The sequence below is a fragment of the Loxodonta africana genome, chromosome 3, assembly GCF_030014295.1.
Source record: "Loxodonta africana isolate mLoxAfr1 chromosome 3, mLoxAfr1.hap2, whole genome shotgun sequence".
Lineage (NCBI taxonomy): Eukaryota > Metazoa > Chordata > Mammalia > Proboscidea > Elephantidae > Loxodonta > Loxodonta africana.
In genome coordinates, this window is record NC_087344.1 from 192,849,080 (window position 1) to 192,921,168 (window position 72,089).

The 72,089-nt window shown below is 38.5% G+C and overlaps 3 protein-coding genes and 1 long non-coding RNA gene across 5 annotated transcripts; 3 read left to right on the plus strand and 1 right to left on the minus strand.

Annotated features, from left to right (window-relative positions):
- Positions 1–6,991: 6,991 nt before the first annotated feature.
- LOC135230816 (uncharacterized) lies at positions 6,992–29,042 on the plus strand. Of its 2 annotated transcripts, none has more exons than XR_010321564.1 (3): positions 6,992–7,099; positions 26,235–26,332; positions 28,815–29,042. It is a non-coding gene; the product is annotated as an uncharacterized LOC135230816 (long non-coding RNA). The 2 variants fall into 2 exon arrangements; XR_010321565.1 differs by having other exon boundaries at positions 7,003–7,099; positions 24,843–26,332.
- Positions 27,314–28,819, plus strand: LOC100655282 (olfactory receptor 10R2-like). Its single transcript, XM_003414964.3, has one exon. It carries the CDS (start codon positions 27,314–27,316, stop codon positions 28,244–28,246), a length of 933 nt encoding a protein of 310 aa, XP_003415012.2. The 3' UTR covers positions 28,247–28,819.
- Positions 29,043–51,923: 22,881 nt separating the features above from the next.
- LOC100655565 (olfactory receptor 10R2-like) lies at positions 51,924–56,623 on the plus strand. The gene is made up of 2 exons (XM_003414965.2): positions 51,924–51,932; positions 55,658–56,623. Exons 1-2 carry the CDS (start codon positions 51,924–51,926, stop codon positions 56,621–56,623), a joined length of 975 nt encoding a protein of 324 aa, XP_003415013.2.
- Positions 56,624–69,618: 12,995 nt separating this feature from the next.
- On the minus strand, positions 69,619–70,596 carry LOC135230904 (olfactory receptor 6Y1). The gene has a single exon (XM_064283179.1). The coding sequence runs from the start codon at positions 70,594–70,596 to the stop codon at positions 69,619–69,621; it is 978 nt and encodes a 325-aa protein (XP_064139249.1).
- Between the last annotated feature and the right edge of the window lie 1,493 nt (positions 70,597–72,089).

Genomic DNA, 72,089 nt, shown 5'->3' on the forward strand with positions numbered 1-72,089 from the left:
GGGAGAGATGTGCCTGTGAGCACGGCTGGGAAGATGCCATCCCGATGGAAGAACTGTATCCTTGAGAGTTCCTAAGCTTGAATTGTAAACTGTTACTCCCCTAATAAACCCCATAATCATGATTATGATCTGTGAGTTCAGCGTGGCCATTGCAATGAATTATCGAACCCAGCAGAGAAGTAGAGAGTGCTGTGGGAGAGATGGTTCGTGTCAGAATTGGTAAAGATGGTGGAGAGAGGAGGTATGTCTGACCTCCACCTCATGGGAATCAACCTTGGACTCTTGATACTGATTCTTCTTTCCCTTTGTGAAGTTAGGGGAGATCAGACACTGCCCCCACTTTTTTTTTATAGCCACCTAGCTCTCTTGGTTACTATACGCATGGAATATTTTTTTCCCATCCTTACTTTTTCAATATATTCCTGGCTTTAGATCAAAAGCCAATCTTTCTAGAAAGCGTGTAGTTGCATAACGTTTTCTTATATATTATAGCAATCTCTGCCTTTTGATTGTAGGTTTAGCTTTAAACTAATTACTGATTCAAAAAAGAACTTACTTAAAGACGCTTTGTACAACAGGAGGAAACACTGCCTGGTCCTGCACCATCCTCACAATCATTGTTATGCTTGAGCCCATTGTTGTAGCCACTGTGTCAATCCATCCTGTTGAGGGTCTCCCTTTTTTTTTGCTGACCCTTTAAATAATGTGGGTCATAAAAATTAGAGTTAGAAATTAAAAATGTAATAAAAAAGGCTGTTATAATTGCCCATGAAATTACCTTTCTTGTTCGTCTTTATTTCTTTATATGGCTTCAAGCTACTGTTTAACTTCCTTTCTTTTCTGCCTTTGATCACTGGGAATGTCTTAATTTCACCCTTATATATAAAGGACAGTTTTGCCGGCTGTAGAATTCTTTTTGTATGTGTGTGTGTGTTTGTGTATTTTAAGTGAAAGTTTACAATTCAAATCAGTTTCTCATACAAAAACTTACACACACATTTTTATGTGACTCTAGTTGCAGGGTGTGGAGGAGGAGTGTGCTATGACATTATAGGGAGAGCAACTAGAAATTTTTTTTTTCTAGTTGCTCTCCCTATAATGTCATAACACACTCCTCCTCCACACCCTGTATTTCCTGTGTCTATTCAACCATCTCCTGTCCCCCTCTGCCTTTTCATCTCACCGATGGACAGGAGCTGCCCACATAGTTTCATGTGTCTACTTGAGCTAAGAGACACACTCCTCATCAGTATCATTTTATGTCTTATACTCCAGTCTAATCATTGTCTGAAGAGTTGGCTTCGGGAATGGTTTAGTTTGGGGCTAACAGAGAGTCTGGGGGCATGTCCTCTTTGGTCCCCCCAGTCTGAGTCAGACCATAAGTCTGGTTCTTTTACTGGAATTTGAAATATGCATCCCACTTTTCTCCTGTTCCATCAGGGATTCTCTGTCGTTCCCTGTCAGGGCAGTCACTGGTGGTAGCCAGGCACCATCTAGTTCTTCTGGTCTCAGGCTGATGAAGTTTCTGGTTTGTGTGTCCTTTCCTGTCTCTTGGGCTCATATTTTCCTTGTGTCTTTGGTGCTTTCTTTCTTCTTTGCTCCAGGTTGGTTGAGACCAAGTGATACATGTTAGATGGCCTCTTGCTAGCTTGTAAGACCCCAGGCGCCACTCACCGAATACCCCTGCCCCTGCTACTCTGTCTCTCAAAGTGTTTAGCAGCATTCAGGAAACTTTGTAGCTTTTGGTTTGGTCTACTTGTGCTGACTTCCTCTGTATTGTGTGTTGTCCTTTCATTTGCCTAAAATAGTTCTTGTCTACTATCCAGTTAATGAATACTCCTCTCCCCCCACCCCTGTAACCATCAAAGAATGTTTTCTTTTGTGTTTAAAACTTCTTGATTATGTGTAATAGTGGTCTCATACAATATTTGTCCTTTTGTGACTTACTAATTTCACTCACCATAATGCCTTCTAGATTCCTCTATGTTATAAGATGTTTCATGGATTCATCATTGTTCTTTATCGTTGCATAGTATTCCATTGTGTGAAAATACCATAACTTGTTTGTCCATTCATCCATTAATGGGCACCTTGGTTGTTTCCATTGTTTTGCTGTTGTAAACACTGCTGCAATGAACACAGGTGTACATATATCAATTCATGCGAGGGCTCTTATTTCTCTAGGATATAGTCCAAGGAGTTGGACTGGATGGTAGTTCTATTTCTAGCTTTTTAAGGAAGCACCAAATCAATTTCCAAAGTGGTTGTACCATTTCACATTCCCACCAGCAGTATATAAGTGTTCCAGTCTCTCCACAACCTCTCCAGCATTTATTATTTTGTGTTTTATGGACTAATGCCAGCCTTGTTGTGGTGAGATGGTCTCTCATTGTAGTTTTGATTTGCATTTCTCTAATGGCTAATGATTGTGAGCAATTCCTCATGTATCTGTTAGCTGCCTGAATGTCTTGTTTAGTGAAGCGGCTGTCCATATCTTTTGGCTATTTTTCAACTGGATTATTTGTCTTTTTGTTGTTGAGGTTTTACAGTATCTTGTAGATTTTAGAAATTAGGCTCTGATTGGATTTGTCCTATCCAAATATTGTTTCACTGTCAGTGGTTTTTTTACTCTTTTGGTGAAGTCTTTGGAGGAGTACAAGTGTTTGATTTTTAGAGCTCCCAGTTATCTGGTTTCTCTTCTGGTGTTTGCACATTGTTAGTAATGTTTTGTATACTTTTACGCTATGTATTAAGTCTCCCAGCATTGTCCCTATTTTTCATTCATGATCTTTATTGTTTTAGATTTTATATTTAAGTCTTTGATCCATTTTGAGTTTTTTTTTGTGCATGGTGTGAGGTATGGGTCTTGTTTCATTTTTTTTTTGCAGATGGATAACTAGTTATGCCAGCACCATTTGTTAAAGAGACTGTCTTTTCCCCCATTTAATTGGACTTTAGGACTTTGTCAAATATCAACTGCTCATAAGTGGATGAATTTATGCCTGGATTTTCAATGCTGTCCCACTGATCTATGTATCTGTTGTTGTACCAGTACCAGGATGTTTTGGCTACTGTGGCGGTACAGTAGGTTCTAAAATCAGGTAGTGTGAGGCCTCCCACTTTGTTATTCTTTTTCAGTAAGGCTTTACTTATCTGGGGCCTCTTCCGTTTCCGTATGAAGTGGGTGATTTGTTTCTCTCTCTCTTTAAAAAAATGCCATTGGAATTTGGATGGGGATTGCATTGTATCTGTAGATCGCTTTGGGTAGACTAGACATTTTTACAACATTGAGTCTTCGTATCCATGAGCAAAGCGTGTTTTTCTGCTTATGCAGGTCCCTTTTGGTTTCTTGCAGGAGTACCTAGTAGTTTTCTTTGTATAGGTCTTTTGTGTCCCTGGTGAGATTTATTCCTAAGTATTTTATCTTCTCAGGGGCTACTGTAAATGGTATTTATTTGGTGACTTTGTCTTTGTTGTTCTCTTTTTGGTGTAGAGGGATCCAACTGATTTTTTATGTTTATCATGTATCCTCATACTTTGCTGAAATCTTCTATTTGTTCTAGTAATTTTCTTGTAGATTCTTTAGGGTTTTCTGTGTATAAGATCATATCATCTGCAAATAGAGATACTTCTATTTCTTCCTTACCAATTTGGAGGCACTTTATTTCTTTTTCTAGCCTAAATGCTCTGGCTAGACCTCCAGCACAACGTTAAATAAGAGTGGTGATAAAGGGCATCCTTGTGTGGTTCCCATTCTCAAGAGGAATGCTTTAGGACTCTCTCCGTTTAGGATGATGTTGGCGTTGGCTTTGTATAAATGCCCTTTATTATTTTGAGAGATCTCCCTTCTATTTCTATGTTGCTGAGAGTTTTTATCATGTATGGGTATTGGACTTTGTCAAATGCCTTTTCTGTATCAATTGATAAGATCATCCGGTTCTTGTCTTTTGTTTTTTTTTAATGTGGTTGAGTACATTGATTGTTTTTCTAATGTTGAACAATCCCTGCATACCTGGTATGAATCCCACTTGGTCAGGGTGATCTTTTTTTTTTTTTTTTATTTGTTGTTGAATTCTACTGACTAGAATTTTGTTGAGGATTTTTGTGTCTAAGTTCATGAGGGATATTGGTCTGTAATTTTTTTTTTTTTTTTTTTGTGGTGCCTTTCCCTGGTTTTGGTATCAGGGTTATGCTGGCTTCATAGAATGAGTTTGAAAGTATTCCATCCTTATCTATGCTCTGAAATGCCTTCAGTATTAGTGGTGTTATCTCTTCTCTGAAAGTTTGGTAGAATTCTCCAGTGAAATTATCAGGGCCAGGGCTTTTTTTTATTGTTTTTTTTTTTAATTACCTTTTTAATCTCTTTTGTTATAGGTTTATTTAGTTGTTCTACCTCTGTGTCAGTTTACATACATATTGTGTTTCTAGTAATTTGTCCATTTCTTCTAGATTTTCAAATTTTTTAGAGTACAATTTTTCATAGTATTCTGTTATCATGCTTTTAATTTCAGTTGGGTCTGTTGTGATATTGCCCATCTCATTTCTTATTCAGGTTATTTGCTTCCTCTCCTGTTTTTCTTTTGTCAGTTTGATCAATGGTTTATCAATTTTATTGATATTTTCAAAGAATCAGCTTTTGTTCTTGTTAACTCTTTCAATTGTTTTTCTATTCTCTATTTCATTTAATTCTGCTCTGATTTTTATTATTTACTTTCTTCTGGTGCCCAAGGGCTTCTTTTGTTGTTCTCTTTCTATTTGTTTGAGTTGTAGTGTTAGTTCTTTCATTCTGGCCATTTCTTCTTTTTGGGTGTGTGCAGGTATTGCTTTAAATTGACCTCTGAGCACTGCTTTCACTGTGTCCCAAAGGTTCCGGTAGAATGTGTTTTCATTCTCATTTGATTCTGTGAATTTCCTTATTCTATCCTTAATTTCTTCTATAACCCAATTGTTTTTTAGCAAGGTGTTGTTCAGTCTCTATGTGTTTTTTTTTTTTTTTTTTTTCCCTTGCTTTTTCTGTTTATTTATTTCTACTTTTATGGCTTTTTGGTCAGAAAAAATACTTTGTAATATTTCGATGTTTTGGATTCTGTTAAGGCTTGCTTTATGGACTAATATGTGGTCTATTCTGGAGATTGTTCCATGTGCGTTGGAAAAGAATGTATACTTGTCTGTGTTGGGTGGAGTGTTCTGTATATGTCTATGAGGTAAAGTTGTTTGATTGGGGCATTTAGATCTTCCTTTTCCTTATTGAGCTTCTTTTTGGATGTCCCGTCCTTTACCGAAAGTGGTGTGTTGAAGTCTCCTACTGTTTTAGTCATTTAGTGCTGCTATAACAGAAATAACAGAAATACCACAAGTGGATGGCTTTAACAAAGAGAAGTTTATTTGCTCACTATAAAGTAGGCTAAAAGTCCAAATTCAAGGTGTCACCTCCACGGGAAGGCTTTTTCTCTCTGTCGGCTCTGGAGGAAAGTCCTTGTCCTCAATCTTCCTATGGTTGAAGAGCTTGTCAGGCTCAGGGACCCCTGGTCCAAAGGACATGCTCTGCTTCTGGTACTGCTTTCTTGGTGGTATGAGGTCCCTTTGTTTCTGTTCTTGCTTCCTTCTTTTATATCTCAAGAGATTGCCTCAAGGCATAACCCAATCATGCAGGTTGAGTCCTGCCTCACTAACACAACTGTCGCCCATGATCCCTCATTAACATCATAGAGACAGGATTTGCAACATATAAGAAAATCACACAATACCTGGAATCGTGTCCCAGCCCAATTGATGCACACATTTTTGGGGGGACATAATTCAATCCATGGCATTCCACCCTTTGCCCCCCAAAATCACATCCTCGCAACATTCAAAATGTATTCATCCCATCATATCATAGTCCAAAATCCAAAAATTCCTCTTCTGTGAAATCTAGAATACAAGTTATCTGTTTCCAAGGGTACAATGGCAGAACAGGCACAAGCTAGACATTCCTATTACAAATGGCCAAACCTGGAGGAAAAGAAGGGATAACAAGTACAAAGCAAGTCAGCAGAACACATTGCATTAGCCCTCATAGCTTTGAAAATAATCCCCTGTTCTCTGAGATGACTTACACAATGACCCTGCCCTCCAGACTCAAGGTATTAGCCACACTCTTCAGATCCTGAGTGGAGGCCCCTCGGCCCTGGACTTCAGCTCCACCTTCCAGGACCACTGGTACAGCAACTCTGCTCCCTCTGTTTTAGGTGCACCATTCTCCTCTTCCATCTGAGTGGCGACTCCACCCTTAGAAACACCAGAGGCCACGGCTCTACCCTTTGAAAATTCTGAGGTCATGGCCATACCTTTTTAGACTGAGGCAGCTGGCTTCTTGTGTTTTTGTCTCTTTAGTTTTTGTTTCCTGGTTTCTTGGCCTCTCGGCTCCTTGGGCCTCACGCCCACATCTGCCCTATTGGGGCAAGTGTTTCAAAGCTCTGTAGCTCCACCGATAAGTGTCTGGAGGCACCCCCACTCTGCCAGGAAGCGTCCTGCACACAAGCACTCAGCTTTCTTGCTCTGTGGGCCTGCAAGCCTAGCTCCACTGATAAGTGCCCAGACGCACCCGACTCCACCAGGAAGCCTCCTGTGCACAGGCATTCAGCTCTCTTGCTCCATGGATCAGCTTCAGCGCGGTCTCTCTCTGGTCTCTTGGTTCTGCTGCTGTTGGTTCACTGCTGTAGCTGCTTCTCTGGTGCTGCAGATTCTCTGCTATGCTGGTTCTTTGCCACTGTTGCAACTCTATCTATTCACAGTTTCAAAACCTCTTCCACATTTTAGGTGTCTGTTACAGCAGCACCCAACTCTCTGGGTACCAAATTCTGTTTTAGTCATCTAGTGCTGCTGTAATGGAAATACCACAAGTGGGTGGCTTTAATAAAGAGAAGTTTATTTTCTCACAGTAAAGTATGCTAAAAGTCCAAAATTCAGGGTGTCAGCTCCAGGGGAAGTCTTTTTCTCTCTGTCGGCTCTAGAGGAAGGTTCTTGTCCTCAATCTTCCCATGGTCGAGGAGCTTCTCAGGCACAGGAACCCTGGGTCCAAAGGATGTGCTCTACTCCCGGTGCTGTTTTCTTGGTGGTAAGAAGTCCCCCTTTCTCTCTGCTCGCTTATTTCTTTTGTATCTCAAGAGATTGCCTCAAGACACAATCCAGTCATGTAGGTTGAGTCCTGCCTCACTAATACAACTGCCTCTGTGCTCCCTCATTAACATCATAGAGGCAGGATTTACAATATATATGGAAATCACACCATGCTAAGAATCATGGCCCGGACAAATTGATACACACATTTTGTGGGAGACATAATTCAATCCATGACATCTAATATTATTGTGGACCCATCTCTCTTTTCAAAGCTGTTAGAGTTTGTTTTATGTATTTTGGAGTGCTGTCATTAGGTGCCTAAATATTTATTATGGTTATGTCCTCCTGATATCTTGACCCTTTAATCCTTGTATAGTGCTTTCCTTATCCTTTGTGGTGGATTTTACTTTAAAGTCTATTTTGTCAGAAATTAATATTGTCATTCCTGCTCTTTTTTGATTGTTGTTTGCTTGATATATATTTTTTCCATCCTTTGCGTTTTAGTTTGTGTCTTTAAGTCTAGCTGCTCTTAAAATTGTCTCTTTATCTTTGATTTTGGCAAGTTTGATTATAATATGTCTTTGTGACACTCTTTGGGAATCTGCATTGTGTGGGGTTAGATGATCATCTTGGATAGATATCTTTTCATGTTTCATGATATCAGGGAAGTTATCAGACAACAAACCAACAATTTTTTCTGTATTTTCTGTTTTTATCCCCTGTTCTAGTACTCCAATTCCTCTTGATGGAGTCCCACATAATTCTTAGGTTCTCTTCACTTTTTAAAATTCTTTTATCTGATTTTTCCTCAAGTATGTTGGTGCTTTATCTTCAGTCTCACTAATTCTGAGTTCCATTGCCTCAATTCAGCTCCTATGAATCTTTTCAGTTGTCTAATTCTGAAATTTATTCTTCTGGATTCTGTTTGCTTTCTCTCTATGGATTCTTGCAGCCTGTTAAATTTGTCATTATGCTCTTCTCTAATCTTCTTAAGTTCCCCTATTGCTTTGTCTTCCTTGGCTTGTTCTGCATTTTGCCTGATCTCCTTCCTGATCTCTTGAAGAGTTCTATATATTAATCTTTTATATTTTACCCCACAGTAACTCCAGAAAGTTCCCTTCATCTGGGGATTTCTTGAACCTTTGTTTTGGGAGCTTGCTGAAGTCAACATGGTCTGCCTCTTTATGTGATTTGATATTGATTATTGTCTCTAAGCCATCAATAAGTTATTGTATTCATTTTATGTTTGCTTACTGTGTCCTAAATTGTTTTTTTTTTTTTTTTTTGGTATGCTCAAATAGCCTGCTTGAGTGAGCTAGTTTGATTATTGGCGGCTTTGAAGTTCTAATATCCTGTCACCAGGTGGTTAGATTTGTTCCCTGGTAAGCGAGCCCAGAAGTCTGTTTACTTTTCTTGTATGTATCAGCTCAGGTGTCCAGAGAGTCAGTCACTCACAGTCGTATATGGGTGGGGGTGATTGGTGTTGGCACAGGTATCTGGCTGCAGTGGGGGATCATGTGCTGAACAGGGCAGAGGGCTGACAGCTGCCCCTGAGTGTCTGAGAGGAAAGTGTGTCCCTGTTCCCTAGAGCAAGTATGTCGGTAGTTTTTACAGCTGGAGTAGTGCCCTAATGTTGTTGGCTATAAGGAATGAGAGGCATCACTTATTCTTAGACCCCTGTCGTGGGTGACTAGGTGGTGTGGGTGGAGTCTCCAGTACTCAGATCACTGATGTGTGTAGGTGAGGTCCCCGGTTAATGGGCAGAGTGGTGTCAAATGTCACAAACTTGCCACAGCTGTTAAAATGGGCTCACACAAGTCTCTGCAGGGATGAAAGGCATTCAAAGTCTGTGAACCACTTATGCCTGTGCCTAAGAGAAGGACCTATGCCTGCCCAGAATTTCTGGCTTAGGGGAGCTGATAGATTATTTTTTCCCCTGTTTGTTTTCTGTTCCCTCTCCAAGGCTGGGAGAATGCTTCAGGTGTGGTGGGTTCTACTTCAAACTCAGGGGATACAGCAATCTCTGAAGCAGGCTCAGACCCAGTGCAGAGCAGGAAGAGGGCATGTAAACGGGAGAGAGGTTTTTCCCAATGTGGTGTTTTTTTGAATTGCGTAGTAGGTTAGATGCATGTACTTATCTTTTACTGATTAAACACCACTTTTCACTGATTCTGGAGGTATGAGTGAACTCTCTGCTGCTCTGTCTCTCCCAGTGTATAAAACACATCCCAAATGACACTGCTTGCCTCACTGTGCTTGTGCCAGCAGATCTGGCATGCAGGGTGCTGGTTCCCACCAGGCCAAGTCTGGCAACTCCTCGCTGCTACTGCACCATCTCTCCCTCCTCCTGCTACTCAGTCCAGTTCTTCAACTTTGCCTTTGATGTTCAGGGCTCCTAGATTGTCATATATAATAGATCCACTTGTTTTTTCAGGTCTTTTCTGTAAGAGGGACCACAGGAAGCGTCTGACTACTCTGCCATCCTGGCCCTGCCTCAGCTTTCATGTTTCAACTGAAAGAAAGAAAAATTTCCTTTTTTGTTTTTTACGTGATATTATACTACTGCCTTTTTTTCCTCTAGAATAAGATACTATGATGGTGCTTATAGGTACATGTGGAGTATAGAGAGTTATTATTTGCATAAAGAATGAAGTAGTTGGCCTGACCAGTAGTGTTCTCCTGGACAATCTAATCACTGTAGCCTGCATATTGTAGCACATAGTTCTTTGAGAATCTTTTGAAAACTACATATCTAATAAATTAAATTGTCCTCATGCACATACAAGGGAAGGAACAAACACGCAAAAAAACTTGCTTACGATTTAAGGAGTTCACAGATTTTCTAAAGTTGACCTGTGGACGTGATTCGTGAGGGTCTTTGTTCCTGGCCAAGCTCATCTAAATCATTTAATGCTATTCTTATCATTTTATGTTATCATTTTACTTTTAACATTTTGTCATAACTAATGTTTCTTTTGATCTGCTTGAGAGATGATTTATATCCTCATGTCACAGCATGTACATATTTGATAGTTTAATTATAATGTCAGGAGAAATTAATTACCATCCACGCACCTACCTTATAGATCTCTTTAATAGACTTAACTTGCTTTTCAATGTTGAATTTTAGAAAAAAAATCTCACTATGTTGTAAATGGGGGCGATACCCTTGTGAAGATAGAGCATACAATTTCCTAGAGTAATGTTTTATTATGTCACATTTGTTGAAAAAAATAGAAGGATACTGTGCAGTCTAGAATTTAAGGTTTCTGAATATAGACTATGTAGACATTATGAAAACTACTTAAAATTCATATTAGAGGAAGAAGAGGTAATAAATGGGAAGCTCCAAAAATTGCCTTTAAATTTAAAACTTTGATTAACTTTCATAACCTGTGGTCCATTTAGTGTGCAACACAAGGTCATGGAATAATTTCTCCAACAACAAAATAATTTCTCCAACAATGTGTTTTTTAATTTTTTATCTATCTTATGGGTTAATTCCCCACCTCGTTCCTTTTCTTGGCATGTGAGTCTCCTGGGTCTTTTTTATTAGTATAAACATTGTGAAGTTGAAATTATTGTTTAAAACTGATGATAGTGACAATCACATGCTTCTACGGAAAAATACCTTGTAGTAATAGAATGACCACATTGGTCCCACCTCATCATGCTACAGCCGTAGTTACATAACAGAACAGTAAAAGTTCACCCTGAATTCACCACACTGGATAGCAGATTCCTCCAATTAGGGGTTGTAAGTGAGATCCTTACAGACATAGGAACTGTGCTGGCCTAGGAAACAGAGTTTCTCAACTGGAAGGACTATTGTCTCCTTTTGTCTAATGCATAATCCTATTCCTCATCAAAGCATTCCTCCATTTTCACTTCTTTCATGATGTATATCCATATTTCCATTCCTCAAATCATCATAGCAATTTAGGTCTCACTTATGCCTCTAACTGAGGCTGATATTTTTAGACAAGTGTGCCCATATCTTATCTCCTCTACCAAACTGTCAGTAATGTAAAAGGAAGTATTTTGTTGTATCTACTTTTTTTTTTTTTCACTTATTTGCCCCTTCCATTGTAATCTATATGTCTGACACAGTAAACAGCATGCAGTGGATGACTAATAAATGTGTCTTAACTTTAATTGAATGCTCTGCCCAGTTAAAGACAACAAATAAAAGTACACATGAAAGTGTAGCAATATTTATGTTCCCTGAGTGTTTAAAGCCACAACAATCATTTATTTTGCTCATACATCTGCAATTTGGGAGAGGGCATTGTGAGGGCGTTTTGTCTGCTCCCTGCAATGTCATCTGGGCAACTTGACTGGTGCTGAAGTATTCGCTTCTAAAATGGAAACATGTTGCTGGAAGATGGCTAGGAGCTGAGCCAGGGCTGTGGACTGGGAGGTTTAGCTCTCCATGTAAGCCTCTCTGTGGAGTTACTCGGGCTTTTTCACATCATGGTGGCTGAGTACACATCCTGAATATTCTAAGACACAGGTAGCAGAAGCTGCTATTCTTTTAAGGTGTAGCATCACTAGGCTCTATTCTTTTGGTCAAAGTAGTCGTATGATCACACGCAGATCCAAGGGGAGGAGACATGGACCCCACATCTCAATAGAAAGTGCTCAAAGTATTTGTGATTACCTCTAATTTTATATAGTCTGCCCTTTGGCTGGAAGTTATTTACATTCTTCCCAAGGGCAATATATAGGAATCCCCTCCCATTACTTTCCAAAGTTGCATCCAATTATAGGATCCAGTTGCCTCAGACTCAAGATCCAGGATCTCTCATCTAAATCAAGTCCAGATAGTGATGAGCCCTTTAGATGAAGTTTCTTTCGATCTGAAAACCTGTAAACTAAAAATGCTAGTTATCTGTTCCTGACAAACCCAACATAAGATTACAATGATAAGACAGGCATAGGATTACTTCCATAGACACTTCCTTTCAAAAAAAGGGGAAAGGAGATACAAAGCAGTCATTGACCTATAACAGTTCCGAAACTCATCTGGGCACGTTTCCAGTCCTTCCATTACAGCTTGTTCCTCCTTCCAGGAAGAATTCTTCATAAGTCTTGGCACTAACCTCTGGGCTTTTCTTCCCCACCCTTGGAGTCATCCTCTCTTTTCCATAAGAAATAGCCAATATTTGCAGATGAGTAGTTTTCTCGGTTTCCATCTAAGAAGGTTGTGGGTTCAAAGGTCTGTTTTCATTTTTACTGTCTCTGTCCCTTTTAGCACAAGTTAGTATAATTCTTATTTGTGTGTGTGTGTGTGTGGATTTCTTATATATCAATTTATAATTAGATTATTGGACAAAAATCAGGACTCAGACTTCTTGCTTTATTATGCCTCTCCTGTTAAGCTACTGTACGATTAACTCTCTTAAGTATCTTAAAAGTTCTATTGTTTAACTCAGAGGGTTTATGAGACATGCCCTTAAGATACTTAGAAGTCTTATTAGATTTGATAGCGTAAAATATTTCTGAGTTCTAGTAATATTTCTTACAGCCATGTTCTTGAGATCTTTACCCTGAGGCAATGGCTTCTTGATAGCACCTTGGCTTTGATCTTTTCCCAGAAGCTATTTATTACTTTGATAATTTTTGTTAGGGCAGACTAGGAATGAGAAACAGCTTTCTTTGCAAAGACAGCAACTCCTGGACTCTTTCTATTTCCTCTCAATTTTTCTCAAAAATTTATCATCACCTTCTTTTATTTATCTCTCTCCTCATATTTTATCAGAACTTTAAACTTAGTATCTTTTTTCTAGAAATCTCCTCAGGTAGGCTCATGAGTTTTTTATATACCCTTCTTATCTCAATGCTATGGTATGTGATAGCACAGCCAAACTTCCCAACAATGCAAATAAAGTTCCCTTTTTTACCAAACTCTAATAACATTTTTCTCTCTGTTCTTCAAGTTTTACCCATAATCTCCTCAAGGCCCTTCCGGTTTTCCATAACAGACTCCTCAACCTTATAGTTTCCGTCAAAGAGAGGAATTAACAGCAGATATCTTGCTTTAATTTTGGGATTTTCTTATCCACAAATATGGAAACCCTGGTGGTGTAGTGGTTAATTGCTACAGCTGCTAACCAAAGGTTTGGCGGTTCGAATCTGCCAGGCACTCCTTGGAAACTCTATGGGGCAGTTCTATTCTGTCCTATAGGGTCACTATGAGTTGGAATCGACTCGACGTACTGGATTTGGTTTTTTTTTCTTACCCTTGAAACCAAATATTCACATTAAAGAAATCCTTGGCCAAAATTAATCCTTCAGCAGCTTTTCTTTCACCTGAAATTGAAGTTGCAAATCCTTTCTTTCTTGTTTGAAGTCGAGCTCACTAAATTTGAATTTCAAAAGGTATGGCTGGGTGGAGGGCCAGGGAATATCTTGTGAAGTAATATCCAGGGATCTCCATAAAAAGGGAAAGGCAGGGTTCAATCAAGATTAGCCATTGGTTGATCTTCTGTATTTCTCCCTCCTCTTCTCTTTAGCTTATAAAGAGAAGAAACAAAAAATTATTTTTATTTTTTTTCTTCTTTTTATAAGCTCCGTCGCATCTAGCTTCTTCGAGCCACTGTTTTTTCTGGAATCAAAATGGTCTCCCTATTTGCATTAGAATAAGTGCTCAGAAAAAACCCTATGTTCAAATTTTGGTGAGTTTTGATGATTTTAGAAGTTCTTTCCATCATCAAATCTCAAAATCAAGGCCACATATTTTAAGTTTTCATTACAAGAGCACATTGATTTTAGATACAAAATTATGTTCTGGTTATTTATTGTTGCATTACAAAAGGGCAAAAAAGTTATTTGTTTAAAATACTCACACTCATTTATTTTGTACATAAATCTGCAATTTGGTCAAGGCTCAGTGGAGACAACCTGTATATGCTCCATATGGGGTAATTTAGGAGTTAAAATTGGAGCCATTATTCCCTGTCTTTAAGTATAAAGGATGTGGCCCAGCTGGAGCTGGACTCCCAAAAGCTCACAAGGACACATCATTTGGGCCCTGAGGTATAAAAACAACTGCTAGGACATTCTTGGAAAACATCTTTTAGGGAATCTTTCATATAAACATATCATAAACAGAGCGCAAAAGACCCACATGTTTTCTACTCTTACCTTTATCTGTTAGCATTTAGTAAAGAGTAAGATTTGTTAGACCAATAAAGACCCTCTTGACTGTTGTCACTGAAATATGTACCAATAATTATTAAGAAAGGCAATTCAAAATGTAGAATCAAGGTGATTTAGCAGTTTTTAGGCAATCTGTGAAAAGGTGAAGCTTCCAGTGATTTTATCTATTCCTTAATGTTAATATATACTGCTGAGTCTGTAACATTCTTTGGACTTAGAGAAACAGCTCTGGCAGCATGCTTGTCCATTTCCCACTTTTGTCTCTTTGCACATATGGGATCAGATAGGGATGCCTCACCTGGAGCTGTAGGATCCACTTCCAAGACTGTTCAGTTTTGTGGCCAGGAAGTTGACTGTTGGCTGTGTGCTCAGCTGGGACTAATCAGTTAATAGACTTCATTTTTGGGAGGGGTTTGAGGCCTGTAGAAAAATTGAGCATAGTGTATTGAGATTTCCCTTGTACAGCCTTTCCTCGTGTACACAATTTCCCTTATTATTAACAACTTTCATTAGTTTGGTACCTTTGTTAAAAAATAAAAGAATGGGTGTTCCAAGGAGAGTAAATGGAAGATGGGAGACTCTAGAGAACAGGGCTTAAAAACTGATAATGAAATAGTTCTGCTATAATCTATCGGTTGAAGGGGTCTATGCTGTGATGGATCGCTTTTATATGGCCTTTCTCACCATAATCTTGTAACTCCCTCCAAATTACTGGGTAAGACTATGCAAATGAGGTGCTTGTGGCTCACCAAAGTGATTGGATAGATTGCTAATAGTGCAAACAAGGTGCATGGCATCTTTGTGGGGGTGGCACCATGCAAATAAAGTGTATGGAACCCTAACCAGGGTCTTGGTCAGTTTTACCATCCTACTGGGCTTAAAATGAGCCATCCCAGAGGTGGAAAAGGGCGGAACTCATTCCCACCAAGAAAGAAGGGCTAGGAGTGAAGCGTTTTCTTTCCGCCTGGGATCCCTGTGCTGAGAACCTCCTAGGCCCAGGAGACAGGGAGAAAAAAGGAACTGTAACACTGAAGACAGCAGGAGACTGCAGCACAGCAGTAGCAAGAGCAATAGTGCTGTGAGACGATGGGAACCAGGAGACTGGTGAGAGACGGCTGTGGTGGGGCTTACTGTCCCACGGAGCTAGGAGCTTTGTAACACTTGCTCGAGCAGGGCAGGGGTGAGGTCAAAAGGCCAAGGGCCAGAGAGAAACCTGCCTGTGGCATGGCTGGTGAGAAGCTGTCCTGATTGAGGAACTGTGTCTAGTGCTGCTATAACAGAAATACCACATGTGGTTGGCTTTAACAAACAGAAATTTATTCTCTTACAGTTCTGGAGGCTAAAAGCCTGAATTCATGACAACAGCTCCAGGGGAAGTCTTTCTGTCTCTGTTAGCTCCGGTGGAAGGTCCTTGTTATCAATCTTTCCCTGGTTTAGAAGCATCATAGCACAGGGGCCTTGGTGTGCTCTGTTCCCAGCTGTGCTTTCTTGGTGGTGGGAGGTTTCCCTGTCTCTCTGCTTGCTTTTCTCTTTTATATCTCAAAAAAGATTGACTCAAGATGCAACTTAATCTTGTAGATTGAGTCCTGCCTCAGTAACATTACTGCCTCTAAACCTGCCTCATTAATATCATAGAACTAGGATTTATAACACATAGGAAAATCACAACAGATGACAAAATGGTGGACAACCACACAATAGTGGGAATCATGGGCTAGCCAAGTTGATACATATTTTAGTTTTTTTTTTTTTAATTCAAGTCACAACATTCCACTCTTTGGCTTCTCAAAATTCGTTTCCTTGCCACATGTAAACCACATTCATCACATCATATTATAGTAAAAGTCTTAAATCAACTCCAAGTCCAAAATTCCGAAAAATTCCACTTCATTTGCAAAATCTAGGATGCAAGTGGTCTGCTTCCAAATACAATGATGCAACAGGAGCAAGGTACACATTTTCATTACAAATGAGAGAAATTGGAGGGAAATAAGGGATAACAGCCACCAAGCAAGTCAGCACTTACGAGTAGGCCTCATGTATCCCTGAGACTCATCATGTATTTCTAGCATTTGTCTCATTTGCAGCATCGCTTTCTGGATTACAGATAGAATGAAGCAATACGCAATCTGAAATTGTGTGTACCAGGGCACTTTCACATTTTTATCCATACCCCAATAATTACTGATTGATTAACTGAGTAAATGTTTAACAGGATCACATGTATTCCAGAAACAAACATGTTTCCTGAGTGTCTGAAAGACGTTATATCACTTCTGCAATTCTAACATTCCCTCCATTCTTTTTTTTTTATTGTGCTTCTAGTGAAAGTTTACAAGTCAAGTCAGTCTCTCATACAGAAATTTATATACACCTTGCTATATACTCCTAATTGCTCTCCTCCAAATAAGACAGCACACTCCTTCCCTCCACTCTCTCTTTTTGTGTCCATTCCACCAGCTTCTGACCCCCTCTGCCCTCTCATCTCCCCTCCTCGGGAGCTGCCCACATAGTCTCATGTGTCTACTTGATCTAAGAAGCTCACTCCTCATCGATATCATTTTCTATCCCATTGTTCAGTCCAATCCCTATCTGAAAAGTTGGCTTTGGGAATGGTTCCTGTCGGGCTAACAGAAGATCTGGGGACCATGACCACCAGGGTCCCTCTAGTCTCAGTCAGACCATTAAGTCTTTTTACGAGAATTTAGGGTATGCATCCTACTGCTCTCCTCCTCCCTCAGGGGTTCTATGATGTGTTCCCTGTCTGGGCAGTCATCAGTTGTAGCCAGGCACCATCTAGTTCTTTTGGTCTCAGGCTGATGGAGTCTATGGTTTACGTGGCCCTTTCTGTCTCCTGGGCTCATAATTACCTTGTGTCTTTGGTGTTCCTCATTTTCCTTTGCTTCAGGTGGGTTGAGACTCATTGATGCGTCTTAGATGGTCACTTGCTAGTGTTTAAGACCCTAGACGCCGCTCTCCAAAGTGGGATGCGGAGTGTTTTCTTAATAGATTCTGTTATGCCAAATGAGTTAGATGTCCCCTGAGACCATGATCCCCAACCCCCGTACCTGCTACGCTGGCCTTTGAAGCATTCGGTTTATTTAGGAAACTTCTTTGCTTTTGGTTTAGTTCAGTTATGCTGACCTCTCCTGCACTGTGTGTTGTCTTTTCCTTCACCTGAAATACTTCTTATCTACTATTTAATTAGTGGATACTCCTCTTCCTCCCTCGGTCCACCCCTCTCGTAACCATCAAAGAATATATTCTTCTCTGTTTAAACTATTTCTCGAGTTCTTATAATACTGGTCTTATACAATATTTGTCCTTTTGCAACTGACTAATTTCACTCAGCATAATGCTTTCCAGATTCCTCCATCTTATGAAATGTTTCACAGATTCATCACTACTGTTCTTTATCAATGCGTAGTATTCCATTGTGTGACTATACCATAATAATTTATTTATCCATTCATCCATTGATGGGCACCTTGGTTGCTTCCATCTTTTTGCTGTTGTAAATAGTGCGGCAATGAACATGGGTGTGCATATATCTGTTTGTGTAAAAGCTCTTATTTCTCTAGGATATATTCCAAAGAGTGGGATTGCTGGATCATATGGTAGTTCTATTTCTAGTTTTTTAAGGAAGCTCCAAATTGATTTCCAAAGTGGTTGTACCATTTTGCATTCCCACCAGCAGAGGATAAGTGTTCCAGTCTCTCCACAACCTCTCCAACATTTATTATTTTGTGTGTTTTGGATTAATGTCAGCCTTGTTGGAGTGAGATGGAATCTCATTTTAGTTTTGATTTGTATTTCTCTAATGGCTAATGATCGTAAGCATTTCTTCATGCATCTGTTACCTACCTGAATTTCTTCTTTATTGAAGTTCCTGTTCATATCTTTTGCCCATGTTTTACTTGGTTATTTGCCTTTTTGTAACTGAGTTTTTGCAGTATGTAGATTTTAGAGATTAGGCACTGAATGGAAATGTCATAGCTAAAAACTTTTTCCTAGTCTGTAGGTAATCTTTTTACTCTTTTGGTGAAGTCTTTGGATGAGCATAGTTGTTTGATTTTTGGAGCTCCCAGTTATCTAGTTTTTCTTCTGCATTGTTAGTAATGTTTTGTATACTGTTTATGCCATTTTTAGGGATCCTAATGTTGTCCTTTTTTTTTTTTTCCATGATCTTTATACTTTTAGATTTTATATTCAGGTCTTTGATCCATTTTGAGTTTGTTTTTGTGCATGGTGTGAGGTATGGGTCTTGTTTCATTTTTTTGCAGATGGATATATAGTTATGCCAGCACCATTTGTTAAAAAGACTGTCTTTTCCCCCATTTAACTGACTTAGAGCCTTTGTCAAATATCAACTGCTCATATGTGGATGGATTTATGTCTGGATTCTCAATTCTGTTCCACTGGTCTATGTTATCTGTAGTTGTACAAGTACCAAGCTGTTTTGACTACTGTGGCGGTATAATAGGTTCTAAAATCAGGTAGAGTGAGGCCTCCCACTTTGTTCTTCTTTTTCAATAATCCTTTACTTATCCACGGCCTCTTTCCCTTTCATATGAAGTTGGTGATTTGTTTCTCCATCTCGTTAAAAAATGTCATTGGAGATTGGATCGGAATTGCTTTGTATCTACAGATTGCTTTTGGTAAAATAGACATTTTTACAATTTTAAGCCTTCCTATCCACAATCAAGGTATGTTTTTCCACTTATGTAGTTCTCTTTTGGTTTCTTACAGTAGTGTTTTGTAGTTTTCTCTGTATAAGTTTTTACATCTCTGGTAAGATTTATTCCTAAGTATTTTATTTTCTTGGGGGCTACTGTAAATGGTATTGATTTGGTGATTTCCTCTTCGAAGTTCCTTTCGTTGGTGTAGAGGAATCCAACTGATTTTTTATGTTTATCTTGTGTGTTGATACTCTGCTGAACTCTCAGTTTCAGTAGTTTTCTTGAGGATTCCTTAGGGTTTTCTGTGTGTAAGATCATGTCATCTCCAAATAGAAATACTTTTACTTCTTCCTTGCCAACCTGGATGCCCTTTATTTCTTTATCTAGCATAATTGCTCTGGGTAGGACCTCCAGCACAATGTTAAATAAGGGTGATGATAAAAGGCATCTTTGTCTGGTTCCCGATCTCAAGGGTAATGCTTTCAGACTCTCTCCATTTAGGATGATGTTGGCCATTGGCTTTGTATAAATGCCCTTTACTTTTTTGAGTAATTTACCTTGTATTCCTATTTTGCTGAGAGTTTTTATCATGAATGGGTGTTGAACTTTGTCAAATGCCTTTTCTGCATCAATTGATAAGATCATATGATTCTTGTCTATTGTTTTATTGATATGATAGATTACGTTAATTGTTTTTCTAATGTTGAACCATGCTTGCATACCTGGTATGAATCCCACTTGGTCATGGTGAATTATTTCTTTGATATGTTGTTGAATTCTATTGGCTAGAATTTTGTTGAAGATTTTTGCATCTACGTTCATTTGGGATATAGGTCTATAATTTTCTTTTTTTGTGGTGTCTTTACCTTGTTTTGGTATCAGAGATATGGTGGCTTCATACAATGAGTTTGGGAGTATTCTATCTTTTCTGTGCTCTGAAATACCTTTAGTAGTAGCGGTGTTAACTCTTTTCTGAAAGTTTGGTAGGGCTCTGCAATGAAGCTGTCAGGGCCGGGGCTTTTTTTTTTGTTGTTGGGAGTTTTTCGATGACCTTTTCAATCTCTTCTGTAGTTATGGGTCTATTTAGTTCTACCCCTGTTTGTGTTAGTTTAGGTAGGTAGTGTGTTTCTAGGAATTCATCCATTTCTTCTAGGTTTTCAAATTTGTTAGAGTATAATTTTTTGTAGTAATCTGATATGATTCTTTTAATTTCAGTTGGGTCTGTTGTAATATCACCGATCTTCTTTCTTATTCCGGTTATTTGCTTCCTCTCCTGTTTTTCTTTTGTCAGTTTGGCTAGTGGTTTATCAATTTTGTTAATTTTTGCAAAGAACCAGCTTTTGGTCTTGTTAATTATCTCTATTGTTTTTCTGTTTCCTATTTCATTTAATTCTGCTCTAATTTTTATTATTTGCTTTCTTCTGGTGCCTGAGGGTTTCTTTTGTTGCTCTCTTTCTACTTGTTCAAGTTTTAGGGATAATTCTTTGATATTGGCCCTTTTTTGTTTTTTTATGTGTGCATTTGTTGATGTAAATTGGTCGCTGAGCACCGCTTTTGCTGTGTCCCAAAGGTTCTGATAGGAAGTGTTTTCATTCTCATTGGATTCTCTGAATTTCTTTATTCCATCCTTAATGTCTTCTATAATCCAGTCTTTTCTGAGCAGGGTATTGTTCAGTTTCCATGTTTGATTTCTTTTCCCTGCTTTTTTTGTTATTGATTTCTACTTTTATGGCCTCATGGTGAGAGAAGATGTTTTGTAATATTTCAATATTTTGGATTCTGCTAAGGCTTCCTTTGTCACCTAATATGTGGTCTCTTCTAGAGAATGTTCCACGTGCACTAGAAAAGAAAGTATACTTGGCTGCTGTTGAATGGAGTGTTCTGTATATGTCTATGAGGTGAAGTTGGTTGATTGTGGCATTTATATCTTCTGTGTCTTTATTGAGCTTCTTTCTGGATGTCCTGTCCACCAACAGTTGTGTTGACCTCTCCTACTATAATTGTGGAACTCTCTATTTCACTTTTCAATGCTGTTAGAGTTTGTTTTATGTATCTTGCAGCCCTATCATTGGGTGCATAAATATTTAATATGGTTATATCCTCCTGTTATATTGTCCCTTTAATCATTATATAGTGTCCTTCCTTATCCTGTGTGGTAGATTTAACTTTTAAACCTATTTTGCCAGAAAATAATATTGCCACCTCTGCTCTTTTTTGATTGTTATTTGCTTGATATATTTTTTCCATTCTTTGAGTTTTAGTTTGTTTTTGTCTCTAAGCCTAAGGTGAGTCTCTTGTTGGCAGCATATAGATGGATTATGTTTTTTATTCCATTCTGCCACTCTGTGTCTCTCTATTGGTGCATTTAGTCCATTTACATTCAGTGTAATTATGGAGAGGTATTTTTATGAATTCAGTGCTATCATTTTGACGTCTTTTTTTGTGTGTTATTGACAGTTTCTTTTTCCCAGTTAATTTTTTATTTTGCTGAGTAGTTTATATTTATATATTGTCTTTTCCTCATATTTGTTGTTGATTTTGTTTCTGCTAAGTCTATTTTTTTCCTGTATTTTATTTTGATGTTTAGGATAGTTATTCTCCTTCGTGGTTACCTTAATTTTCCCCCCCAATTTCTAAATTTCAACGTTACTTTTATTTCTTTGTATCACCTTGTCTTCCTCTCCATATGAAAGATCTATGACTACGTTTCTTAAAAAAAAAAAAAAAAAAATTAGTCCCTCTTTATTGTTTTAATGTTGTCTTCTTTTACATAAGAACATCACTGTTTCCCTGTTTTGAGCACTTTTTAAATTTTTATTTATTTTGTGATTTCCCTGCCTGGGTTGAGGTCTTATTGCTCTGTTCAGTGTTCTGTCGTTGTTTGATAACTGATATTACTGATTTTCTAACCAAAGGACTCCGTTTAATATTCCTTGTAGTTTTGTTTTGGTTTTTACAAATTCCCTAAACTCGTGTTTATCTGGAAATGTCCTAATTTCACCTTCATATTTAAGAGACAGTTTTGCCAGATATATGATTCTTGGCTGGCAATTTTCTTCCTTCGATACATTATTTAAGGCATCGCATTGCTTTCTTGCCTGCATGGTTTCTGCCAAGTAGTCCGAGCTTATTCTTATTGACTCTCCTTTGTAGGTGACTTTTCATTTATCCCTAGCTGCTCTTAAATTTCTCTCTTTATCTTTGGTTTTCCCAAGTTTGATTATAATATGTCTTGGTGACTTTCTTTTAACATCTACTTTGTATGGTGTTCAGTGAGAATCTTGGATAGATATCTTCTCATCTTTTGTGATATCAAGGAAGTTTTCTGCCAACAAATCTTCAACAATTCTCTCTGTATTTTCTGTTATCTCTCCCTGTTCTGGTACTCCAATCACTCATAGTTTCTCTTGATAGAGTCCCACATGATTCTTAAGGTTTCTTAATTTTTTTAAATTCTTTTACCTGATTTTCTTCAAGTGTATTGGTGCCAAGTGCTTTATCTTCAAGTTCACCAATTCTGCCTTCCACTTGCTCAGTTCTGCTCCTCTGACTTTCTTTTGAGTTGTCTACTTCTGTAATTTTATTGTTAATTTTCTGAGCTTCTGATTGCTATCTTTCTATGGATTCTTGCAGCTTATTAAACTTTGCATTACGTTCTTGAATAACCTTTTTAATATCTTCAACTACTTTATCTCTGTGGTCCTTGGCTTATTCTGCATATTGCCTAATCTCCTTCTTAATTTCATTCCTGATGTCTTGAAGAGTTCTGTATATTAATCTTTTGAATTCTGTATCTGGTAATTCCAGGAAGGCACCTTCATCCAAAAGATCTGTTGATTCTTTGTTTTGAGAGCTTGTTGAGGTGATCATGGTCTGTTTCATTATATGACTTCATATTGACTGTTGTCTCTGAGCCATCTGTAAGTTATTGTATTAATTTATTTTATGTTTGCTTATTGTTTTTTACTGTATCCTAGCTTCTTGCTTTGTTTTGATATGCCCAAATGGGTTGCTTGAGTGAGCCAACTTTATTATTTTTGCCTTTGGCTCTCTGACGTCCTGTCACCAGATGGCTAGAGCTGTTATCAGGTATATCAGTCTATGAATTCATTCACTTTTCCTTTCTGAATTCAGCTGAGATGTCCAGGTAGCTGATCATCAAGTGTGTGGTACAGGTTCTGTCCTATAGTCTTAGAGGGGGAGGGGTGATTGATGTAGGTATTAGTATCTGGTTGCAGCAGGGGGTCAAACTCTAAACAAGGGGCTGAGAATCGCCCCCAAGTATCTCTCAGAAAAGTGCATCCCTGTTCACAAAAGCGTACGGGTGGGTGTGTTCTGCAGATGGACCATGGGCAGCCAGTGTTTTTGGTTTTAAGGACTGAGAGGTACCAGTTATTGTCGGACCCCTATTGTGGGTGGTTGGGTGACCTGAGTGGAACCACCAGTCCTTAGGCTGTTGATGTGGGTAGGTGAAATTGAGGACCCTGTTTAATAGGCAAAGCAATGTCAAACATCAAACACCCACCTCTCCACTGCACAGCTGTAACAGTTGTAGTCTGCGAACAAGAGCCTATTCTCCTGAAATAGGCCCACAAAGGTCCATGCAGGGGGGAAAGTTATTTGAAGTCCACAGACCATTTATGCCTGGACAGGATCCACTTCTCTCCTGAGCTCTCCAGGTTAGTGGTTCTGGCAAATTATCTTTCCCTCCAATTGCAAATTTATTTCTTCTGCAAGGCCAGGAGGATGGGTCCAGGTGCTCAACAGGGCCTATCTCAGGCCCAGGGAATTCAACAGCCACTGAAGCTGGCTTGGGGCAGGGGGTGCAGTAAAATATATGCAAGTCCTTAGCTTTTGCCAAGAGCACTGTTCATTTCTGTTTCTGGAGATGTGAGTAGGCTGTGCAGCTGACTGTTTCTGCCTGAGGAAACTGTGGCTGAAAACTACTACCAGCCCACTGCAGCCACTCTTGGAATGGTGCCTGAGGGCTCCCAGTGATTCAGGTCTGGTAACTACTGTCACTCAGTCTGTTTTCTAAGTTTGCCTTTGATGTTCAGGGCTCCTAGCTTGTCATAAATATAATCATTTCACTTTTTGTGGGGGGTCTTTGTTGTAAGAGGGTTCACAGGAATAGTCTGGCTATTCTGCCATCTTGACCCTTCCTCCTCTCCATTCTTTATATCTTTTTTCCTCTCTTCTACCTTTCCGAAGTGGGAAGGTGAAATGGCTTAACTGAACATCTTTTTTCGCCAAGCTAAGAATAAAAATTAAGCAGCATCAGGCAGAGAAACCCAAAGGATGCATTTTTCATTGGAGTATATATATGTATATAAAATATGTATATATCTATATCTATATGTACATATATAATGTGTATATCTACATATAATATGTATATCTATATCTATACTATATACAATATGTATATATATATCTATATTATATATAAAAAAAAACCCAGTGCCAGTATGTATATCTATATATCTATACATATAGAAACTAAATGCATTGCCATTGAGTCGATTCCTACAAAATAGCACCAGGGAAATCATTACCTCTCTAATTAGCCCCCAGAGAATATCTAAGAGGTAGCCAACTAATCCCCATGGTGTATTAGAAAAGGCCTTCTTTTTGACCAATTTATTTCCATAGTGTATTACTATGGTTCTACTTGCTGATTTTGGAAACAGTGGACACAGTTGGGTGCAATGTGGTAACTGGCTCCCTATGGAGGTGAGTATCTCAATTATCAACCAAGGCATTGAGGCCTCAGCAAATGTGAAAAGGAAGGACCATTGTTGATGCTCCTTGAGGCAATTGCTAAACTGTCCGTTGAAAAAATGCACAGGTGATAGTGTTCTGTGGAGTAATGTGGAGAATTTTCTTACATTGGTCCAGGGAGTTCCTGGAAAACAGAAGATGATTCCTGGAAGATCATGGCAAGGGAGATAATTTTGGCAGATCTCACTTGGACACCTTCACAGAAGTGTTTGAGAGTCAGGATACCTGCATACCACTGGGCACCAGAACCCTGATCTGAAGAAATGGAAAACTTCCATTATTACCTGAGGACTTTGATTTGCTAATTGAGGAAAGTTATGCTAGTCCAGTATTTTATTTGTATGTTATATTTAAAAAATTTTTGTTTTTCCCATGATTTAGTGATGGAAAGATAATACAAAATAAGTATTTAGTGAAAACTAGGAAATATAATAAAAAAACTGAAAGGACAGCTAAATGGATGAAAATATAAGGGACAAATAGAAGGGAGGGCCACAGGGTAAGTTTTGATTTTTCACAGGGAGGATATTGTATTAATTTTAGAGGCGAGAAAAACAAAACTGTATAGAATACATAGAATGTATGGAAACACAGAAACCGTTTTGACTTAGGAGACACATGGTGGTGAACAGTAGAACCAGGCTTCTATAGAATGAACTAATTGGAATCATTATTAATTAAAGAATGAACTATTTCATTTATTTATTCTTTAAGCACTTGTATCTCATTTATTTAAGTATTGGGTTATGTTCTGAAGGTAAAAGTGGAATAAGGTATAGTCTTCAACCTTGAGGTTCACAAATCTATTTGGAGGACAGGAAAAATAATTTGGTTATAACATGTAGAGCATTTTCATTAAAGCACGTGAAATTTAGAAACACTAAGAACTCTCTCTAGGCAGATTAGAGAATGTTCAACAATTTGTGACTTTAAAAAATGTGAACAATGAGTTGGCCACAGAATGTAAAAGGATATTGGAGTCTAAGATTGCTCTCCATTTCTCTTTCCCTTTTATTTTGAAACCCAAAGGCATGTATAGAGAACTGTATTTCTGTATGATGATGTCTTGATGGTAAGAGAGTTGGAGGGTGAGGTTGTGGATGCAGGTGGAGACAATGCATCAGGTGCCTTATTTTCTATCTTAAGAATTGATTTTACCCTACAGGTGCTAAAGAGTCATAGAGAAGCATAAAGAATAATTAATTCACCCATTCTACTTGTTAGACAGAAAATTAAATTACCTCTTCTGTTTTCTTTTTCTTCTTTCTGATTTTCCCAATCTTTTCTGTAAATCTGCAATACCCTCACATCTAAGCTCTTAACTTCCTTATTTCCAAATATTTTATGCAGCATCTTAGACTGGGTTGAGTGGAGCTGAAGTTTTCGATGGGTAATTTTATTTTCAAGTTTTAGTTCCCACAAGGTTTCCAAGGATGACTTTGAAAAGGCAAGTGACTAATGAGGGCCATGAAGTAGCCATTGAGTAACATGGCCTCTCTTTCCTTTCAGGAACTCCAACATTTTTTGGATACTAAGCTGCCTTTTCACACTGGGGAGGATCCTGTATGGGAGAAGATATCAAAGACAGGAGACCAGGAAATGGAAAGGTAAAGATATGGTGTCTCAGGTATTGTTCTAGTCAAACAGCATGCTGTGCATTCCTTATTTATAAGGTTTATAACTAAAACAATTTAAAAATATTTTGAAATTAGAAGTAAATCTCTTGATTCTAGTATCATTTAGAAATTTTGTAAAAACTTTGTCTAGGCTAGTATCTACTTAGGAATATAGAGACAGATCTTAGAAACAAAAGTTTGTTCAGTATCCAAGTCAGGTATATCATGGATAGGACATATGTTCAAATGGGCAACCAATGAATGCCGGAACAAAACTAAAGTATTCCAGCCATATGTTTTCTTTAAGGAGAAACAAGGTCTAATATCTTACAAGAGTTTGTATAAGGGTCATAAGGCTAATACTAAGGAAGTAGATGTAGTTCTCAATCAAATAAATGTTAGGAATGACTGTATGGAAATGGGTTCTGTTCTTACTCATGAAAGGAAACACTATTGTTTATGGGCAAGTGAACCAAAGACAGATACACTGATGTTGATCCAGATACAGGATGTATTAGAAGATGGGAGTGAGTCTTCAGGCGTCGGTATTATTCCTCATAGAGTATGATCTTTTATCAGTAATTTGGATAAAACAATAACCACTTAAAATCATAATTCAGATAAAAGCTTTTTTAGTAATTACACAACTAAAAATATTGAGCAGAGACTACATAAATCTTCAAGAAGGGGACATGAAACATGGGATTTATGTGAGCTAATGTCTGTATGCTTCATGTGAACACTCGTAGCCTTATTCATTGCTAAAATCATTTGTAGAAAAATAGCATATCAATTTAGAACAATTTCTTGTTCATTCACAATATTTTTTTTTTCTCTCTCCCATTGTTATTGTTTCTAATTCAAACTAGACTGGCACTCCCTACTTTAAGAGCGGTAATTATTCCTGGTTCTTCAGGTCCAAAGGTCTTTGAACCTGATCATACTGACTTTACTCCATGGGATCAGTCCTCCATGGCCAATTCCTCCTTTGTCACCGAGTTCCTATTGATGGGTTTCTCCAGCCTTGGGGAATTGCAGCTTGTCCTCTTTGTGGTTTTTCTCTCCCTCTATTTGATCATTCTGAGTGGAAACATCACCATTATCTCAGTTATCTGCCTAGATCACACCCTGCACACTCCTATGTACTTCTTTCTGTGTGTCCTTTCTGTCTCTGAGACCTTGTACACAATTGTAATCCTGCCCAAGATGCTCATCAACTTGCTCTCTGTACTCAGGACACTCTCCTTTATGAGTTGTGCCACCCAGATGTACTTCTTCCTTGGTTTTGCTGTCACCAATTGCCTTCTTCTGGGAGTGATGGGTTATGATCGCTATGCTGCCATCTGCCAACCATTGCGCTACCCCGTTCTCATGAGCCGGAGGGTATGTGGACAATTGGCAGTAATTACTATTATTTGTGGCTTCCTGACATCTCTGGTAGGAACAACTGTGGTGTTTAGCCTCCCTTTCTGTGGCCCCAACAAAGTTGACCACTACTTTTGTGATATTTCCCCTGTCATTCGCCTTGCCTGTGCCAATGCTCACGTTAATGAACTGGTCATCTTTATTGGTGGGGCCCTTGTGCTTCTTGTGCCCTTGCTCTTCATCTGCATCTCCTATGGCTTCATTGTCCGCACCATCCTGAAGATCCCATCTGCTGAAGGCAAGCGAAAAGCCTTCTCCACCTGTGCCTCCCATCTCACTGTGGTTATTGTCCACTATGGCTGTGCTTCCTCTGTCTACCTGAGGCCCTCAGCCAAACATACATCAGGCAAGGATAGGCTGGTGACAGTGACCTATACCATTATCACCCCGCTGTTGAACTCCATGGTATACAGCCTCAGGAACAAAGATGTCCAGATGGCTATTAGGAAAATGATTGGGAAGGCTGTTTTTTTTTCCTAAGAGTTTATAATGAGAATATTTTAAAAGTGTACATACACGTCTGTGACAATCAAAAATGGAACACTTCTTTTTTTTTAAGCCCTAAGACTGTTCTACTTAACTGTATAACTGTGTGGTTTTGGATGTCTGACATTGTGAGGCCTTAATGTTTTTGTATGTGAAGTAGGGATAATAATATTTTCTTCTCTGGGTGGTTGTAAAGAATCAGAGTAACTGGTAATGAATCATCACTCTCCACACCCTCCTCCTATTTCTCTAGATGTATAGTTCTCAAGAGGGTTTTAAAAACCATCATCTTTTGTCCTTTGGCTTGTTTACCATCAATCTCCATTGATCATGGTCTTTGCTTAGGATTATGCCCAGCCTAAAATGAGGTTCCCTAACCTGAAGGTGGCTTACATCTAACAGTGTGACCTGTTGGAGGAAAAAAGGTCACTATATTTGTAACTAGAAGATTTCAGATTAGACTCTGGCTAGGACATGATGTTGAGACTGCTACGTTCTTTGTACAGAAACAAGGATTTGATTATACAGAACAGTGACATAATTTTTCTTTCCTATTTCATAGGGTTTTTATTTGAACCAAATGGATAAAATAAAAGAAAACATGGGTAAAATGCGAAGCCACATAAAGTGCAAGACGATTGTTGTACAACCCGATCTAAATTTTAGACACCTCACATTCTTGGGAGCAGTTTTCTAGATATGCTGCAGCTTATCAATGTTATTTTAAAATAATAATGCATAAAACTGAAGCTCATATTTAATATGTGACCTCCTTTTTCACGGTAAAATGTAATTGTACTCTTTCTTATTAATTTTATTTTTGAATTGAAATGTATACAATTATAAATAATGTTCTATTTTTAAAGTACTACCACCTTTGTTGCTATATTTGTCTGCTATTTTTTGATCTTACAGTGATTTGTTTTTGAAGTTTTTATTCTTACTAGTCAAATAGTGAAGGCATTTAAGACACTGCAAGTCTGTATAAGTACAGTTTTGAGAACATCCATTACATTATTCTGCTCTCATTTTTTCCTAATAGGCAAGAAATAGTCATTTATTGAGCTTTTTTTTTTTAAGGAATAAGGTAATTATTATACACATTTCCTTGCTGATACTTAAAAAAAAAAACAAACTTCTATTATGCATTTCTAGCTTTGTTTTGTGTTAGTTTGAGAATGTGATTCATGTAAGTTCTATTATTTTTTTTTTAAGGTATTGAATTTTTTTGTGGTTTCTTCTGCATTATGTCTGGTCACTTAATATGGTGAGGCACTTTCATTTAGATTAAAATTTTAATATATTATAGATATTATCTTAATTGTATTATGAAAACTATTTTAGTATACAATATTGTCTTAGTCATCTAGTGCTGCTATAACAGAAATACCACAAGTGGATGGCTTTAACACAGAGAAATTTATTTCCTCACAGTAAAGCAGGCTAAAAGACCGAATTCAAGGTGTCAGCTCCAGGGGAAGATTTTTTTCTGTCTGTTGGCTCTGGAGGAAGGTCCTTGTCCTCAATCTTCCTGTGGTTGAGGATCTTCCCAGGCACAGGGGCCCCAGGTCCAAAGGATGTGCTCTACTCCCAGTGCTGCATTCTTGGTGGTATGAGGTCCCCAACTCTCTGCTTGTTTCCCTTTCCTTTTACCTTGAGAGAGAAAAGGTGGTGCAGGCCATGCCCTATGGAAACGCCCTTTACCTTGGATCACCCTAATACTCTCAACATACAATTAGAATCACACAAGGGAGGACAACCACACAATACTGAGAATCATGGCCTAACTAAGTTGATACACACATTTTTTGGGGACATAATTCAATCCATGGCATTCCACACTTTGGCCTCCAAAAAAATCACATCCCTACAACATGCAAAACATATTCACCCCATTATATCATAGCAAAAGTCTTAACTCCAAGTCCAAAATCTAAAAATTCCTCTTCATCTGTGAAATCTAGAATACAAGTTATTTGCTTCCAAAGGTACAATGGCAGAACAGGCACAAGCTAGACATTTCCATTACAAATGGGAGAAACTGGAGGAAAAGAAGGCAAACAGGCAACAAGCAAGTTAGCCCTCAAAGCTTTTAAAATAATTCCCTGTTCTCTGAGACAACTTACACAATCACTCTGCCCTCCAGACTCTAGGTATTGGCCATAGTCTCCAGATCCTGAGTGGAGGCCCCTTGGCCTTGGGCTTCAGCTCTGCCTTCCAGGCCCACTGGGACAGCAACTCTGCTCCCTCAGCTTTAGGTGCACCATTCTCCTCTTCCATCTGAGTGGCAACTCCACCCTTAGAAACACCAGAGGCCATAGCTCCACCGTTTGAAACCCCTGAGGTCATGGCCATACCTTTTGAGACTGAGGCAAGCTCAGCTTTTTGTGTTCTTTGTCTCTTCAGTTTCTGTTTCCTGGCTTCCTGGCCTCTCAGCTCCTTGGGCCTCACGCCCACATCTGCCCTGCTGGGGCAAGTGTTTCAAAGCTCAGTGGCTCCACTGGTAAGTGCCTGGAGGTACCCCGCTCCACCGGGAAGCCTCCTGCACACAGGCACTCAGCTCTCTAACTCCGTGGGTCAGCTATAGTGCCGTCTAGCACTGGTCTACAGGTTCTGCTGCTGCTAGTTCTCTGTTGCTGCTGCTTCTCTGCCACTGCAGGTTCTCTGCAGTGCTGGTCCTCTGCTGCTGTCATAACTCTATCCATTCACAGTTGGGAATCATGGCCTAACCAAGTTGATACATGCATTTTTGGGGGGACATAATTCAATCCATGACATATATCATCATTTGTTTTATGTGTATGTGACCTGTCATAGATCCATCATGTTTCATTAAAATGATTCCCTGCATTTGTGCTTATTTCCTTTTCATTACATTCTAAAAGCATCAGTAAATTAATTTTGTTTGGAACTAATTTTTAAAAAATATATTAAATATATTTTTTGGGGGGGTTTAATGTATGTTGTAACTATAAACTCACTAAAATGATAGCGCGGAATAAAAAACATAAACACACTCTTAAAAAAAGGCAAATGAGAGAGAAGAGCAGATGGAAAATATCAAACCAATTACAGAAGCATGAAAATGGATTACTGAAGTCGTTCTAAGCCAAAGAGAGAAAGCTGAAAAAATACACCTTTATAGGGGCCGGGTAAGCCAATGAAAGGAAACCAACTCACAGCAAAGAACTCCAGATCTGGACATTTCTTTATGTTAGGCCATCCCAAATGCACTGATGGGTAGGGATGATTTAACATCTTCTAAAGAACACATAGCCTCTTAATGCTTTGCAAAGCATCTGCAGTGAAGGACCAGGTTTAATTTTCCATTTCATCACAGGCCAATACTTCAGTAAAATGTAGTAGAAATTAATGATTAAAAAAAATGGAGGAGGCGGGGCCAAGATGGCTGACTAGGTAGAAGCTACCTTGGATCCATCTTGCAACAAAGACTTGGAAAAACAAGCGAATCAATCACATACATGACAATCTACAAACCCTGACCATTAAACACAGATCTAAAGAGTTGACCTGAGTGACAGAGACTGAGAACAAACAACCACGGGGAAGCAGCAACTGTTTTTAGAGCCTGGAGCCAGCGTCCCATTCAGGAAACCTTGGCGCCAGGCTTTGGACTGGGCAAAGGGGAGCTGAGCATGGCATCCTGAGATGGCACAAACACCGGACGCAGCCCTAGCCCCCAGAAGTGCCCTCGGGGGAAGCCCAGCCAGTGCATGCAGGCAGAGCAGCAATGCAGCTGACAGGAGGAGAAGTCACCAGGAGGCAGCGACTGGTTTTGGAGCCTGGAGTGCGGCATCACAGCCGGGGAACCTTGGCGCTGAGCTTTGGACTGGGAGCGGAGGAACTGACCACGGCTTCTGAGACAGCACAAGCACAGGACATGGGCCTGACCCTTGGAGGCAATCTCTACCCAGCCAGCACACACAGTCAATATGCCCCTCGGGAATCTCAGATAAAACAGTCATCCCAAGAAAGATAAGTAACTTTGTCTATATTCTGGGGTACTACTCTCTCCTATTTATCTAAAACCTCCCCACCCCTTCCCAGGCGGCTTCATTAACATTGGAATTTCCTGAGCCAGAGAGTGAAGTACACTGTGGGTTTTTTTTTTTTTTTTTTGGTCTTTTCCTAACCCATTCTCCTGGCCTGAGAGAAGCAGCTACAAAAAACCCAGGGACCAAAAATCCTTCCCTAACTGGACTAAAAACACAGAACCAGCACCAGCCAAACATATGTGATCCACAGTCTTGGGCTTTCATCTCTACATGGAACAAGGTGGCTATTATAATGCAAAGGCATTTCTGATAGGGATCTGACTGTAGTTGTTTTAGCGGATTACTGGAAAGACAAGTTTCCCAGGTCTGATATTTCTGTGTATTCAACAGAGCCCTCACTGACCCACAACAGGGAACTGAGGGCTGAAGCTCCCCCCAGACCACCTAGCCTCCTGCCTTAGGGGTCTAAGGAGGGTGATACCTACCAATCTGTAGAGGTACTTGCACTGGGGGCCTAAGGCACAGCTGCAGAGCCCACCCACCAAAGTGCTTTAGGAATAGAGACACACCTACCTCACTGGCACTTGGGGGAAGCCTGTCAGCATCCTACACCCCCTACACCCCCGGAATGTGAAACCCTGCTGCTACTAGAATCTGGTGCACACAACTAGCACCACTACTTCTCTAGGTGGATAGGTGACAGTCTACACCACACACTTGATGACCCAAAATCAGTTTCTACTCAAGAATAGTAAACGGACTCTTAGGCTTATATATCTGGTAATAGCCCAAACCAGCTGGTAATAGGATATAAGTGATTCAAGGGCTAAAACAATCAAGACAGTGCAATCTAGTAGCCCATCTATGTATATTGAAAGAAAACAAAACAAGACTCAGTGAGCAAATATAAAATAAATCACTACAATATCTTAGAGATGGCTTGGAGACAGCAGTCGATATCAAACCACATAAAGAAGCAGACCATGATTGCTTCTACAACTCCCCAAACTAAAGAATCAAAATCTTTCCCAAATGAAGATACGATCCTGGAATTGCCAGATGCAGAATATAAAACACTAATTTACAGAATGCTTCAAGACATCAGGAATGACCTCAGAAATGACATAAGGCAATCTATAGAAAAAGCCAAGGAACACACTGATAAAGCAGTTGAAGAACTCAAAAAGATTATTCAAGAACATAGTGGAAAAATTAATAAGCTGCAAGAGTCCATAGAGAGACAGCATTCAGAAATCCAAAAGATTAACAGTAAAATTACAGAATTAAACAACTGAGTAGAAAGTCAGAGGAGCAGAATTGAGCAATTGGAATGCAGGGTGGGGGATCTGGATGACAAGAGAATTGACACCAATATAGCTGAAAAAAAATCAGATATAAGAATTAAAAAAATGAAGAAACCCTAAGAATCATGTGGGATTCTGTCAAGAAGAATAACTTGCGTGAGATTGGACTCCCAGAACAGGGAGGGATAACAGAAAATACAGAGAGAATACTTGAAGATCTGTTGGCAGAAAACTTCCCTGACATCATGAAAGACGAAAGGATATCTATCCAAGATGCTCATCGAACCCCATTTAAGATTGATCCAAAAAGAAAATCAACAAGACATAGTCTCATCAAACTTGCCAAAACCAAAGATAAAGAGAAAATTTTAAAAGCAGCCAGGGATAAAAGAAAGGTCACCTACAAAGGAGAATCAATAAGAATAAGTTCAGACTACTCAGCAGAAACCATGCAGACAAGAAGGCAATGGGATGACATATATAGAGCACTGAAGGAGAAAAACTGCCAGCCAAGGATCATATATCCAGCAAAACTCTCTCTCAAATATGAAGGCGAAATTAAAACATTTACAGATAAACACAAGCTTAGAGAATTTGCAAACACCAAACCAAAGCTACAAGAAATACTAAACGATATTGTTTGGTCAGAAAACCAATAATATCAGATACCAGCACAACACAGGGTCACAGAACAGAACATCCTGATATCAACTCAAATAGGGAAATCATAAAAACAAATTATGATTAATTTTAAAAAGAAAAAAACGCTCAAAACAGGGAATCATTGAAGTCAATATGTAAAAGATCATAATAATCAAAAAGAGGGACTAAATACAAGTGGCATAGAACTGCTATATGGAGAGGGAAACAAGGCAATATAGGACAATACAAGTTATGCTTTTACTTAGAAAATAGGGGTACATATTAAGGTAACCACAAAGAGGTATAACAACTCCATAACTCAAAATAAAAACCAAGAAAAACATAATGACTCAGCAAACATAAAGTCAACTGCTATGAAAATGAGTAAGACACAATTTACGAAGAAAAACATCTCAGCACAAAAAAGTAAGTGGAAAAATGAAATTGTCAACAACACACACAAAAAGGCATCAAAACGACAGCACTAAACACATTCTTATCTATAATTACACTGAATGTAAATGGACTAAATGCACCGATAAAGAGACAGAGAGTCTCAGGCTGGATAAAGAAACACGATCCGTCTATATGCTGCCTATAAGAGACACACCTTAGACTTAGAGACACAAACAAACTAAAACTCAAAGGATGGAAAAAAATATATCAAGCAAACAACAAGCAAAAAAGAGCAGGAGTAGCAATATTAATTTCTGACAAAATAGACTTCAAAGTTAAATCCACCACAAAAGTTAAAGAAGGACACTACATAATGATCAAAGGGACAATTGACCAGGAAGATATAACCATATTAAATATTTATGCACCCAATGACAGGGCTGCAAGATACATAAAACAAACTTTAAGAGAACTGAAAAGTGAGATAGACGCCTCCACAGTTATAGTAGGAGACTTCAACACACCACTTTCGGAGAAGGATGGGACTTCCATTAAGAAGCTCAATAGAGACATGGAAGACCTAATTGCTACAATCAACCAACTTGACCTCATAGACTTATGCAGAACACTCCACCCAACTGCTGCAAAGCATACTTTTTTTTTCTAGCACACATGGAACATTCTCCAGAATAGGCCACACCTTAGGTCATAAAACAAACCTTTGCAGACTCCAAAACATCGAAATATTACAAAGCATCTTCTCAGACCACAAGGCCATAAAAGTGGAAATCAATAACAGAAAAATTAGGGAAAAGAAATCAAATATTTGGAAACTGAACAATAGCCTGCTGAAAAAAGACTGGGTTATAGAAGACATTACGAGGCTAATAAAAAAAACTCATAGAACGCAACGAGAATGAAAACACTTCCTATCAAAACCTCTGGGACACAGCAAAAGCAGTGCTCAAAGGTCAATTTATATCGATAAATGCACACATACAAAAAGAAGAAAGAGCCAAAATCAGAGAACTGTCCCTACAACTTGAACAAAAAGAAAGTGAGCAACAAAAGAATCCATCAGGCACCAGAAGAAAACAAATAATAAAAATTAGAGCTGAACTAAATGAATTAGAGAACAGTAAAACAATTGAAAGAATTAACAAAGCCAAAAGCTGATTCTTTGAAAAAATTAACAAAATTGATAAACCTTTTTTTTTTTGGCCAGACTGACTAAAGAAATACAGGAAAGGAAACAAATAACCTGAATAAGAAACGAGATGGGCCACATTACAACAGACCCGACTGAAATTACAAGAATCATACCAGATTATTACAAAAAATTGTACTCTAACAAATTTGCAAATCTAGAAGAAATGGATGAATTCCTAGGAAAACACTACCTACCTCAACTAACACAATCAGAAGTAGAACAAGTAAATAGACCCATAACAAAAAAAGAGATTGAAACAGTAATCAAAAAACTCCCAACAAAAAAAGCCCTGGCCCGGACGGCTTTACTGCAGAGTTCTACCAAACCTTCAGAGGAGAGTTAACGCCACTACTACCAAAGGTATTTCAAAGCATAGAAAATAATGGAATACTACCTAACTCATTCTATGAAGCCACCATATCCCTGATACCAAAACCAGGTAAAGACATCACAAAAAAAGAAAATTACAGACCTATATCCCTCATGAACATAGGTGCAAAAATTCTCAACAAAATTCTAGCCAATAGAATTCAACAATATATCAAAAAAATAATCCACCACAACCAAGTGGAATTTATACCAGGTATGCAAGGCTGGTTTAATATTAGAAAAAACATTACTGTAATCCACCATATAAATAAAACAAAAGACAAAAACCACATGATCTTATCGATTGATGCAGAAAAGGCACTTGACAAAGTCCAACACCCATTCATAATAAAAACTCACAGCAAAATAGGAATTGAAGGAAAATTCCTCAGCATGATAAGGGCATCAATACAAAGCCAAAAGCTAATATCACTCTAAATAGAGAGAGCCTGAAAGCATTTCCCTTGAGAATGGGAACCAGACAAGGATGCCCTTTATCACTGCTCTTATTCAACATTGTGGTAGAGGTCCTAGCCAGAGCAATTAGTCTAGACAAAGAAATAAAGGGCATCTGGCTTGGCCAGGAGGAAGTAAAATTACCTCTATTTGCAGATACATGATCTTATACACAGAAAACCCTAAGGAATCCTCTAGAAAACTACTGAAACTAATAGAAGAGTTTGGCAGAGTCTCAGGTTATAAGATAAACATACAAAAATCACTTGGATTCCTCTACATCAACAAAAAGAACATCAAAGAGGAAACCATCAAATCAATACCATTTGCAGTAGCCCTCAAGAAGACAAAATACTTAGGAATAAATCTTACCAAAGGTATAGAAGACCTATACAAAGAAAACTACAAAGTACTAGTGCAAGAAACTAAAACGGACCTACATAAGTGGAAAAATATACCTTGCTCATGGATAGGAAGACTTAACATAGTAAAAATGTCTATTCTACCAAAAGCCATCTATACATACAATGCACTTCCAATCCAAATTCCAATGACATTTTTTAATGTGGTGGAGAAACAAATCACCAACTTCATATGGAAGGGAAAGAAGCCCTGGATAAGTAAAGCATTACTGAAAAAGAAGAGGAGAGTGGGAGGCCTCACTCTACCTGATTTTAGAACATATTATACAGCCACAGTAGTCAAAACAGCCTGGTACTGGTACAACAACAGGCACATAGACCAATGGAACAGAATTGAGAACCCAGATATAAATCCATCCACACATGAGCAGCTGATATTTGACAAAGGCCCAGTGTCAGTTAATTGGGGAAAAGATAGTCTTTTTAACAAATGGTGCTGGCATAACTGGATATCCATTTGCAAACAAATGGAACAGGACCCATACCTCACACCATGCACAAAAACTAACTCCAAGTGGATCAAAGACCTAAACCATAAAGACTAAAATGATAAAGGTCATTGAAGAAAAAATAGGGCAACGTTAGGAGCCCTAATACAAGGCATAAGCAGAATACAAAACATTACCAAAAATGACGAAGAGAAACCAGATACCTGGGAGCTCCTAAAAGTCAAACACCTTTGCTCATCTAAAGACTTCACCAAAAGAGTTAAAAGACCACCTACAGATTGGGAAAAAATTTTCAGCTATAACATCTCCGACCAGTTCCTGATCTCTAAAATCTATATGATTCTGTCAAAACTCAACCACAAAAAGACAGACAACCCAATAAAAAAGTGGGCAAAAGATATGAACACGCACTTCACTAAAGAAGATATTCAGGCAGCTAACAGATACATGAGAAAATGCTCTTGATCATTAGCCATTAGAGAAATGCAAATTAAAATTACGATGAGATTCCATCTCACTCCAACAAGGCTGGCATTAATCCAAAAAACACAAAATAATAAATGTTGGAGAGGCTGCAGAGAGATTAGAACTCTTATACACTGCTGGTGGGAATGTAAAATGGTACAACCACTTTGGAAATCTATCTGACGTTTTCTTAAAAAGTTAGAAATAGAACTACCATAAAAAATATATATATATATACAACCCAGAAATCCCACTCCTCGGAATATACCCTAGAGAAATAAGAGCCTTTACACGAAGAGATATATGCACACCCATGTTTATTGCAGCACTGTTTACAATAGCAAAAAGCTGGAAGCAACCAAGGTGTCCATCAACAGATGAATGGGTAAATAAATTGTGGTATATTCACACAATGGAATACTACGCATCGATAAAGAACAGTGACGAATCTGTGAAACATTTCATAACATAGAGGAACCTGGAAGGCATTATGCTGAGTGAAATTAGTCAGATGCAAAAGGACAAATATTGTATAAGACCACTATTATAAGATCTTGAAAAGCAGTATAAACTGAGAAGAACACATACTTTTGTGGTTACGAGGCGGGGCGGGAGGGAGGGTGGGAGAGGGTTATTTACTGATTAGTTAGTAGATAAGAACTGCTTTAGGTGAAGGGAAGGACAATACTCAATACACGGAAGGTCAGCTCAACTGGACTGGACCAAAAGCAAAGAAGTTTCCGGGATAAAATGAATGCTTCAAAGGTCAGTGGAGCAAGGGTGGGGGTTTGGGGACTATGGCTTAAGGGGACTTCTAAGTCAATGGGCAAAATAATTCTATTATGATAACACTCTGCATCCCACTTTGAAATGTGGCGTCTGGGGTCTTAAATGCTAACAAGTGGCCATCTAAGATGCATCAATTGGTCTCAACCCATCTGGATCAAAGGAGAATGAAGAACACCAAGGTCACACGATAACTACGAGCCCAAGAGACAGAAAGGGCCACATGAACCAGAGACTTACATCATCCTGAGACCAGAAGAACTAGATGGTTCCCGGCTAGAAGTGATGACTGCCCTGACAGGGAGCACAACAGAGAACCCCTGAAGGAGCGGAGATCAGTGGGATGCAGACCCCAAATTCTCATAAAAAGACCAGACTTAATGGTCTGACTGAGACTAGAGGAATCCTGGCAGTCATGGTCCCCAAACCTTCTGTTGGCCCAGGACAGGAACCATTCCCGAAGACAACTAATCAGACATGGAAGTGACTGGACAATGGGTTGGAGAGAGATCCTGATGAAGTGTGAGCTACTTGTATCAGGTGGACACTTGAGACTGTGTTGGCATCTCCTGTCTGGAGGGGAGACAGGAGGGTAGAGAGGGTTAGAAACTGGCAAAATTGTCATGAAAGGAGAGACTGGAAGGAGGGAGCAGACTGCCTCAGTAGGGGGAGAGTAAGTGGGAGTATGGAATAAGGTGTATATAAGCTTATATGTGACAGACTGACTTGATTTGTAAACTTTCACTTAAAGCACAATAAAAATTATAAAAAAAAAATGGAAAACGTGAACTGGTCTTTGAAAACCACTGACCTACACCAAATAAGCCAGCATTTTTCAAAGTTCTTCATAAAATCCTCAGAGTTATGGGAGATTTTCCCAAGAGTAGCATCCAAGACCAAAATCATTTGACAGACGTTTATTATGGCCATGGTTCTCAAAGTGTAAAACGCAAACCAACATTATCAGTGTGTCCTAGGAATTTGTTAGAAACGCAAATTTTCAAGTCCCACTGCAGAGTCAGAATCCCTAGCGGTGGGGCTTAGTAACTTGTGTCCGATAAGCCCTCCAAGTGATGAGGATATATCCTCAAGTTTGAGAATCAGTGGATCATGACGTACTATGCTAATGTCTGCTAAGAAGAGAGTACCACTTTTCCTGGTGATGTTTGCACAACGTTGTGAATGTAACTAATGCCACTGAATTGTACACTTAAAATGGTTAAAATGGCAAATTTATATTATACACATTTTGCCACAATTAAAAAAAAAAAACCCAAAAAACTACCTCACATCCTCCCAGTCTGACCAAATTGCCTGTCTCCTTCCTTTTGGGTGGTTGCTTTTTATTTTATAATGTCTCAGAAGTGGAGAAGGACATCATGCTTGGTAAAGTAGAGGGTCAGCGAAAAAGAGAAAGACCCTCAACAGGATGGCTGGAACAATGGGCTCAAACATAGCAACAATTGTGAAGACGGTGCAGGATCAGGCAGTGTTTCGTTCTGTTGGGTTCCTGTGAATTGAAAACGACTTGACAACAGCAGAAGCTGGCAATTAAGTGAAAAGCATACAACTTTCCAGGACAGCCTACTCCAGGCAAAAAGAGTAATGTGAGGTAGGAGCTTTTTTTTTTTTTTTTTTCCCTTGCTATATTACTGTCTAAGTGATTATGAAGATGGTTCAGGATGGGGTAATATTTTGTTCTGTTATATATAGGGGTAGCATGAGTCAAAGCCAACTTGACAGCAACTAATAACAACCACATAGTATCCTCATATTTAATTCTTGACTTACAAAATTCCAAATATTTACACTGACATTTTACAGAAAAAGTTTCCAAGACCATCTAAGAGGCAACATGGAGTTTTGTCTTTGCCTATGACCTGTTAACATCTAGGTAAGAAACAACTGGGTGAGTGTGATTATGTGAGTGTTCTTTAGTAAGGAATTTTGTTTCTAGAGACAACTAGATCAAATCTTCCACAATTTTTAGACTTAGGACTATGTGGCCAACCCATGCTAGAGCAAACAAGTATGTTGTTTCAGAATTATGACTATTCATGGGTAGACCATCACAGCCCATGAAAACTGGGGCTATGGTTAATAAGTGTACACCTTAAGAGTGAAAGTTTGTAGACAGGGAAGTCCAGCTGCCCTCTCTATGGCTCTGTAACCACTTTAGCTGCAGAAGCTGTGTCTTCAACAAGGACACACTGGTAACAATGATGTACACCACTATCACTCTATTACCAAAACCCCTGGTACATAGCCTCAGACAAAAGGATGCCTAGTTTGCTATCAGAAAAGTGTTGTGAAAGAAATGGTCTCTAAAACTGGATCATCAAAATATCATGTTTTAGATGTCATAAGTAGTTCCCTTCTTTATCACATGTGTGTTACAGCTATAACCAATTCTTGAAAGAATGGGACTGTACAAGATACAATTTATTTTGTCCTTATTCCCCCTTTAAATCCAATCTGCAAGCTAATGTTCTCCAGCTTCTCAGATGGAATCTCAGGGAGATTCCTAAACTTAATTACCCAGTGCACTGTAATAATTAAAAGTCTAAATTTCATTAAAAGTTAGAATTTCTGTTTTCCCCTGTTGGTCTTTAAGTCAGGAAGCTTACACTGGAGCCAAGGGCATCTTCTATATTAATTCTGTAAGCAAACACTTCTCTTTCTATTAGCTTCTGTGACTGACCCAACAAGGATTACAGTTGGGGAGGGAGAGGTAGGTACATTAAAGTTCTTATTTGACTGCCACTGTCATGCTGTGGCAATGGCGTTGTCAGGTCTCAGCAGATGTCGCATGCTTAATCTTTCTCATGTGAGGTGATTTCATGGCTTTCTGGAAGATTACTGTAGTGGTAACTTCATGACATTTCTTGTGACATGGGTGAAGCCACTTCTAGCTGACAGCTTGTGAATTTGTCTCTTAATTTGAAAGTTCACTGCTTTTCTGAATCACTACCCCCCTGGAGGACTTCTTGGGAAAAGTCCCTTTTTAAATGATTCCAGAATGGCTTTTTCTCTCAACTGACTCATATATCTGGTCCAAAAGAAAAATTTGTACATCCTTGCTCCTATAACCAAATTGCAATATAGATATCACTTGCTCTGTTCTGGTATTTCAAACCTGCTGCGGTTGAGTCGATTCTGACTCATAGCAACCCTATATGTCTAGGAGTAGAATTTCTGTATTATAGGGTAGATATAAGGAGGCCTGGTGGTGCAGTGGTTAAGTGTTTGGCTGCTAACTGAGAGATCGGTGGTTTGAATCGGCCAGTTCCTGCAGGGGAGAAAGATGTGGCAGTCTGCTTGCATAAAGATTTTACAGCCTCGGAAACCCCATGGGGGCAGTTCTACTCTGTTTTAGAGGGTAGCTATGAGTCGGAATCAACTTGTTGACAATTGGATTTGGTTTGGTTTGTTTTCGGGGTAGGTTTCTATTTAACTGTATAAGATGCTGCCAAAATTGCTTCCAAAGTGGGTACCGCATAATACCACCACCAGTTGCTTCATGTCCTGTCCAACTTTTTGTATTGCCAGTTTTTTTTTTTTTTAAATAATAATAATTATAGTAGGGGGAGTAGTAATATCTCATTTAGTTTTATTTTGCATATCCTGATAACTAGTTATGCTGAGTAATTTTTTCATGTACATGTTGACTATTCATATATCTTTTTGGTAAACTGTCTTAGTATTCTGCCCAACTTAATAAGATTTTCTTTTAATTATTTAATTCTAGTAGTTATTTATATATACTAGGTCAAAGTTGTTTGTAAGAGATACGTAATGTGAATATTCTCCCCAAGTTAAAATACAAGTCTATGACTTGTATTTATATTTTCTCAATAGCATATTTCTTGTGTCTTCTATAAGAAACATTTGCCTAAACCAAGGTTGAAGAAATATTCCTTTGTATTTGCTTATAAAAACTTTATAGCATTAACTTATATCGTGTGAGGCTCACTGCTTCATTTGTTTATGCTTTATCTTGTGTAAGGGAATTAAAGAAAAATTTGAGGTACCTGTTATGATCCGAAATGGCCAAGTTGAGGATTGGGTCCAATTCCCTGTTTTCGGATCCATTTTCACCCTAGAGGCGGCCATCTTTCCTATTGTTCTAAGAGCACAATGTCCGGTAATGATGACGTAACTACACTGCGACACCTCCCTGTCACATATCTGTGTAACTGCTGCACTGTAACCAGTCTAAGAGACTATACCCTTTTAAGCCAATTGCCTTAAAGAACTGGGCACAGGAAGCCTTGCCTTAAAATGATTGACTACCAATCGAGCAATGCCTTTTGATGACCTAAGCCTGTGATTACCAATCGAATAATGTTTTTTCAATGATCTAAGTTTGAAAATACCAATTAAATAATGTGTTTCATAGCCAGTTTTCTCCTATAAAACATCACTGCTGAGTTGCCATTTTGAATTCCTGGATTCCACCGCATGGAGTTCAGTTTACTCCCAACTCCTACTGTCTCTTTTCTTTCAGTACATCTCTCAGTTTTGCACTAATTGAAGTACAATACATTTTCTGTAGTGTTTTAGTATTAAAATAAGAGAGAATATATTTTCTAGTTTAGCTGTATAAGCTGTGATTAAAATCTTTAGTCTTTGAAAACATCGATTATTTGCTCTGGAATCTGTCTCACAATTGTTCCATTGTAGAAAAACAAATTCCATTGTAGAAAAACAAGGTAATCAGGATTTTTATGGCTGATTAAACCATGTTTCTCTCCGAGGTGACAAAAACAATGAGCGATACCATCAGGACCGGAGATAATTGAGCAAAACACGGACCCACCTTGTGACCGAAACCAGGATGGCGTAAAGAGGCCTGCAAAACGTCTACAAGAAGTCACTTCGTCATTATGTCCCCCTCAAACAAGAATCAACATTCCTGGAAATTTCTAAACCCTGACCCTCTCTATAAAACCCTCTTGTAGCCCGATTGGGGCAGACAGAATCTAGGGGAAACTTTGCCCCCTCTGTCTCTTGAACATAGTGTTCAATAAAGCCCTCTTGCTGCTTACCTCCTCCTGTCTCAGTATTGGCTTGCAGCAGACTGCTGGAATCTGCAATTTGTGTTAACATAATGAGAGTACAGATGTTTACTTTATGATAATCTTTTAATCAAATTTATTGAGGTATAACATATGTGTTAAAAGCACCAATTTTAAGTGTGTGGTTTGATGTGTTTTGCCAAATGTGTACACCCAACTAACCACCATTGTGATCAATATATACACCATTTTCAGCATCAAAAAAATTATCTCATGCCCTTTCCCAATCAGTTCCCTCATTTCACCGTCAACGGTCTGCTTTCTGGCATTAAACACTATATTTGACTATGCTTGAATTCATATGAATACAATCACATAGTACGTACTTTTTACTTCCTAGCTTCTTTCACTCAGCACGCTTTTGAGATTTATCCACGTTGTGTGTGATTTAGAAGTGCATTCTTTTTATTCCATTATATAAATATACAACAATTTGTTTATCCAGTCACCTGCTGATGAACACTTAGGTTTTTCCCAGTTTTTAGCTCTTAGGAATAGAGTGGGTGAACATTTTTGTACACATGTTTGTACAGAGATATTTTTCATTTCTCTTGGACAAATATTTATTGGACAGATATTAAGTAGTGCATAATGGCGTCCAACTGTGATTAAAATTTGAATTTCACTGATGACTAAATCATGCTGAACATCTTTTTGTGTGTATATTGACGATCTTTACATCCTTTTTAGTTGAGTGCCTTTTGAAATCTTTTGCTTATTCTGTTTGGGGTGTATCTCTGTCTTTCCAGTTTTTGAATTGGACTATTTATCTTCTTATTAACTTGAAAGAGTTCTTTATATTTCCTAGGTATTAGTATTTTTTTAATCACATTATGTATTATGCAAATATTTTCACTAAGTTGTGACCTGTTTTTAATTTTATACTGGTGCCTTTTGAAAAAAAAAAGTTTTGTTTAATTATGGTAATGTCCAGTTTATTGATTTTGACTTATAGTTCATGAGTTTTGTATAGTATTTAAGAAATTTTTGCAAAACCCTAGGTCACGAGCATTTTATTCAATGTTTTCTTCTAGAAGTTTTATAGTATATTAGCTCATGCAACTAGTATATGACACGTTTTGAGTTTAGCACACAGTGTGAGAGTCATCATTTTTTTCCATCTATCCAAATCTACCACTGTTGAAAAGATTATACTTTCTCCATTGAATTGTCTTGTCAGCCTTATAGAAAATCATCTATCCATACACATGCGGATCTCTTTCTAGACACTTTATTTTGCTTCATTGACCTATTTGTCTATTTTTACACTGTCCTGTTTATTGTGTCTTATAAATGAGTCTTGAAATCAGTATAAATCTCTCTGGATACTGTCCTCTTGGTTCCTGGGGGAAGCCATCTATGAAATCTGCTATGCTTTAGAACTTGTTGAGAAGTCGCCCACTGGGGTACTGGGCAAAACCATCCAGGAGAAGGTGCTGAACCATGGAATTTTCTGGGAAAATTCTGTTGGGATGGTACTGTTGAAACTGCCTGGGCTGGAGGGCTACTTGATGTCCCATGTACTGTAGCCTCCACACACTGCAGCTTCAAGCAAAGAAAAGCCTCTTTTATTTCTGGTGTCCCTTCAGCACCCTCTATTGTCAAAGTTTAACATTGTGCCAGGTGGTAAGAAAGAAAAGTTCTAGTATTACCATCAGGGCAATGAAGGATAGATTTGAAGCTCAAAAGCAATTATATCCTTAATTTTCAAAGACTACTTAGAGTTAACATTGTATGACTGAAGTAGAGAAAATACATTTTATGTAGTGTTTTAGTATTAAAATAAGACAGAATATGTTTTCTAGTTTAGCTGTATGAAAAAAAAAAGCTGTATAAGCTGTGATTAAAATCGTTAGTCTTTGAAAACGTCAGTTATTTGCTCTGGGATCTGTCTCATGATTGTTCCATTGTAGAAAAACAAGGTAATCAAGATTTTCATTGTTGAATAACCATGTTTCTCTCCGAGGTGACAAAAACAATGAGTGATACCATCAGGACCCACGATAATTGAGCAAAACCCAATACATCTTGTGACCGCATCCAGGATGGCATAACGAGGCCTGCAAGACATCAACAATAAGTCACTTTGTCATTATGTCCCCCTCAAAGAAGAATCAACGTTCCTGGAAATTTCTAAACCCTGACCCTCTCCCTATAAAACCCTCTTGTAGCCCTCTTGGGGCAGACAGAATCTGGGGGAAACTTTGCCCCCTCTGTCTCTTGAACATGGTGTTTAATAAAGCCCGCTGGCTGCTTACCTCCTCCTGTCTCACTACTGGCTTGAGGCAGGTGGCTCGAATCCGGAATTTGCGGTAACGTGACTTTATTTAAAAAGTAGAAAGCTTGCAACTGTATAAGTTCATTTACCCCCACCTTGTCTTTTATGCTGAAGTATATTACATCTGTAGACATTAAAAGCCCCTATGGGAAAATTAGTACACTTTTGCTTTATTTATATATATTCTAAAGACATTAAGAAGAAAAAATAAGTCTTTTATATTTAATCAAGTATTTATCATTTCAGTGCTCATGATTCCTTCTTGATGATAAAGCTTTAATATCTATACTTATTTATATTATCCTGCAGATAAACATGAGGTTTGTGGAGCAAGGATAAATTATTATTACTTAATAACTACATTGACTCCCTTTGAAACAATTCACCTGGGGCTATGTGATGAGAACCAGATGCTATACTGCATGTACTGTAGTATTCCTTTTGAGAAATCCTGAAATTAGAAACCATTGCTTATATAGGATTGTCACCATTCCCTCCTCTAAGTGGGAGAGAAACATTTGCTTCCTAGTCATTTATAAACCTTTAGAATGTGAATGACTGGTTCCTTGGCTCTAGGTTTCTTCTTCTCTCACTATTTAGTCATCTTTTAAGTTCCAAGTGTGTTCTGAGGTATCAGGTTTCTTTACTCAGAAAGTCCTAAAAAACTCAGAAAGCCCTAGACATGAAAAAACAATAAAATATTCCCTCCCTGCTGGCTGTAGTGTTTAAGTTTCTACCTGCATAATTTGCATATACCTTGAAAAACTACCTTTAGTATTTCATGCAGTGCAAGTCTGTTGGTGACCAATTTTATGGTTTTCTATTATATGAAAATGTCTTTATTTTGCCTTCAGTCTTGAAGAATATTTTCACTGGAGATGTAATTCTGAATTAAAAAAATTTTTTTTTCAGAAATTTTAGGGTGATGTTTTCCTCTTTTCTGGTCTCCATACTTTCTGATGAGAGGTTAGCAGTAAGTGCAGTCCTTGTATGATGTATGATTATTATTATTATTACTATCAGCGTGCTCTAAATAAAACACATACACTGAACTTCTGGTAATATCAGGAACTTATGATTCACAACTTGCTCTTCATTTGATGTTCCAATGTGTGTTCTGATATAACCGTATTTCCTCCTGAACTTGCTCCAGGTTGGATTTTTCCTTTTATTGCAGTACAATAAGATCTAATTGATCCAGGAACAATTTCAAGTATTTCAGTCAAGGGAAAAACCCTCCCTCACCCACCATCTTGCTGTAAAAAAACCCATTGCCCGTTACAATTCCAACTCATATCAACTCTGTAGGATAGAGTAGAACTGACCATAGGGTTTCCAAGGAGCAGCTGGTGTATTTCAACTGGCGACTTTTGTTTAGCAGCCAAGCTCTTAACCACTGTGCAACCAGGGCTCCACTCCTTGCTATTAAAAAAAAAAATAATAATTGTCATTAAGTTGATTCCAACTCGTAGCAACCCTATAGGACAGAGTAGAACTGCTTCATACAGTTTCCAAGGAGTACCTGGTGGAACTGAACTGCCAACCTTTAGGTTAGCAGCTGCAACTCTTAACTACTAGCACCTGCTGGAATTGGACTGTCGGCTTTTGGATTAGCAGCTGCAACTTAACTACTACACTACCAGGGTTCCCTTGCTAGAAACCAAACCAAACCTCTTGCCTTAGAGTCAGTTCTGACTCATAGCGACCCTATAGGACAGAGTAGAACTGCCCCGTAGAGTTTCCAAGGAGCAGCTGGTAGATTTGAACTGAGGACCTTTTGGTTAGCAGCTGTAGCTCTTAACAACTATACCACCAGGATTTCCTTCCTTGCTATCCTAATCAACCAGCCCACTGCCCTCAAGTCAATTCTGACTCATAGCGACCCAACAGGATAGCGAAGAACTGCCCCATAGAGTTTCCAAGGAGCGCCTGGTAGATTCGAACTGCTGCCCCCTTGGTTAGCAGCCATAGCACTTAACCACTATGCCACCTAAAACGCCTGTGCACTCAATCTTACATGGCTCCATCTTCTAGTCTACCCAGTCAGAATCTTCAAAAGTTTTATGTATATGTGTGTAAGACAGAGAATCTTTCAACCTTTTTGAATTGTACTACTAAGAATGGAGGTTTGAGGCATTCATTTTTACTTGTTTCCTGTTTTTTTGGATAAAACTTGCTTAAGGAAAAAGCTAGCACAATGAGTGAAGCTGATTCAAATGAAAGAGAAAAAATATTTATTCATTCATTCAACAAATACTTATTGAGTGTAAGGCAACTCTGGGTCAGGCAATATACTAGGAGATGTGGATAAAATACTTAAAAAACCCCACTGCCGTCGAGTCAGTACCAGAAAAAAAAAAATCACCCGTGGAGATAGAAAATAAATAAGATATCTAAAAGCAAAAATATAATCACTTACGCACATTTATTATGACGCGTTAAGGAGGAAAAGTAAACTATAAAATGAGGATATATAGTGTTGGAAAATTGATTTTTTTTGAGTTTCACCTTGGCTATGAACTGGATTCTGTTCCCCCAAAAAGATATATTGAAGCCCTAAACCCCTGTATTTGTGAATGTGACCTTATTGGAAAATAGGGTCTCTGAAGATCTTATCAGTTTACATGAAGCCATATAGAGTATGAATCATGTCCTTACAGAGGAGGAGAAGAGACACAGAGAGATACACAAAGGAAAGATGGTCACGTGAAGATGGAGGTGAATTTGGAGTAATCTACAAGCCATGGAACACAAAGGGTCACCGGCTGTACTTAGAAGCTAGGAAGAGGCATGAAACAAATTCTACCTTAGAGCCCTCAAAAGGAGTCAACACACTGGCACCACGATTTCAGATTCCTAGCCTCCATAACTCTGAGGCAATAAATTTAAGCTCTTATACATCACCTGGAGGTGTGGTTAAGCACTCGGCTGCTAATGGAAAGATCAGTGGTTGGAATCCACCAGCCTCTCTGTGGGAGAAAGATGTGGTAATCTGCTTCTGTAAAGATTAAAAAAAAGAAAAAAACATTGCCATGGAGTCAATTCCAACTCATCTCCACCCTATAGGGCAGAGTAGAACTGCCCCATAGAGTTTCTGAGTAGCACCTGGTGGATTCAAACTGCTGAGCTTTTGGTTAGCAGGTATAGGTCTTAACCACTACACCACCATTCCCTAGAGGTTACTACCTTAGAAACCCTGTGGGGCAGTTCTACCTTGTCCTATAGGGTTGCCATGAGTTGGAATCAACCTGACTGTGATGGGTTTTGGTTTTCTAAGTCACCCAATTTGTAAAACTTTCTTATGGCAGCCCTGGGAAACTCAAACTCTGAGTCAAGACTGAGCATAATGATGTAGTTTAAGTCCCTGAATCAAGCCATATCTGAAAAGAACTATCTTGAAATTAAGTTATTTAAGCAAATGAATTCTTTCCTTGTGCTAGACTATATTGTTTCTTTCACTTGAAAACCAAAGGAGATACTAGTACACTGCATCTTTTTTTATAATATGATTTTAAAGATTTCTTCCTTAATCTTTCTATTTCTATTATTTATACATGGAATATGTGTTGCTAGCTTTTATATTACTTAGTAATATGGAAGCAAAAGTATCCTGGAACAACTGCTTTCATTATGTCAAATTCACACGTTTCTTTTCTGGTTCAGGAATGTTTTCTAATACTATGCATCAGAGGTTTTTTTTTTTTTTTCTGTTTTACTTTTTCTTCTTTGAGGTTCCCTGTTTTTAAAATATGTTTAACTTCATTTTTCTTATATTCCATCTTTTTCTTCACCAAGTATCTTTTCCATTTTTCTTTAATACTATATATATATATATATATATTTTTTCTCTTCCTCATGCTTTGGGGTTGAGGGAAGTGAATGAAAATGAAGAGTCTTAAGAGCTATCTCACAGAATCCTGAAGAATGTAACTATAAAAATTAGAATTGATTTCCTATTGCTGGAAAGTACAACTGAAACCTTGTTTCACATATTATGCATAGGGCATAATTGGGAATGGTGCCTGATTACCCTTGGAAAACCAAGAAAGCCATATTTAGAGCCGAAGTTTAGGAATGAGTCAATGGAAGTGATACAAGGAATTTAAAGACAAAGTTCCCTGCGGACAGAGTCTCAATTTGATTTTAGCTTGTATACCTTTCTCTGAATATGGAATTAAAGGAAAGCCAGGACCACTTCCTTGCTGGCATACAGGAACCATATGCAAATATGTGGAGTAGAGTATGCTTCACTTTAAGTTCATTGGCAACCTGAACTGTGACTCTACTAAAAAGAAATGACTATGTTTAAGTTCCTTGAAAGTGGCTGTCAAGTACATGCGAACGAAATATGAGGTAGTTCCTAGTTTGAGGTCCTGCCTCAGTCCACACAACTGTGTCAAGAGTTAATTCTAGAAATGTGACTAACTGCTGTATTTTGCAGATTTATTCCTGTCCTGAAGCTTCAGTGGTCTTTGAACAGGTTTTCTTGAAAAAGTTATGTAACACAAAGGCTGGGGAGTTAGCCTGCACCCTGTGGAGAAATAATTTATTTAGCAAGATACATTGAGAAGACCAGATGTCCAAGAAAACTTATGCTCTGGGCTGTTCTTAGGATGTACTGTTGTGAACATTTGAAAATTGCTGGAAGCTACAGCAACTGCTGCCAGGTTTCTGCTGGTAGCCTCTGACAATGGCTGATATAACTTGAAAAAGAAAAAGGCTCTGAGTGAGGAATTACATCTCACTTGGAAGTTTCTACTGCTCTCAGAGCAACTTCTGGGCACTGCTTACCATTGGGAGCCACTGGCAGGATCTGCAGCAAGTAGAGTCAGTTGAGGAAGACCCTGCTGCTAGGTGCCTTCAATCTCCTCTGCCATCCTCTAATGAGTCCCTCATGAAATCTTGAGGGAGGATAGAGAGAGTGGATTTTCCCATTATTATCTCACCGAGGAGGAAGAATAACACTTTCCCGGAAACTTGAAGGTCTATACACTGTATTGGTTGAGTCCAGCAATAGAGAACTTAAACTTTAACCTCACTTTAAATTCAGGGTGGGAAACAGTGGCACATAAATATAGAATAGGCACTTAATTCATCTTTCTCCATCCTTACAGCCCCCTCATCTGTCTTGAGTCAGACCATCGGAGAATTGCAGGAAAGAATGAGGATGATTGGGGAACTATACAACTTCTTGTGGATGTTACCCACAGGCTTTAATCCTGTTCCATACCCTGAGGCAGACACTTGATTGGAGATCTTTTATTAGTATTATTATTGCAAAAATATGTATGACACAACATTTGCCAGTTCAACATTTTTCAAGTGTACAATTTTATGATACCAATTACGTTAATCATGTTGTACAACCACCACCCATAATATTGCCAAATTTCCCATCATAATAAACAGAAATTCACTGCTTCCTAAATAATGACTCCCACTCTTCCCCCCCCACCCCGGTAGCCGTTAATAAACTTTGGTCTCTATACATTTGTTTATTCCTATTATTTTATATACGTGAGATCATACAGCATTTATCCTTTTTTGATTGATTTATTTCACTCAGCATATATATATTTTTTTATTTTGCTTTAGGTAAAAGTTTACAAAGCAAATTTAGTTTCTCATTAAACAATTACTACACATGCTGTTTTGTGACATTGGTTGCCAACCCCTAGACATGCCAATACTCTCTGCTTTTTGACCTTGGGTTCCCCATTTCCATGCACCCAGCTTTCCTGTCTCTTCCTGCCTTCTCATCCTTGCTTCTGAGCCAGTATGCCCGTTTAATCGCGCATATATGGTTGAGGTACGTGTATTATTGGTTGTTGTGTGGCCCTGTTTAATCTTTGGCTGAAGGGTGAACCTCAGGAGTGACTTCAGTTAAAAGGGTGTCCAGGGTCCATACTCTTGGGGTTTCCCCAGTCTCCATCAAAGCGCTAAGTCTAGTCTTTTTTTTTTTATGAGTTAGAATTTTGTTCTACATTTTTCTCCAACTCTGCTAGGGACCCTCTATTGTGATCCCTGTCAGAGCAGTCGGTGGTGGTAGCCAGGCACCACCTACTTGTGCTGGACTCAGTCTCCTGGAGACTGCATTACCTCCTATAATATGGGTTTTCCACATTTGCTTCCTCTTCTTTAATTTGCAACAGCCTTCAGCTCCTTAATGAACTATCAAGGAACATGGAAGAGACAGAGACATCTGATTGCCAATGCCAGTTTTTCTCCCCTGTTCCTTTTTTTCCTATGGGACCCATAGTATTTTTTTATTCTTTTCACTAATTGGGGCAAAGATAGAACTGTACCAAAAATATGTTGCAATAATGGCCCCTGGAGTTTTGAAAAGTATAAATATCAACTAGCATGTTGGGGCCACAACTAATGAGACAAAAGAAAATTTCTTTAATGATGCTTTGGTGATACTTCTCAGAATTCTCAGCAGAGGAGGTAGGGATTCACAGTTTGGGGCATTGAGATGCCAGTGGTAGAAAGAATAAAATAGTGCCACTTGTAGCCTCATTTGATTAGAAGATTCTGGATTTCACTGAGTTCTAACAGCTACGTGTTAGGGAATGTAAGGAAATGCCCTTGTTGGTTTATTTTATGTGGGAAATTCGAGTGAAGATAGGATTTGGTGTCTGATAGAAACTGATAGAGAAGTGATACCAGTGATAATTTTAGAAATACTGTAATTATCCCCTGAGCTTTTAGTCTATCTAGTTGCTTAGTGATGGTAAGACGAGCAAGGTAAAAATATGTATGGTAGGTTTAAAAAAATGGAGAATAGTACAGGGCTTGAGGGGTAGGAAAAAAGAACATTACCAACTGAGCTGTGATAGGCACCAGGAGGGGTTCAAAGAAATACCATAAAATATGCTCTCATAAGCCCATGGCATTGACTCCCTCTCCATCAGCCATCTCTGATAGAATGCTTCTTTTAGGAAGTCTTTACTAAAGAATCGAGAAAGAAAGGCATAACTCCCTGTCAAGAATGAGTTTTAAACATCTAGCTCATTCATCATCAATTTTTGAATGCCACATGAAACTATTCTCTGGTGAAAAAAGTTTATTAGAAAAGTATAATAGTGAAGGAGTAAAAACAGTGAGTTTCTAACTGAATTATCTTCCTTTTCAGACTTTCTACTTTCATTGAACCTACTGTCTAAACATCCTGTAGACAACTATTCTACTGCATAAGCCTCAGATATGGGAAGTGAGGAGGTAAATGCATTCCTTCCTCAGGGGATATCCTGGTAGCTTTTACTTTGTTAGCTGCCAATTAATGTATTGTGAAGAGTCAGTGCAATAAAAAGCAAGGGAAGGGGTTTTCTTGAGAACTGGGGTCTGGTCCACGTTCTATAGCTTCTTGGTTGTGCGAACAGATTGGCATGTGGGTAAAGTGATTATAACAATGCAGTATGCTCTATTGGGCTTTGGGCTGGACCTCTGTTCCTAGATATCTCCTCTCAAGGCTTGAATTTCCACCATCCTTTCTGTGAGCTTAAATAATGTCTTTTTCATGTGTGCTTTTTAAAAATCAAATATTTAATGATCAATTCATTAAGCAAATACTTTTTAAGTAGCAATTTGTTGTTAGATGTTATGAGGCATACAAAATTACCCTCAAGTCATTTACATCCTAGTATATGAGAAGCAGAGGAGGCTATCCTCCATAACACATTCCCGTATACAACAAAAAGTTACCAAACAATTTAAGAGAAGGGGATGTTTATATCACTCCTGTCTTGGGAGATCAGAGTAGCCAGAAGTTGCAGTTTCTTTTTGGGTGATCAAGTGTGGATGAAAAGCGCATAAAGTTTTTCTAGGTGAAAGAAGAATGTGAACAAAAGCACACAGAGAGGATACTCTAAAATGAGAAAACAGTATCATTGTAGAGAAACTACCTTATTATTGATGTATTTGGGGAGAGAAGAGAAGAATTTGTGAAGAAGGCAATGTGTTTTAGCATCATTCCTGCTAAGAATGGCACTTAGCTTAAAAAAAAAAAAAAGCTTATACAGCCTAAGAAAATTGTGCAAGGTAGACAATTAACATGTATTTAATGTATTTTTTAAATGTATTTAGTAATTTAATATATTAATAAATTAACACATTAATGAATGAATAAATGAATAGAAGTGATAACTTGCCTACTCGAGTAACTTATAAACATTAACCTACTGGTTATACTATGATATACTTGGATAGAAAAACTAGACGGATATTTCTGCTCCAATCTCCCCTTTGAAAGTGGGGATATCCAATGGAAAACACTCAGAAATGGTAGTGGATGAAAGAATTACACCTCAAATGTGTAGGATCAGCAATCAGTGGGTCTCTTGAATTGAGTTACATTAGCTAAAGAATTTTTATTTCATAATCAATTTCTATATTTTTTATATTCTTTAATTATTTGGCTGTTTCTGATGGATTTTCATTGCTTTATGGAATTCACCCTTGATTTAAGTTGAACTAAGGGGAAAGGGATCTGTCCGCTATTTGGCCAGCAGAAGTTGGAGAATCTGTAATGCCTAGAGGTCAGACATGGTCAATAATGGGCTCTGCTTGAAATCCAAGGAAAATGTGATGAATAGATGTAATAGCTCATTTTGAGGAGAAGGCTGGTGGCTTGGATTTCCTCCTTTGTGAAGGTTAGCACCACAATTATAGGGGAAGTCTAAATCAGGTCCATCTTCTTGGCAGAATAATAAGTTTGTAGAATCAATGACTGATCTGACTGTGATAGCTTTGTTTTTCTAGAGCTACTTAAGTGTACCAACTGCCTATACATGCACTAAGGTCTCTTCCAACTCCTCTCTATCAAGTGAGTCAATGGTAGGTTTTGTGATTCAGTGAAAGGATGAAATGAAGGCAATATAATATTATTATCACTAAAAACGTGCAGTAATAGGAGTTGAGGTCCAATGTTTGTTCAGTAGTTCATGGGAAAATAAATAATAGGGTTTAAAAGTAAAAAAAAAACAACAACAACAACAACAAAATAAAACCTTAAAAGGAGATAAGCTTAAAGGAAACCTAAGAAGAAAAATTAGCAGCCACTTCTTGAAAATGAAATAACATGATATGTAGCAGAAGCTGACATTTACTGAAAGCTTACAAGGTGCATGTGGTCGGCTAAGTTCTTTAATTTTAATAAAAATTTAGGATAGAGGTCCTATTAGTATCTCTGTTCTACCAGTAAAGAAACTGGGACAGAGGATTATGGAGCTGGGAATGAGGGTTGTTAAAAAAGAAGTTTTAATTTTCATTCCCTAATTACTATTTGAAGTGGGCAGCATGAACAGATCACCTAGACTTCAAAATTTAAGAGACGTAGAAATACCACAGGAAATAGCTGTCATCTCTCCGAGTGTTTTGAAATAATTCCATGAAGTCACATAATCAATAAGATGCTTTTTATGAGTGACTGTCTTTCTCCATTCTCCTATTTATTGCTCCTCAAATCATAGTGGACCACCTATTTGCATCTTTCAGGGTTAACATAATCTGTTGCTTCATTCTTCTTCTCCTTAGGTCAATTCCCGGAATCAGGTCAACCAAGCTAATGTCTCCTCTGTCACAGAGTTCCTCTTGCTGGGATTCTCCAGCCTTGGAGAAAACCAACTCATTCTCTTTGCTGTTTTTCTCTGCCTATACCTGATTATCCTCAGTGGGAACATCACCATTGTCACTGTCATCCACCTGGATTGCAACCTCCATATTCCTATGTACTTCTTCCTAGGGATCCTCTCCATCTCTGAGACATGCTATACATTTGTTGTTTTGCCCAAGATGCTCATAAACCTGTTGTCTGTACTCAGAACAATCTCATTTATTAGCTGTGCCACTCAGACGTTCTTCTTCCTTGGTTTTGCTGTCACTAATTGCATGCTACTGGGAGTGATGGGTTACGACCGCTATGCTGCCATCTGCCATCCACTTCGCTACCCCATTCTTATGAGCTGGCAGATATGTGGACAACTGGCAGCCTCTTGCGCTGGGATTGGCTTTCTGTTCTCATTGGTAGGAACCCTTTTAGTCTTTAGACTCCCTTTCTGTGGCCCCGGCAAGGTCAACCACTACTTCTGTGACATCTCACCAGTCATCCGACTTGCCTGTACTGATAGCAACATCAACGAACTGATCATCTTCATTGGTGGAGTTCTAGCACTCATGGTTCCCATGACTTTCATTTGCATCTCTTATGGCTTCATTGTCTGCACTATCCTGAAAATCCCATCAGCTGAAGGCAAGCTAAAAGCCTTCTCTACTTGTGCCTCCCATCTCACTGTGGTTATTATCCACTATGGCTGTGCTTCCTTTGTCTATCTTAGACCATCCTCCAAGTTCTCATCCAGCAAAGATAGGCTGGTAACAGTGACCTATACAGTATTTACTCCATTATTAAACCCCATGGTGTATAGCCTCAGGAACAAGGATGTCCAGATGGCCATTCAGAAAGTACTTGGCCGAGGAAAATGTAATCCTAAAGTCCTATAATGAGAATATTTCACATCAATGAAAACACCCTTTCAGAGAATATAGCAAAAGTTATAATATTAATAACATTGCTGTCTTTCCTTTGGATAATTCTTTACTGGCCTCGTGTCACAAGCTTTTCCATGGTATTATTTTGATGGGCTTTGTGAGGTATAGCTTTAAAAGTGGGTTGGTTCTTAAATAGACCCGAGCCTCAAACAATTTCGAACTTGCACAAACAACTCAGGATACTGAGTTAAAGAATTATTTTAGTATCTTCAATGAACGATAAGTAACATGATGTGAATGGTAATTTAGTATAGAAGTTTCAACACACAACTTCTCCAGGGTTAGGAAAATCATGGTAAGACCCTTCACAAAAAGATCATGAAGAAAATGTAATCAGTTCGTATAATTTTTCATTCTTTATATAATCAGGAGCTACCCATGTTGGATAGAACCCAAAGCTATCACTTCCAATTGCTTGTCATTGCACACGTTTAACTTGAAGCATTCTGGCTTCTGATTAACTGCTAAATAGGAAGTATTACCACTGTTAAGTATCTCTGATCATTAAAAAGTTCCAGCTTTGTATATTTTCCTTCTCTTGGTTGTAGTTATTATCTCTGGAGATGCATACCTTGTAATCTTACACCTACAGAGCAGCCTTTCAAATATTTGAAGACAGATAATGTATGTTTCTGTCACAACACTTTTAACCTAGCTGATGACTCCTTTGATCTTCATGATATATCACAGTTCCCACACATCTCAAAATCCTAGTCAACTTTCTCTGGATTGTTCTCTAGACATTTTCTATTTTGTTAATAACCTGCTGCCGTCGAGTCGATTCTGACTCATAGCAACCCTATAAGACAGAGTAAAACTGCCCCATAGTGCTTCCAAGGAGCCCCTGGTGGATTCAAACTGCTGACCTTTATGATTGGTAGCTATAGCTCTTAGCCACTAGACCACCGGGGTTCCCGACTTGTGTTCTTAAAATAAACCACCAGGACATGGTTACTATACTCTAGAGGAGGCTGGAATGATCACTTTCCTTGTTCTGGAAGTCAATTTTATGTTAATGCAGCCTAAGTTTTCATTACTTCCCTATCAGTGTGCTCTTCTCTGAAACCTAGGTCTTTTAGTCTAAAAAAATTTATATTATTTATGTTCAACCATATACTTATGAATGGAGTTCTTGGGTGACAAAAATGGTTAAGTGGTTGTCTACTAACTGAAAGGTTGGCCATTTGAACCTACCCAGAGTTGCTTCAAAACGAAGGTCTGTCAATCTGCTTCTGAAAGGTCACAGACTTGAAAACCCTATAGACTGCAATTCAACTTTACACACAAGGTATCACTATGAGTTGGAACCAACTCAACAGCAATTTTATTTTTCATACTTATGAAGCCTATCTTGTTTAGTTTAGTTTTATTCTTCTTTAAAACAATCTAGAATTTGCATGTATTCCCTGAAGTCCCTTCCTTTGATCTTAGGCCTATAGTGCCAGAATATTGAGGTTATTTTATACCCCATTTATAATGATTATTTCTTTGAGTACTCCATTCTATCTCTTTTCCTAGGCCTGAATGGTAAACAGTATTTATGTTGTGTGAAAACACAATTATTAATGACTGCATGGATCTGAATACTTACTTATGCCTGATGTCTGACTAGGGCTGGATGTGATAGTGATGGTCATATGGTCAGGTGTTTTCTATCATTGTCTTAGATACTTGGTAAAATAAAACCACTTATCAGCTCAACTCCTGAAGCTCCATTTTGAAAGCCTATACACTTGACTTCTATTCCATTACATCATGGGAATCAAACACAGCTCTTCTGCAATATCTGTGAGTTCTAAAAAGTTGGATGACCCCTTTCACAAAGTACATTCTTGGAAAGAATATGAGCTTGGTGTGTAAAGTAGAAGAGGTTAATTCATGATGGCTTAGGAATTCCTGTACTGCAACAGGGCCTAAGTAGCTTTATAGTAATCAGGGTGGCAGAAGTAGGGCCCTGAGGGAGATGGGACATGATCTTACCAACCAGAGTTAGTTGAGGTGCTTGAAGAGTCCCTTCTCTTGTCACAGAGGTAGACACTATGGCTTGGTTTCCCATCAACAGTGTCTTATTTACCCTACCATATACCACTTTAAAGCCACTTTTGTGGCTAATGCTTTCTCATAACATTTATGCTGTTTGCCCCTATTTTAATGCTTAACCTTCTACGTTCTATCGGTAAACACTTTCTTTATTCTTCATTTTAACAAAATTCCACTAAAATGAAAACTAAGTGTATAGAAAAGGCACAGATGGTAATAATTCCCAGATCCAGAAAGCCTCCTAAAGATAGTTCCTTCCCACTTCTGCTCATCCTGTCCCCCTCAAACTATTTTTCCTGGTTCTACAGTCAGAACCTCAAGCCTTCCAACCTGATTACTATCTTGAGAGTTTTACTATAGACAATTGTTCTCTTCAAATCAAAATTTATGATGGTACAACCGCTATGGAAACCAGCATGGTGCATTCCCAAAAAACTAGAAATAGAACTACCTTATTATCCAGCTCTCCCACACGTGGATATACACCACGGAGGTCTAATAAAAGTGACAGGAGTGGATATATATGCACACCTGTGTTTCTTGCAGCATTCGAAAAATGAAGACAGTCCAAGTGCCCTTCACAGATGAATGGGTAAGCAAAATGTGGTACATACATAGGATGGAATACTATGCAACCATAGAGAACAATGATGAGTTCATGAAACACATTATAACATGAATGGATCTGGAGGACATAATTTTGAGTGAAATATGAGTTACATAATGACAAATATTGTGTGATTGCACTTTTATAAGGAGAAAAGAAAAAATATGGAGAGAGAAATGATCATTTATGTCACAAAAGAGAGATGGATGTTGTTTGGCAAAAGCCCAACTTTTAGAAACTCAGAAAATTACTGTATCTTTTCCCTTTAGCAGATAAATGTTGCTTAAAAAATCATACAATAAAGCAGATTATCACAATAAATTAATAATCATCAATCTCAAATAGACAATCAAAAGCTTTAATTTTCTGAAGAAAATCATTTTATATTCTGCAAAACTATTGCACATATGTTTACTTCTAATTAAAATGACGATTAACTACTTTCACCTTCTGTAGCCCTCTCTCTCACTAATCTCACACACGATGCCAGCTGATGACACTGCATAATACTTAAGAGAAAAATAAAAGGTATTAGACCTAAACTTCCTCATTTTCCCGTTATTGCATTTACAAGTACACTTGTACCACAATTATTCTATTATTTTTCTTTACTCCTCTAACAAAAACAGTATACCTTTCAGAGTTCTCAACTACCATTTCTGTTTCATGTTCTCTCATTTTTATTTATTGGTGCTCATTGAGTCCCTCCTCATGTAATCATTTTTTTTTTCCATTCTGATCAACAGATTTCCAGAAATTCCTAGGCACTTCCATTGTGTTTATACCAAACTGCACATATCCTTCAGTACATAAATTGAAAGGAAAGTTGGAGTAGCTTAAAAGAAGACAGAGAATGGACCCTAGAGAAAGACATTCCTACTTGCCCTTGATTTGTGAAGTTTCTTAAGCAGGAAAAAGAAGTCTTAGTATAGGTATTGGGAAACGGAGGGGAGAGGAGAGGAATTAACTGACTGATATCAGTATAATAAGTGAATAAAACTGGCTTAAGAGTCTATCAATTCTTTATTCATTCATCAACTATTTTACTGAGCACCTGCTGAGATACAAAGGTAAAAGAGGCCTATTTCTTGCTATCTAATATTGCATGTACTACTCACTTCTCCAAATGCCTCCCAAGGGTAACAGCAGTGGTTTTCTTTTATTAAAAGAAAGCTGCTGATAGTTGTATTTATACACATTGTAAATAATGCTCCTTTTCTCTTTGTCTGTGGTTGCCTTTCCCATGTATTTTTTTAAAAATAATTTTTATTGTGCTTTAAGTGAAAGTTTACAAATCAAGTCAGTCTGTCACATATAAGCTTATATACACCGTACTCCTTACTCCCACTTACTCTCCCCCTAATGAGTCAGCCCACTCCCTCCTTCCAGTCTCTCCTTTCATGACCGTTTTGCCAGTTTCTAACCCTCTCTACCCTCCTATCTCCCCTCCAAACAGGAGATGCCAACACAGTCTCAAGTGTCCACCTGATACAAGTAGCTCACTCTTCATCAGCATCTCTCTCCAACCCATTGTCCAGTCCCTTCCATGTCTGATGAGTTGTCTTCGGGAATGGTTCCTGCCCTGGGCCAACAGAAGGTTTGGGGACCATGACTGCCGGGATTCTTCTAGTCTCAGTCAGACCATTAAGTCTGGTCTTTTTATGAGAATTTGGGGTCTGCATCCCACTGTTCTCCTGATCCCTCACGGGTTCTCTGTTGTGTTCCCTGTCAGGGCAGTCATTGGTTGTGGCCAGGCACCATCTAGTTCTTCTGGTCTCAGGATGATGTAAGTCTCTGGTTCATGTGGCCCTTTCTGTCTCTTGGGCTCATAGTTATCGTGTGACCTTGGTGTTCTTCATTCTCCTTTGATCCAGATGGGTTGAGACCAATTGATGCATCTTAGATGGCCGCTTGTTAGCATTTAAGACCCCAGACGCCACCTTTCAAAGTGGGATGCAGAATGTTTTCATAATAGAGTTTATTATGCCAATTGACTTAGAAGTCCCCTTAAGCCATAGTCCCCAAACCCCCACCCTTGCTCTGCTGACCTTCAAAGCATTCGGTTTATCCCGGAAACTTCTTTGCTTTTGGTTCAGTCCAGTTGAGCTGACCTTCCCTGTATTGAGTATTGTCCTTCCCTTCACCTAGAGTAGTTCTTATCTACTAACTAATCAGTAAATAACCCTCTCCCACCCTCCCTCCCTCCCCTCCCCGTAACCACAAAAGAATGTGTTCTTCTCAGTTTATACTATTTCTCAAGAACTTATAATAGTGGTCTCATACAATATTTGTCCTTTTGCCTCTGACTAATTTCACTCAGCATGCTGCCTTCCAGGTTCCTCCATGTTATGAAATGTTTCACAGATTCACCACTGTTCTTTATCGATGCGTAGTATTCCATTGTGTGAATGTACCATAATCTATTTAACCATTCATCCATTGATGGACACCTTGGTTGCTTCCAGCTTTTTGCTATTGTAAACAGAGCTGCAATAAACATGGGTGTGCATATATCTGTTTGAGTAAAGGCTCTTATTTCTCTAGGGTATATTCCGAGGAGTGGGATTTCTGGATTATATGGTAGTTCAATTTCTAACTTTTTAAGAAAACGCCAGATAGATTTCCAAAGTGATTGTAACATTTTACATTCCCACCAGCAGTGTATAAGAGTTCCAATCTCTCTGCAGCCTCTCTAACATTTATTAGTTTGTGTTTTTTGGATTAATGCCAGCCTTGTTGGAGTGAGATGGAACCTCATCGTAGTTTTAATTTGCATTTCTCTAATGGCTAATGACCAGGAGCATTTTCTCATGTATCTGTTAGCTGCCTGAATGTCTTCTTTAGTGAAGTGTGTGTTCATATCCTTTGCCCACTTCTTGATTGGGTTGTTTGTCTTTTTGTGGTTGAGTTTTAACAGAATCATGTAGATTTTAGAGATCAGGCGCTGGTTGGAGATGTCATAGCTGAAAATTCTTTCCCAGTCTGTAGGTGGTCTTTTTACTCTTTTGGTGAAGTCTTTAGATGAGCATAGATGTTTGATTTTTAGGAGCTCCCGATTATCTGGTTTCTCTTCATCATTTTTGGTAATGTTTTGTATTCTGTTTATGCCTTGTATTAGGGCTCCTAACGTTGTTCCTATTTTTTCTTCCATGATCTTTATCGTTTTAGTCTTTGTGTTTAGGTCTTTGATCCATTTGGAGTTAGTTTTTGTGCATGGTGTGAGGGATGGGTCCTGTTTCATTTGTTTGCAAATGGATATCCAGTTATGCCAGCACCATTTGTTAAAAAGACTATCTTTTCCCCAATTAACTGACTCTGGTCCTTTGTCAAATATCAGCTGCTCATATGTGGATGGATTTATATCTGGGTTCTCAATTCTGTTCCATTGGTCTATGTGGCTGTTGTTGTACCAGTACCAGGCTGTTTTGACTACTGTGGCTGTATAATAGGTTCTGAAATCAGGTAGAGTGAGGCCTCCCACTTTCTTCTTCTTTTTCAGTAATGCTGTACTTATCTGGGGCTTCTTTCCCTTCCATATGAAGTTGGTGATTTGTTTCTCCATCACATTAAAAAATGTCATTGGAATTTGGATCGGAAGTGCATTGTATGTATAGATGGCTTTTGGTAGAAAAGACATTTTTACTATGTTAAGTCTTCCTATCCAGGAGCAAGGTATGTTTTTGCACTTATGTAGGTCCCTTTTAGTTTCTTGCACTAGTACTTTGTAGTTTTCTTTGTATAGGTCTTTTACATCTTTGGTAAGATTTATTCCTAAGTATTTTATCTTCTTGGGGGCTACTGTGAATGGTATTGATTTGGTGATTTCCTCTTCGATGTTCTTTTTGTTGATGTAGAGGAATCCAGGTGATTTTTGTATGTTTATCTTATAACCTGAGACTCTGCCAAACTCTATCAGTTTCAGTAGTTTTCTGGAGGATTCCTTAGGGTTTTCTGTGTATAAGATCATGTATCTGCAAATAGAGATAATTTTACTTCCTCCTTGCCAATCCGGATGCCCTTTATTTCTTTGTCTAGCCTAATTGCTCTGGCTAGGACCCCTAGCACAATGTTGAATAAGAGCAGTGGTAATGGGCATCCTTGTCCAGTTTCCATTCTCAAGGGAAATGCTTTCAGGCTCTCTCCATTTAGAATGATGTTGGCAAACAGTATTTTTTGTTGATCTTAATTCCTAGAAATATGCAATAAATGCTTATTTAATGAATGCTTTGCAGTATACCAAGTTCACTAATGCTGTCAGTCACAACGATATGCCAGACATGTGACCATCTGATTTGAGTCCTGGTTTTACCACTTAAAAGCTGACTTATTTATTATTAATAATTACTATCTGGGGGTTATTCTCAAGTATTAAATGAATATGTTAACAAATCTTACTTTATAAAATAGTTGGTAAAATTATATGTAAGAGTCCTGATGGTGCAGTGGTTAAGTGCTTGTCTGCTAAACAAAAGGTTGGTGGTTCAAACCCATCAGCAGCACCACAGGAGAAAGATGTTGTATTTGCTTCTGTAAAGATTACAGTCTTAGAAACCCTAAGGGGCATTTCTACTTTGTCTTGTATGGTCACTATGAGTGGATTTGACTTGATGGCAATGTATTTGGTTTGTTTTATGTATATATATATATATATACACAAATATATAAGTTATTGTGAAACGTGTGTGGAAACTCTTTCGAACACCTCTGGTTTCCTTGATGAGGGATTTTTTCCTAGATGCTTCTGGCTTCTTAGCTTATCTGGAGAAAAGAGTATATACACATCCCCCTCATTCTCCTTTTCTCCATTTTGGGAGCCAACAAGAGTCAAAACACTAGTGGAAATACTAAAAAATATCAGGCTATGTTAGTTGATTGAGTGAAGAAGTCTATCTAATTTCAAGGTTCAGTAATAGGAAGCCCGTTGTTGCCAAACTGCTAAGACACTTCTGGTGACCTAGTCTTAAGCAGCAATAAAAATGGTATTTTGACCTCCACTTGCTAGCTCATTTTTCTTATTTCTCATCTTGTGCAAGAACTTGATCAGAGAAAAGAGTTGTGATACTTATTCAGCTCCATAAAACCACCAACACAAAAGCACTTACAATCAGTGTTACAATATGTTTTCGGTGGTGCGTGCTGTGAAGTCGACTCTAACTCAGCTACTCCATGTGACAGAATAGAACTGTCCCATAGGATTTTATTGGCTGTACGCAGATTGCCAGGTGTCTCTCCCACGAAGCCACCGCATGGGTTCGAATCACCAAACTTTTCAGAAGCAGCAGAGCTGTTAACCTTTTGTGCCACCAGGGCTCCTTGATTACAATACACTGAACCTTTATCCATGTTATTGTTGTTGTTAGGTGCTGTTGAGTCTGTTCCGACTCATAGCGACCCTATGCACAACAGAACAAAACACTGCCCGGTCCTGCGCCATCCTCTAAATCGTTGTTATGCTTGAGCTCATTGTTGCAGCCACTGTGTCAGCCCACCTCGTTGAGGGTCTTCCTCTTTTCCACTGACCCTGTACTCTGCCAAGCATTATGTCCTCCTCCAGGGACTGATCCCTCCTGACAACATGTCCAAAGTATGTAAGATGCAGTCTCGCCACTTTTGCCTCTAAGGAGCATTCTGGCTGCACTTCTTCCGAGACAGATTTGTTCATTCTTTTGGCAGTCCATGGTATATTCAATATTCTTTGCCAACACCACAATTCAAAGGTGTCAACTCTTCTTCGGTCTTCCTTATTCATCATCCAGCTTTCACATGCATATGATGTGATTGAAAATACCATGGTTTGGATCAGGCGCACCTTAGTCTTCAGGGTGACATCTTTGCTCTTGAACCATTTGAAGAGGTCCTTTGCAGCAGATTTGCCCAATGCAATGCGTCTTTTGATTTCTTGCCTGCTGCTTCCATGGCTGTTGCTTGTGGATCCAAGGAAAATGAAATCCTTGACAACTTCAATCTTTTCTCCGTTTATCATGATGTTGCTCATTGGTCCAGTTGTGAGGATTTTTGTTTTCTTTATGTTGAGGTGTAATCCATACTGAAGGCTGTGGTCTTTGATCTTCATTAGTAAGTGCTTCAAGTCCTCTTCCCTTTCAGCAAGCAAGGTTGTGTCATCTGCATAACACAGGTTGTTAATGAGTCTTCCTCCAATCCTGATGCCCTGTTCTTCTTCATATAGTCCAGCTTCTTGGATTATTTGTTCAGCATACAGATTAAATAGGTATGATGAAAGAATACAACCCTGCCCCGCACCTTCCCTGACTTTAAGCCAATCAGTATCCCTTTTTTCTGTCCGAACAACTGTCTCTTGATCTATGTAAAGGTTCCTCATGAGCACAATTAAGTGTTCTGGAATTCCCATTCTTCGCAGTGTTATCCGTAGTTTGTTAGGATCCACACAGTCAAATGCCTTTGCATAACCAATAAAACACAGGTAAACATCCTTCTGGTATTCTCTGCTTTCAGCCAGGATCCATCTGACATCAGCAGTGATATTCCTGGTTCCACATCCTCTTCTGAAACCAGCCTGAATTTCTGGCAGCTCCCTGTCGATAAACTGCTGTGGCCATTTTTGAATGATCTTCAGCAGAATTTTGCTTGCATGTGATATTAACGATATTGTTCTATAATTTCCACAATCGGTTGGATCACCTTTCTTGGGAATAGGCATAAATATGGATCTCTTCCAATCAGTTGGTGAGGAAGCTGTCTTCCATATTTCTTGGCATAGACGATGAACACCTCCAGTGATGCATCTGTTTGTTGAAACAGCTCATTGATATTCCATCAATTCCTGGAGCCTTGTTTTTCTCCAGTGCCATCAGAGCAGCTTGGACTTCTTCCTTCAGTACCATCGGTTCCTGATCATATGCCACCTCTTAAAATGGTTAACTATCGACTAATTCTTTTTGGTATAATGACTCTGTGTATTCCTTCCATCTTCTTTTGATGGTTCCTGTGTTGTTTAATATTTTCCCCATGGAATCCTTCACTATTGCAACTCGAGGTTGAATTTTTTCTTCAGTTCTTTCAGCTTGAGAAATGCTGAGTGTGTTCTCCCTTTTGGTTTTCCTTCTGCAGCTCTTTGCACATATCATTATAATACATTATTTTGTCTTCTCAAGAGGCCCTTTGAAATCTTCTGTTCAGTTCTTTTACTTCACGAATTCTTCCTTTTGCTTTAGCTGCTCGACGCTCAAGAGCAAGTTTCAGAGTCTCCTCTGACATCCACCTTGGTCTTTTCTGTCTTTCTTGTTTTTTCAGTGACCTCTTGCTTTCTTCATGGATGATGTCCTTGATGTCATTCCACACACAACTTGTCTGGTCTTCGGTCACTAGTGTTCAAAGCGTCAAATCTATTCTTGAGATGGTGGGATATATTCAAGGTCATATTTTGGCTCTCATGGACTCGCTCTGATTTTTTTGAGTTTCAGCTTGAACTTGCATATGAGCAATTGATGGTCTGTTCCACAATCAGCCCCTGGCCTTGTTCTGACTGATGGTATTGAGCTTTTCCATTGTCTCTTTCCACAGATGTAGTCAATTTGATTTGTGTATCTTTCACCTGGTGAGGTCCATGTGTATAGTCGCCTTTTATGTTGGTAAAAGAAGGTATCTGCAATGAAGAAGTTGTTGGTCTTAAAAAATTCTATCATTCGATCTCCGGCATTGTTTCTATTACCACGGCCATATTTTCCAACTACTGATCCTTCTTCTTTGTTTCCAACTTTTGCATTCCAATCGCCAGTATTTATCGATGCATCTTGATTGCATGTTCGATCGATTTCAGACTGCAGCAGCTGATAAAAATCTTCTATTTCTTCATCTTTGGCCATGGTGGTTGGTGCATAAATTTGAATAATAGTCGTATTAACTGGTCTTCCTTGTAGGCGTATGGATATTATCTTATCACTGACAGTGTTGTACTTCAGAATAGGTCTTGAAACATTCTTTTTGACGATGAATGCACCACCATTCCTCTTCGAGTTGTCATTCCCAGCATAGTAGACTATATGATTGTCTGATTCAAAATGGCCAATACCAGTCCATTTCAGCTCACCAATGCCTAAGATATCGAAGTTTATGCATTCTATTTCATTTTTGTTGTTTTCCAGTTTTCCTAGATGCATACTTCGTACATTCCAGGTTCAAATTATTAATGGATGTTTGCAGCTGTTTCTTCTCATTTGGAGTCATGCCATATCAGCAAATGAAGGTCCCGAAAGCTTTATTCCATTCATGTCATTAAGGTCAACTCTACTTTGAGGAGGCAGGTCTTCTTCAGTCATATTTTGAGCGCCTTCCAACCTGGGGGGCTCATCTTCCAGCACTATATCAGACAATGTTCCGCTGCTATTCATAAGGTTTTCACTGGCTAATGCTTTTCAGAAGTGGACTGCCGGGTCCTTCTTTCTAGCCTGTCTTAGTCCGGAAGCTCAGCTGAAACCTGTCCTCCATGGGTGACCCTGCTGGTATCTGAATACTGGTGGCATAGCTTCCAGCATCACAGCAACACACAAGCCCCCGCAGTACAACAAACTGACAGACACATGGGGGTCTTTATCATTAATATTTTTTAAATAATGAGTGTATTGGAGGAAAACAGCAAGGCTAGGGAATGTTTTCTTCTCCTGGGTAATATTTTATGTAGGGCAGCAGTTATAAAAGCAGCCCTGATGATTCAGTGGATAAGGGCTCAGCTGCTAAGCAAATAGTCGAAACGTCGCTGTTCTAATCCAGCAGCCACTCCCTCAGAAAAAAGAGCTGGAGATCTGCTCCTGTAAAGACTACAGCCTAGGAAATCCTATGGGGCATTTCTGTACTGTTCTATAGGGTCCCGATGAGTCAGAATCAACCCAAAGGCAACAGGTTGCAATTAAAAAGTTTATAGATTTTCATTATAGAATGTTTAGAAAATACAGAAAATTAGTAATCCATAACCTTAGAGAAAATGGTTTTAAAGAGTCATTTAAAATCTTTAAGGCTTTTTTCATGAGCACACATATCTATGACCTATTGGTAACTATTTTTTTAAATCTGTATGCAAATCTTTCTTTTCAAAATTGAGATTATGTCATATAATTTTGTGTTTTACTTTTTTTCTTTATGGTTCTAAGTTTGCACATCATTAGTTTTTCTTTGAAAACTACTTTTTTTAAAAAATGATATTTTATTTCATAGTTGAACCCATTTTACTTTAACATTCCTCAGTTTAGGATATTTGCATTGCTTTTAATATTTTATTTAAAATGCTGAATTGAATATGTACATGCATGCATCTTCATGAATTAGCACCCTAATACAAATTCCTAGGTTTGAAAGTAAAGAGCCAAAGGGACTGAATATTTTAAAATTTGTTTCCAAAATGTTTGGAATAAGCTAAATAAGCACAAGCAGTATAATAAGTGTTTTCATGCCTTTATACTCTTACCCACAACAGATAATCTCTTTCATACAAATAACCAATTCAAAAAATTTGGGTATCTCAATGCTGTTTGAATTTTAACTTTATAATATTAAATTTAAATATTACTGAAGTTTATTGGCTACGCATAATTTTTTATTACCTTTATAGTCTTGGAGCCCTGGTAGTACAGTGTTTAAGAGCTTGGCTGCTAACCAAAAGTTGGCAGTTCAAGTCCACCAGGTGTTCCTTGGAAACCCTATGGGGCAGTTCTACTCTGTCCTATAGGGTCACTGTGAGTTGGAATCAACTTGACAGCAATGGGTTCGGGCATTTTTTTTTTATATATATATTCTTAACCCATTTTTACATTTAGAGTTAGTTTTTTAAAAGTTTATTTCAAAGGCTTTTTTTTTTTATAATATAGGGATATTATATTTTATTATAAAGGTGATAAATATTTTCTTAGTTTTTATATTCTAGGAAAGACAAATTCTTAAGAAGTACTTCCATAACCTGTGAGAAGAGAGATTGTTTTATTTTTTATATTAACCTATTTTTTCCTGTCTGAAATTTATTTTGGTAATTTGTACGAAGAAAGTACTCATCTTTCTTTTTTTCTTCCTTGTTTTCTTTATTATTAATTTGAAACATTTTTGTGAAATGTTTAAAACTTGTCTTCTGACCCAGTTGAGGGTAATTCCTGGGAATATAATTTTCTAAACTTGTGCATGCACATGCACACTCACACACACACACACACACACACACACAGAGGACAGCAGTGTTAAAGTATTGGAGGTTGATGGATAACCAAAGATGGGACTGTAGGAGGGAGTCTGTAGTAATCACCTACCAAGTCAAGCCTGAAAGGAGACTGTAAGTTTGTTAACTACTCAAAGCCTTATCTTCCTTGGGCCCACTTCCTTTGTGCAGTATGGTCTTCTTGAGAGCTGCCTTTACATCACGGTTTCTTAGACAATAAATGATGGGGTTGAGGAGGGGGACAATGACAGTGTAGAGCACAGATACTACTTTGTTGGTATTGTAGGCATACATGAGCTTGGGGCGGGTGTAGGTGAAAAGGGTAGTGGAATAGAAGAGTGTTACAACTGTCAGGTGAGTGGCACAGGTGGAGAATGCCTTTTGGCGGCCCTGAGCAGAAGGAATTCTGAGGATGGTGGTGAGGATGGTGGCATAAGATGACACCACGACACAAAGGGGAGCAGCAATGACCATGAGAGCCAAGAAGAAGTCCACCAACTCAGCCTGTGAAGTGTCCTCACAGGAAACATTGAGGAGTGGAGAGATATCACAAAAGTAGTGATTGATGTGAGGTGTGCCACAGTAGTGAAGTCGGGTTATGAAAACCATCTTAATCATGGCAGTCATGAGTCCACAGAACCAACATCCCCCAGCCAGTGTACCACAAAGCTCATTTGTCATGATGACTCGGTAGCGTAGTGGGTTACAAATGGCCACATAGCGGTCAAAGGCCATGACAGCAAGGAGGATGTACTCAGTACAGACAAAGGTCACAAAGAAGTAAAGCTGAGTCATGCAGCCATTGAAAGAAATGCTCTTGTCATAGCTGAGGAAATCTACCAGCATCTTGGGGATGATGACTGTGACGTACCACATCTCCAGGAAAGAAAGGTGGCTCAGAAAGAAGAACATGGGCTTGTGCAGCTGTCCATCACTGTGGATGACTAGTATGATAAGAAAGTTCTCGAGCACTGTCAGCAGGTATGTTGCCAAGAAAACAGAAAAGAGGAGCAGCTGGAAGGCAGGCCGTGTTGGAAAAGCCAGAAGAATGAAATGTGTTGTAGCTGTATGATTATCTGCCTCCAGAATCTTGGTGATCATGACTGCCTGTGGGCACAAACAAAATTAGTTCCTTCCAGGTCCCAAGGACTGCCTTATAATTATTGACAATGATAGAACCCACCACCAGCAAACTCATCATAATAGGGGCTGTCCTTCCTTTATATCTTTATTTCCTTTTGAATTATGATCAGAAGCAGAATGCTTTGGAGAAAAACGGACCTTAGGGAGCTTATAGTTTATTTTTTGCAAATTAGGTCAAGAGGGATAACTTGTCCAAGGTCATACAGAAGTAAAATTGGAATCTCCTGACTCCAAGTTGTGTGCTTTTCCCAGTGTATCACTGTTGGACATAGAAAGATGGCCTCAGTACTACAGTTTTTCTATAACCAGAACATTGCCATCTGCCGAATACGGAAAGGAGATAGGAGACTTAACTGCTTATTCCCCAGCTATAATTTGTATGGCTCTAAAGAAGTTACATGACCCCACTTATTTGTAAAATGGAAAGAATCCTCCTTCCTTTTACCTATTAAACAATGTTGAAAAGCTTGAGTAAAGTAATAGCTGAGCAAACACACAAGATTAACAGCAAAAAAATAAGTAAATAAAAAAGGATCAATATGAATATTCACCGCCAGCTTCTCAGAGAATAAAATTGAATAAATAATTTTAAAGGAAATGTTTCCTTTGATCCAGTCCATTGTATACAGTGTTTGATTAGGAGTTTGAAAAAAGTGGACTCAAATCCCAGCTTTGTCCCTTTTTCTAGCTAAGTGATTATATAACAGAAACTTTCAGAATCTTAGTTACTTTATTTCTAACGTAGATAATATAGTTATGTCACATTGTATGGCTGTCTTTAGAATTTCAATCAAGTTCCTTTGAATATTTACTGTTATCCTTCCACTGTACCTTACCTGAATTCCTTTATTACCAACTTCCCCCCTCAAAAAAAAAAAAAAAAAAAAAAAAACCTAAATGATGCAAATAATAGACTTTGTTAATGAGAAAGTAGGAGAAGACTATAGGACCTATCCAAGAGTATTAGGCTGAAGAGCCCAAAATCTGTTAGAAAATAATGGAAAGAAAAACAGAACCAAGGTACCCTCTGCCATTAGTGACCTTCTGCATTCCTGTCCAGTAATTCAGCAAAATGGCCATTTTCTAGGTTATGCAGAGAATCATTCCAAAGCCTCTGGATACTAAACATTCTACCATTTCAAGCCTTTCTCTGTGTCCTACTGTTTGATTTCTCTTTTCTGCTGTTCTCTGAAGCCAAAGTCACTCTTGCTCTCCATTTCTCAGCAGTCTTGCTTTGTGGCATAAACATGTGAGACAGTTCGGGGAGGGCTGCATCTTTCTAATGAAATGGTCAAAGGATGAAACAGCTGGAAAATTACTGGCCACCACATCTACATCTCATTTCCTACTTAGATCTCAGTTTTAGGATCCTAAAGAAAGGCAGAACAGCCAACTCTCAATTATCTACTGTTAGAGAGGAAAACAGAGACACAGATAATCCAAAAAGGCAA

What these genes read in the sequence shown, in the direction of transcription:
- LOC100655282 (XM_003414964.3), top strand. Translation starts at nt 27,314, where the DNA reads ATGGCCAATTCCTCCTTTGTCACCGAGTTCCTATTGATGGGTTTCTCC.
- LOC135230904 (XM_064283179.1), bottom strand. Translation starts at nt 70,596, where the DNA reads ATGATCACCAAGATTCTGGAGGCAGATAATCATACAGCTACAACACAT.